The sequence below is a fragment of the Dermacentor variabilis genome, chromosome 3 (assembly GCF_050947875.1).
Source record: "Dermacentor variabilis isolate Ectoservices chromosome 3, ASM5094787v1, whole genome shotgun sequence".
In the NCBI taxonomy this organism is placed as follows: Eukaryota; Metazoa; Arthropoda; class Arachnida; order Ixodida; family Ixodidae; genus Dermacentor; species Dermacentor variabilis.
Window position 1 is genome coordinate 54679824 of NC_134570.1, and position 60948 is coordinate 54740771.

General features: G+C 48.7%; 2 protein-coding genes across 3 annotated transcripts; one reads left to right on the plus strand and one right to left on the minus strand.

Moving 5' to 3' along the window:
• Positions 1 to 12013: 12013 nt before the first annotated feature.
• On the plus strand, positions 12014 to 26691 carry LOC142575623 (transmembrane protease serine 7-like). 2 transcript variants are annotated; one of them, XM_075685134.1, is made up of 5 exons: positions 12014 to 12487; positions 15666 to 15901; positions 16510 to 16690; positions 21914 to 22045; positions 23966 to 26691. In XM_075685134.1, the coding sequence occupies exons 1-5, from the start codon at positions 12394 to 12396 to the stop codon at positions 24088 to 24090; spliced, it is 768 nt and encodes a 255-aa protein (XP_075541249.1). In that variant the 5' UTR covers positions 12014 to 12393; the 3' UTR covers positions 24091 to 26691. The 2 variants fall into 2 exon arrangements, with proteins under 2 accessions (XP_075541249.1, XP_075541250.1); XM_075685135.1 differs by having other exon boundaries at positions 12019 to 12487; positions 21914 to 22039.
• A 624-nt stretch (positions 26692 to 27315) lies between these two features.
• Positions 27316 to 55317, minus strand: spz6 (Spaetzle domain-containing protein 6). Its single transcript, XM_075685136.1, has 7 exons — positions 55186 to 55317; positions 44630 to 45009; positions 40829 to 40996; positions 35472 to 35654; positions 32615 to 32914; positions 32095 to 32442; positions 27316 to 31388 (listed from the first exon to the last, which is right to left on the minus strand). Exons 1-7 carry the CDS (start codon positions 55186 to 55188, stop codon positions 30809 to 30811), a joined length of 1962 nt encoding a protein of 653 aa, XP_075541251.1. The 5' UTR covers positions 55189 to 55317; the 3' UTR covers positions 27316 to 30808.
• Between the last annotated feature and the right edge of the window lie 5631 nt (positions 55318 to 60948).

Here is a 60948-nt window from a genome sequence, read left to right on the forward strand (position 1 = left end):
CAATCGCGGCCGTAGTCTTAAACGTTACCTCGAACCGTCCTGCACCGAAGTCCTGGACTGCCTTCAAATCGTTTAGCGAAAAGCGCTTTACGAGCGCCTTGCAGACATCGACGTAAGTCGCGCCTTTCGGAACACGCCCGAAATACGCAAGATGCCGAAGCCTCGAAGGGCCACCATCGCGGTGAAAACCACGTGGCGCCAGCGTGTAGCCAAAGTTTAAGCTAACACCACAGCAATGTAGGAAGCTGGAATCACTCGGCTAACCGCTGGAAATGCCTAAGGACACAGAAGATTTACGTTTGTTTAGAAAAAGTTTATTTCGACAAGAGACGATACGAACACCAAGTCATAATCACGGCACGATTCCACCGGGACGATAACATGTAAGAAACGAAACAAAGCGCGTTGTCAACGTAAGTAGTGTCCGAGTCCTCACGCACCAACATATAAACACGTATGCCCACGGAAAGGCACAGTTACACATAAAACTAAATGCCACATGTACAAAATGATTTTCAATATATACAGTGTACACAATGGTTATGTACAATGATGATGTGATAGAACACTTTACACAATTTTGAAGTGATGTGCACGAGATGTGTATATACAAAAATGATCATGCATACGAGAGGACACGCACACAGAAATCACGGGAACCTGCATCCTATGTGCATTAAATGAATACTTCTGATGATCTGGCTACAAGAACCAGACTGGAGGAAAATTCAGCCATACGCGTCCATCAGCCACCGACAGGAAACGACATGACCACTGTCGAAGGAACTCTTCTTCTCCAAGGAAGAACAACTCCTCCGACAGAAACGACAGTAGCTCATAGTAGAGCCTCCCCATAAGTGGAAATAGAGCGCGGTGACGACGTCCCATGGCAACTGCCTCGCACCGGTTACGCCATAGACAGAAGGCCCCCGCAGCAATTAAAAGTCGCGCGAAGCGGCCACGTGAGCAGCGACCAGATGTAATAAAGCGGTTAACTCCAAGCCCACGAAATCCAGTATGCACGGCCCTCCAAAATATCCTGGCAACGACGCATTGCAGCAGTACATGTTTATTGGATTCTTGAAGGGGGCAATTGGGACACTGCGAAGATGGGACAACGCCCCACCGCTCAAGCCTGTCCCGAGTTGGAAGCACTTGCCACCCTGGCCAGGCAAAAATGACGCCGTTATCGCATCCCACGACACATTATTGGAACGTGCGAGGCGCGCTGGGGGAACTAGAGGAAGCAGTAAGGCTGACATAGTATCTACTACGCGGTTTTGGAGAACGTCTACATCAGGACATACCTGTTGTATGTGGCGATAAAATGCCACGGCCGTACAGTAAAATGTAGGTGCGTTTAACACTTGTGGGCCGCGATTTGAGTGTACGCCCGGTAACATGTAGCGAATTTTCGTGCCAAGGAAATAGCAAGCGAGTTCACGCGCTGGACACTGATCATGCTGTAACAGACGGAGCAGAAATCGCAGAGCAAGCAGCCGGCAGCGGACAGACACGGATGGGAAGGCGAACCCACCGCGAGAGCGTGGTTGCCCAAGCGCCGCGCGACAGACTAGTTCTGTACGGCCCGACCAGAAGAAGGCACCAAGAAGGGATTGCAAGGACCTAGTAACCCGTAATGGTGGCTGTACGACGTGACAAACGTACCACACTCGGCCGCAAAATACAGACTGCGCTAAGTACCTTCTTCCTGATAGGGGTAAATCATAACCTTGAACATCTTCAAGACTTGAAAGCCACACAGAGTCTGATATGCCATTATGCCATTAGAGGTGTAGTGAAGGCCTAAAATGCGAAGAGAATTGCTCTTTTGAAGACGAAAAAGGGGGTCTTGCCGCGCTATCCCATTGTGACCAACGCCAACAGTTGCTCACCTATTCTTTGTCATTTATTTTTCAAAATCATTTTCTAAAAACTTGCTTTCAATGCTGAACGTTCGCGTCGCGAGCGCGCGGCTTTTGCGACGTTTGCCTTTTATCCAAGCTTTTCTGTTGCAGAATAATTATGACAATACGTCCTAATTTTCGATAAGCGCACCTTCGCGACGACGTTCTATTATCGACGCTAGTGCTTGCATCAGCCAGCAGAGGGCAGCCAGCGCGCTGGCTGCCAGCTGCGAGGTGACAAAGGCTGAACGCCTCCGGGGGCGCGAAATGGCGCTCGCTGCGGCCTCTCAGTTTCGGTTTCGCGCGCGCTACGCAATGGCTGCGTTTCGTCGTGCCTCAGTTACACGGGTAATCGTACGTATTGCAGATCCAAAAGTTGATACGGCTTGGCCGGATAGCTCGCTTCAATTTCCCATTTACGATGAGCCCGCTGAAATTAATAGATGCCAATTTAACTAATAGATATTTTCCTAATTAGCGACTGACTAACGCGTTTCACCCGTCACACCGCACTCGGCACCGCTGATGGCATGTCTCCGAAGGAATCGTCCTTTTATTTGAGAACGGCTATTCTTAGATATTAATTCATGTCTGCGTAGAGACACCCGGTACATCCGTGAAGCGATGAATCGCAGGATCAGGTAAGTAGAACACGTAAAAGACTAGCAGTACGTATGGGAGAAAAATTCAGTGGCGATTTAACGGTAAATGCGGGAGAAATGCATTTGAGGTCCAGGATCCGTAATTTAAAGCGGGCTCACCAATCAGCAAAGTGTTGTTCAGGAGCTCGCTCGACACGCGTCCTGCCTCTTCGAGGGCCGTAATGCAACTTAGAATGGTACGCAGGAGACCTCTGTCAGTTGTTACATAGCATATAGACGACAAGAGAGACTTATATATTGACATGGCTTATCAACGTCCGCGTGTGCATATCTGTCTTCATTCTTTACAGCAAAGCTGTTAGGGAAGGAGGTTTACCAACGGTAAACCTGTGCGACGACGTGGTCGCTATCACGCGTCAGTCAAACAGCACGCTGCAACGCTAGCCACGGAGTGGTCGTCTGACAAGGCCAGCAGCGAGAATAGAGCAAGGAAAAATTAAAGAGGAAGTGCGTCACGCAAAGCGATTTAAGCCAAATCTGTCGGCCCAACACGTGATCGTTACGTCAGAGTGTGCTGTTGGTTCTGGCGCTCGCGCTATGCAGGCAGAGCCACCTTAGAACTTGCTCACCGTTTCTCTGCAATTTCTTCTAAAATTCGTTATCTAAAAACTAAAAACTTATTACTTAAACTTCAACTTATCATTATTATTTAAACTTAAAATTATCTAAAAACGACGCAGTGCTTGGGTCACCCAGCAGAGGGTAGCCAGCGGGCTAGGCTGCCAATTTATGACAACTCAAAGGAAAGCTCATCACTTTTAGAAGCGAAATCGGATACCTTAGAACACGCATCTATAAAGCGAGACATAAGAAGGAAGAAGGAGCATGTGCTTGCTGCGGCCAAGCTAGGGAAACGATGGAGCATGTTTTATTAGAATGTGAAGACATCTGCACAGCGGTAGATTTAGGCACCAATGGCCTCCTTGAAGCCCTTGGGTTCAGCGAGAGCAGGGGAAAAGTAAACATGTCCCCAATAGATATTAGTAAGAGGCGATTGGAAGATTGGTGGAAGAAGTGCAGGGAAACGACAAAAAAAAAAACGGAGACGAACAAAAGCATAATTCACAATAGGGGGTCAGAAAATGTGGAGTTCGTTCGGTAAATGAATAAGGCATGTATAAAATTTTCTATTGTAAAGCTGCTTGCACCTGGATACTCGGTCAACTGAACAGCCTTGAAAAGCCTATTATCGAGTATTTATTTTCATTTCTAAAGAAATGCTGGAGTTTGTGTAAAGTCCACATGGCAAAGTAACGAAAGTTACGAAAATTTTTCGAAACTGGGTATTGGCTCCGATGAGAAGCCTTGTAATTGCGAGAGCACTGGTTTCAGTTATCACGCGAATCTTGGCAATGGCATTAATGAAACAAGTCACCCGACGTAGGTAGGCCGCTGTGTTCGTTGAACGAGATAAGTGGAATAATACAGAATAGCCGCACAATGCTATAAATGGATGTAAACACGGAGAGGCGGGCCAGAGAAGAAAGGCAGACGACACTGTCTTTGTCGACGCGGCAAGGTAGAAGCACAGGCACGGCTTTACAGCCGTCGTAATTGATCGCGAGAAGAAGTGCAAAACATGCGTTACGGCAAGCACAGCAACAATCGCGACAGCGAAGCCGACTGCTCTTGCGCTAGCACCATGAGAGACCGAAGTGGCCGCAAAAGTCAGTGACTCTGCGGCGGCAGTACGAAATTTCACTATATAACAGACGAATCTCTCCGGGAGCAGTACGGATAATGATGGTAGGTAACAAAAAGCCAAGAATGTAATGGTTATTTATCCTGGAATACCGCTCACACCCCCACCTTGGAAGGAGACAGCAATAATTAATAATAAGACGACGCATGACGTGGCTCGAGTGCTTACGGAGCGAGTGACGGCCGATAATGGGGTCGGCACCTTAGCGTCTCCCGAGAACGAGGATGGAGAGGAAGGTAGATGGAAGGATCGTACGACCGCATTTTATGACATCACGCAACAATACAAATTGCAAAGGTGCGTTTCCCCACCACCTCACCAAGAGGTCAGCAAAATGTAGTCTGAAGAATGGCGGCAGTTACAAACCATGCAGGACTTATCCGAACCCGGTGATCTCACAGCTCATTTAGCCAGACATGAAACACAGAGAAATGCAAGAACTGTGGTTCTAGAAGCCCTGTGGAACATATGCTATGGGAATATCGAGGCATAAAAATCAATAATGGGGATACAGCCTCTCGCGATCGCCTCGGAGCGCGCTGGGTCACTCGTGTGGCTCAGCTCTGCCCTTGACGATCAACCTCGGACTGTCCAGTTGGCACAGGAAGCTGCCAGTACTCCAGAGATCCTGGCCGTCACCTAGGCGGGACCTTTTGCCCGTCCCAGGACCTTTCATTAAATTCGTTAACCAACCGACCGACCGACCGACCGATCGACCGCCTTGCTTCCTTTCCCTCCTTCATTGCTTCCTTCCTTCTTGCAGCGACAGCAAGCAAAAAAGCTGAAAAGATGCCACATACCGATAGTCGCGGCGTTCCATTCCTATTTCTATGGAGATTTTGCCATGACTGGCGAACTTGGACAATCCTCTACCATGGAGGTATACATCTCTGACCAAATCATAGTATTGCCATACATACCTCTCCTACTGTTGTCCTGTTATCCATCCGCGTCTAATTATTCTCGATCAACCGTGATGAGAGCCATATAACTCCCCCATCCCTCCTTATACTCGTCATCAATTCGCTGACTCCTTATCTTTGTGTGCTGTACGACATGATGCGCATGAACCCTCAGAGATCGGTTACGTTTCGATCGGTGAATGAACGCCCCAAGAGAAGGTGCATCCCGCGACCAGCGAAACGGATCGGAGATATGGCCTGTCCGGCATTAAATTTCAGCAAAAACAGAATTTTCCTTACGTGCAAAGTTCTCCAAGTCGATTCTGAGAATTGGCTTTTATTCCACCATCACAAAATCTTTCAATAAAGCATTCATAAAAACTTTTCTCATTTGACATTTGCTTTGTGGCGCCGGTACAACACAGTCATAAGGTGCAGTGTGGGTGTATTCATCTTACGTGACAGACGGATGGACGGACGGACTTTCTCGTTTACGGGGCATTGAAATAGCCACGCACTTAAAATCCCGACCAACTGGAGAGGCTAACAGCTTCGCTCTAAATGGTGACCTGTCGTACTACAACGCCCTAAACCGTGCGTTGAGCCTGTAGCTTATCAGAAACGACGGGGCTTCTTTTCCATGTGCCACCATCAACAATGCTGACCCACTGTGAAGCCGATGTCTGGAGCCGCAGCCACTCACTTCGTCATGGTATTCGCGCACGGTTCTTTCGCATGAACCACGATTGAGGGCGCTGCAATACCATAGCGCGTGAGCGCAGTCACATGGTCTTATTACAGGCGCCAAAAAAAAAAAGAAAATCACCACGCAGCATGTACGTTAATTGCCGCTGAAAATTGCATCGGTCGTTCCCGAATCCCCTCTACAACGCAGGGAAACGCACTTGGCCCTAAAGGGAATATTGAAAATTTCGCATAATTCATCTTTGTTATTTAACTAATTAGGCTGCATATAAAAAGAATACTCCATGGAGCTTCACCTCACGGCAAACCGTATGCGGTTGGTTTCGTTCGGCTGTGGCGAAGCACTTTATTTAAATCATTGGTTCAAGGTACGTGAACCGCCCTGCATACGCGCAATGGATCGGCGATAAATATAGGTTACGACATACTACAGGATTTTAGAAAACATATTTCAGCAAAAAGTGCTGCACCAAGAAAAAATTTATTCCACAGACACTAATGACTTGATGCAGTTATACATTGCTGCTACCGCAGTTGCAATACAAATATACATTACTGTGCAATACAGTTCAAATGCATCTTCATTGCTCCTTTGACTCTCATCATGTCTAACGCACTATACCCGACTACACTCATATACACCACTATACAATCTCTCACTGTACACTAGGTAGGGTGGCAAAATTAAGAAATTCGCACGCGCTATCTGGAATCGGTAGGCGCAGGACAGGGGTAATTGGAGATGGCAGAGAGAGGCCTTCGCCTAGCAGTGGGCATCAAAGGTGATGATGATGATGATGATGATGATGCTGATGATGGTGGTGGTGGTGGTGGTGGTGGTGGTGGTGGTGGTGGTGGTGGTGGTGGTGGTGGTGGTGGTGGTGGTGGTGGTGGTGGGTATTTGATCTTTGTTATCCTTTATGATACAAAACCACGTGTGCCATTTTCTCAAAAATCTGTCGAGTGCATTTGAAAAATTCTTTGCTTAGTATAGCTGTCATGAATGCCCTCGCTTAAGACTGATTAATGTCCTGCTTAATGTCATGCTTAAGATAGGGTAAGATTGATGTCCTGCTTAAGACTGGGCAAACTGCTTTCTGCGGTTTTCGCTTTATTTCTTCAATACCTCTACGTTGCCAGAGAGCAAACTTAATAACTAGTGTTAATAACTTCTCAAATGGCGTTAGCCAAGTCTTATGAGATACGTGGCCGGATCCCGCAGATAGTGCAATACCGGCCCGACCCGCGGCGGAGGTGAAGCAGGCGTTAAGCACACCCCATACGTGGGCCGATCCCGGAGATGCACTATAGTGCAATGCCGGTGGTGGTGGTGAGAAACTTTTATTGTTCTCAGATGAGCACATGGAAGTACGCATGAGCTGGGGCTTAAGGGCCCGGCCCTTAAAATGTTGGGTGGAATCTCTAGTACGGGACCCCAGTGGCGTCGGCCGCTGCCCGGGCGCGCTCGACCAAGGCCCTTTGGGCCTGCAGGTCATAGCAGCCGGGCAGGGTCGCCGCCCAGTCCCCCCGAGTGGGGTTGGGGTGAGGGGCAACAACTGGGTTAGATGGGCAGGCCCACACCATGTGGTAGATGTCCGAAGACTTCTCCGCGCAGTGCGGACAACTGCCCGTGAAGGAAGGATCAAAATGTTTGAGGGCTGCCGGGCACAGCAGAGTGTTCGTATGGAGACGGAGTAGAAGCCGCTCCCCCGTCTTAGATAGTCCTTTACTCGGGCGAGGGTAAATGCTATGGCTGAATTGATAATGCAGGACAATGACAAAGAATACGCGGGATTGAATTCGAGGTCCTGATCTAGGGAGCTGGGAGTGCTTCGAGCTGGGAGTGCCCGACCATTGTCTGACAGAATCCTAATCACGTGGACCTTTCGATAGCTTCTGGCGGAGAGCGGCAGAACGTTGAACTGGACGTTCGTTTAAACCACCGGGTTACTTTTTTTTTTTTTTTGGATCCACCCTAAGGAAAGCCAGCAGTCAGGCCGTCGCAACGCGCCTCCAAACGTGGCGCAACATGAAGGTACACGCGTCCGATATAATGGAAGGTATAGAAGTATTAAGGCCGGATAGATGGGAACTTTTTAAATGGGTCGGTTTAGCGAAGGAATAGACGATGACCGAAATTCCATGAGTAGGCTTTCTCACATATAGTAGACTTGTCATAACCAAGGTGGCCGCCGTTCCAGCTAGGATCACGGTTAAACCTTATCGACGCGTCTCTTTAGAGTTCGGATGATGAGGGCATGGAAAGGATGGCAGCACGAATGGTGTCAGCATTCCGCGCGTTGACAAATCAGGCCTGCGGAGAAGCGCACTCGCCATTTTTGCGAATTACCGTACGAAATATAGTGAATCGTTCGCACGGCGTTGGTCCCATAGATTCCGGGCAATGTCAGAACGGACCCCCTAAGACTTCCGAAAAAATCCCAAATAAGGTCCGGGATATTCGCTGTGGCAACGAAGGTTACGATCTGGTTGTGCGTTGTATAGTGCAGTTCCGCGTGAATTCCGAAACAGCAGTCCACGAACTTCAGCTACATGGAAATGGACTCGCACAGACACCGACGTGGATGACGCGAGCATATATATATATATATATATATATATATATATATATATATATATATATATATATATATATATATATATATATATATATATATATATATATATATATGCAGAGCGCGGATCAGCGTGACTGAGCGTAACTATAATAGAGGGACTCCGCGGTGCCACCCACATGCGCAGTCAACCGCAAAAGTTTACGGGCCGCAGCGTCTCCCAAGAAGCTGAATTCTCGCGAAGCGTGTTCACACAGCCCCGAATTAGATGTTCCAGCATGTAGCCTTCGCCACCTACACAGTGATTCATTAAATACGAAGTGACATGCCTTAACGGCGCAGGAATTCACATCTGAAGGGGAAACCGCATCCCACAAACTTTTGCTGTTGACTGTAAAAATTCGCAAAGTACAAGTGAAACGAACGCGTCCACGAAATACGTCAATATATATTGCAACGCTGACAAAAAGGAACGCCTCAGGCTTACGCACGTCTGGGCCCTTTCGGGGCGATAAATTTTCTCTCTCTCTCTCTCATATTGATGTCAACGCCGTTGATTACATCCGTCCAGTCGACGTCGTTAGTCTACGGGGCACCGTATCTGAGAAAAGCCAGAATATTTCCTGAGCGTGGGCTGCGGAGCCGCATCCTTAGATGAGCTCAACCTGCATGCTGTATAGTGTATAGGTGACCGCGCAACACAGCTTTTAAAAGACATGCTTTTTTTTTTTTTTGCCGCGGGTTAAAACACACAAGAGGAAGACCCATAGGAGAGAACGCGGCCGTGTTGTCTACTATGTGTCTTCCTTGTGTGTGCGTGTTTTACCTTTCGGCAAAAACATGTCTTTTAACGAGCACCAACTGTAGGCGAACAAGCAGCTCTGTTGCAACACAGTGTTTGCCGTACAGTTTTACTGGCCGGAAGCTAAAATCGCGCAGAAATTCAGCTCTTTTGCAAAACTGCAGTTTGGGTGTACCTTTTATCCCATACACTTAACCTTCCGGCAAAAGAAAGGAAAGAAAGAAAAGGAAAAAAGGAGGGGGAGGTTTCTTGTTCATTTTTGAGCACTCATATTTTCTATTGGTGCTTTAATTTAAATATTTTAATTTGTTTAGTTAGAAATTAATTAGTTAATTAATAATATTTTTCCAGAAGACGCTAAAGAACGAATTAACAATCGTCTCTGCAATCGCCCGATTACGATCGCGATTAAATGGTTGCGACCAGCAGTGTTTGGTACTGCTTAGCGAAGTACCTTGTCCGTCGTTGATTATAAAGTGACCGATGCCATTTTATTACCGCGCCGAGGGACAAATTTTGAAGCCAATAGCGTTTTCTGCATTTTGTAGGTGAGAGTAAAACAACAGTCCTTCTTTTATGATTCTTTGGTCGTTGTTCTAATAGCTAAATTTACAAATGGAAGCGAATATGAATGTTCGAACGAAATCACCTCAGAGTATCGATTATTTTCTCATTTCAGCAGAAATTTGAAAGTTGATGTGGAGCCGTCGTAACTGATCATGAAAAAGAATTGCAAAACATGCGTTACGGCAAGCACAGCAACAATTGAGAGTGCGGAGAAGATAGCTGTCCTAGCGACATCAGAGACCGAAGCGGACGTAATAGTCAGTGACCCTCAGGCGGCAGTACGAAATTTCTCTAACGGCCGAATCTCTGCGGATGCTCTACGGATCCTGATGGCAGGTAACAAGAAGTCAAGAAAGTATTGTTTACTTGTTACGGACACCCGCTCACACCTCCAGGTCGCAAGGAGACAGCAGTCATCGACGCATGACGTGGCTCGAGTGCTTACGGAGCGAGTGACGGCCGATAATGGGGTCGGCACCTTAGCGTCTCCCGAGAATGAGGATGGAGAGGAGGAGGGTAAACGGGAGGATCGTATGACCGCATTTAATGACATCACGCAACACTACGAATTGCAAAGGTGCATTTTCCCACCGCCTCACCAAAATCTCAGCGAAAAGCAGCCTGTCGAATGGCGGCATTTACAGACCAGAACTTATCCGAACCCGGTGATCGCACACCTAATTTACCCAGACATAGGAAAGACAGAGAAATGCGAGAACTGTGGTTCTAGAACCATTCTGGAACATATGCTATGGGAATGTCGAGGCATAACAAAGAATAATGGGGATAAAGCCTCTCGCGATCGCCTCGGCGCGCGCTGGGTGACTTGTGTTGCTCAACTCTGCCCTTGACGGTTAACTTACGGGTGTCCCGCTGGCCGAGGAAGCCGCCAGGATTCAAGTCCTGGCCATCACCTAGGCGGGACCTTTTGCCCGTCCCACAAACTCGCAGGACATTTCAATAAAGTTCTCTGACCGACCAATAGATCGACCGACCGACCGACCGCCCGCCCGACCATCCCTCTGTCTGTCTGTCTGTCTGTCTGTCTGTCTGTCTGTCTGTCTGCCTGCCTGCCTGCCTGCCTGCCTGCCTGCCTGCCTGCCTGCCTGCCTGCCTGCCTGCCTGTCTGTCTGTCTGTCTAACTAGCTGACTGACTGTCTGAGTGACTAGCAAATTCTTACACCGGCTGCCAAAAAGCGAGGCATTTCTGGAAATTCTGTCCCCTGCGTTCGCTTCAGGAACGGGTGCCCCAGCGCAGCCATACCGAATGATCCTGCTCTAATGATTCGAAACCGATCACTCGGAACACTCGAACAGAAACGAACACCCGGAAATTTCCTGTAGCAATTTCTGCGAATCGAATAGCAAAGACTGTTCGATTCCTATTTGGAAAATGGGGATATTTCACGTCCGTACTTTTCTTTTTCGGCTCGCATGTGCCAGCGATTTACTGTCAACGATCGAGCAAAAAATGAAAATGCTGAAAAAGAAGTACGACAGGAAACCGCAGCCTCGAAAGTGAAGCCGCGAGTTGTTAGTTATGGCATGAACACTCGGTTCTTCGGGAGTTTGTGCATATCCGTTATACACAGTCCGTTCAATACACGTACACGACGACACGAGATGTCGTCTGCTAGCGAGCGAGCAGGAGGCACGCGTCGCGTGTCCGTATCTGCCTTTTCGGAAGCCAGTCGCTTTCCGCCCCAGCGTCCGGCCTCGATACAACGCTTGACTCGACAACGTGTGTAATCGCGCTTTCCCGAACGGCGTACTCAAGCTTACGCGGTGGCGAGGGACCAGCAGCTGCCAGCTGCCGCTGGCGAAGGACAGCGCAGGCGAGGATTCACCGCTGACTCTCCCATATCCTGCCACCTTCGCATGCCCCGCAGAAAAACGCCCGTCAGCGGTGGTTGTGACTCAAGGTGTGCCCTCACCGTATCTCGCCGCGCGGGAACCAACGCCTACGCTACACGGCAGAAAATTCTTTTCATTTTTTTCATTATTATTTTTTTTTCGGTCTTGCGACACGGCTCATTCTGAGGGTGCGTCGTCATTCCTACCTCCTCGCAATGAAAACGCACTCGCCAAGTCTTGAGCTAACGTCCTCGCCGCAACAGACGAATTCTCTCTCTCCCTCCCTCATCTGTCTTTCTCTCCCACCTGTTTCGAGCAGCATACCACGGCGCGCTCGTTCGTGTTGCAGACGATAATTGCTAATTCTGTCCGCAGGCAAGCGATAGCGATACATTACGTGTGTTCATCTCTCGTCTTCCTCACTCGCCCGCATTCACTACTGACCTCTTTCCTGTATCTTTTTCCAAGTAGACGCGAGTCTTACTCACGCCGTTTACTCACACGTTCACCTCCTCTCGTAGTCGATTCACCCTCGTTCGGTGGCAGCTTTATTTAAAGTACCCGAACGCGCCTGTTCTTTCATCTGTCAGAGTCCTTCGGCGTGCTCAGCTGAGGAGTTCGCGTATACGACTGCTCTCGTACCGAAGAGTGAGTTCTTCTGCTACAGCGTGGTTTCTATCGTCCCGTTGCTGTGGGTGCCGAATTCGTGTGGTATCATGAAGACCTTCGCGTGTTCCCGTCTTCTCGGACTTGTGGTGCTGGCCGGCGTAGTTCTCACGACGACGGCGGAGATCTCTGCTTACACTGACTGTAAGTGTCCCGTTTCTTTTCTGTGGTCGAATGCCAGAAGACGTCTGCTTAGCGATTTTGTCCAAAAGGAGGAACTTATTGAGATATAGTTACTCCTCGGCTCTATCGCATATCGTCAAAATCGTGTCCGCGAAGTTTTGTATCGCGGTCATGTGGGAAGCGCTCATGCACAAAAAAGCCTTCGTGTGGTTTCAAGAGCACATATACAGTCTGCTCAAATTGTCATGGGCATCTGCTATGTTATGTGTCATCGTCTGCTCTTACGTGCTGTTGTCTGCATGTAAGAAAAATCATCGGCTTCAGCTGATAGTTAGAAAAGTTTACTCAATAACCCCACAATTTCTGCTGGTTGCCCAAAATCACATTGCCGTATGCGCACTGTATAGTCGGCACGGAAGAAAAATTTCTGATTCCTGTTTTTCGTGAAAAAATACTAATTCATAAAAACATAATTTCTGTCGTGTGCACAAGATCGCATAGCTATTTGCTGACATGTACTATTGTCTGCTCTTACTATTCATAGCCTGCATGGAATGAGCTAACTTACCGAAATAATGTACATATATATTTAATTTTATGAAAGTTGATAATATAAGTCACTGAATTTTTGGACAAAGTCATCACGATGAGCCTCGACCCATGTGGTCTACGTACTTTCAAGCACAGCGCGATCCGTTGTTTTGAATAACGGAAACTTTGAAATAGGGCGATCGAGCAATGGAAAATCAGTGAATCTCTCGAGCATGATATGCGCACTCACGTAAGCTTTGATCAATCTCTGCAAAGGAATGCGCGAATGAACAAAAGGATAATAATAATGGTGATGGAAGCGCAACAGCTACGATAAGTCTCAGTAAAATAATTTACAGGAGTATGACGCATGTTAATTCTCACAGCTGAGAGAACTCGTGAACGCGAGACTGAGGAAAGAGAGAACAAAGGAGTAGACGAACAAGAATAATAATTTGGCAGCACGATGCGGCGGCCCGTCCCAATCATTCTACGTTAAAGAAAATGTAATTACAAAAAGAGAACGAGGAAGGAAAGCGTTACAATCTGGCAACATCGATTATAATGACGAACAGAAAACAAAGTTTGAAACCTATACCTTCGGGACTTCGATAAGGCCTGAAGGCAACGGCATCGTTCAGCGCAGCAGGAAATGTTCACCGTGTCTCGCGGGAGATAGGACGTCGAAGGACGAATGTAAGCAACACACCGTGCACATGACCCCAACACAATGACAGATTGGCACGAACAGCGGTAGAACAAGGAATGGCGCTGGAGTTAAGGTCTCCACAAAGGGACTCGTCTTTAAGACCCTGACGAAGTCCCATATTCGAAATGTTTACTCCATTGGCATCGCTTAATCTACCAATGTCGATCGCTTTGCCTGCATTCGCCTGTGAACCTCTACTTTTACTGGCAGATTGCGAAATATTGCAATGTAACACGCTGTGTTCTACGGCCACGGCGTCGCGCTGTGAATGCGTACTGCTTCCTGCAACGCTTGTTTTTCGGTTTAACAATGAACACACTCGACAGGCCCCCGTGAACGGTTCGAGGAATCCTCGATAGCTCAAAGTTGGAAAGAGAGTGTGGGTTCCGAAGAGCTCTATAGGTAACAAAGGACGCAGCATGTATATAGCAGTAAGAGCGTACGAAAAGGGAATTTATTTCTCTCATTCTCTCTCTCTCTCTCTTTCTTTTTCGGCAAGCAGTGTGTCGGGCAAATGAGCCGTCGCTTGAACTATATATTAAGATGGCTATGTAATAATGCCAAGGAAGAACGCGTTGGGTTGCTGGCGTTACGTTGTAGCATGTGTGAGTGCGAGTCGGGTTTTCAGCAGACCACGGTTTAATCGGCTCAAAAAGACGAAATGACGAGGTTAGCAATTAAAAACATCCAAAAGTGCACGACTGGGCACTGACTGTGTAGGGCTGTAGAGTATTGAGTCCCTCTCTCTACCATAAAAATAACTATCATTCTTTTAAATGATGGTGGAGGGTGGGGGGGGGGGGTTACTCAATGTGCGCGCTTTGACTGTGTGACTGTTTATTATTATTATTTTAAATATACCTACACGTGCATCAAAAGCGATTTTAATATTTGGGGTTTTACGTGCCAAAACCACTTTCTGATTATGAGGCACGTCGTAGTGGAGGACTCCGGAAATTTTGACCACCTGGGGTTCTTTAACGTGCACCTAAATCTAAGCACACGGGTGTTTTCGCATTTCGCCCCCATCGAAATGCGGCCGCCGTGGCCGGGATTCGATCCCGCGACCTCGTGCTCAGCAGCCCAACACCATAGCCACTGAGCAACCACGGCGGGTCAATCAAAAGCGAGAAAGGTCATATGTCTGCGCATGACATTTGTTATGACATATATGTTCCAACAATTACAGCTAGCCGAAATACGTACAAGTAATAATAGTTCCTCTACGAAACGCGAAGGGAAATGAAGGGATCCGACTCACTGGCAAGGTTATCGAGCTAAAGTTCTCCCATGCCGACCGAAACCTGTAAGCCAGTTGCGGATTTGTAACAAGTGACGAGAGGAACTAATTCTCGTGCCCGAGTTATCCACGCCGTCAGGTAGCGCTAGCATCAGAACGTGAACAATATAGAGTTAGACACTTTATAATAAATAGAAAGAATGTAGACATAGGCAAAATTAAAGACTACAATAGCTGTAGCAAAGCCTGAGCAGCTCAAACGTGCGCGAGCTGACTGTTTGTCGCCGCTTCATTTCAAAGGGGACGCCATTAAAGGCCATCGTCATCGACGTAATCATAATCATGATCGCGCATTCGCTCATCGTAAAAAAATGACATCATCTCCCACCATCGCGTGTGTGTCACCGGGAGGTGTATTCTCCATCGAAGCTTGGAATGCGTTGCGTATTGAAGACCGCTAATCTAACCTTATCTAAGCTTCAAACAACCATCACCGTCATCGCGATCATATCTCATCGCAACTGCGGAACTATAAGTCATCAATTACTACCACCGCGTGGGTGCCACGCGAGGGGGGAGGGGTGGATGAATGGGAGGCTTTGGGTGGCGTTTCGTGTCCTGAAGAACGCTAACCTAACCTAAACAACCTAACCTTGTCTAACCTAAGCCTAACCTAAGCCTTGTCTAACCTAAGCCTAACGGTGTTTCGTGTCGTGCAGACTACATGGAGGACCACTGCTCGCCGTCCAACACGGCGGACCGGTACCGGGCCCGCACCGAGACGCAGTCCATCTCGTTCCGGCTCAAGTCTCCGCTCCAGGAACGGCTGGACGAGCGCGGATGCCGGGCCGGACTCAGCTTCACCACGGTGAACGAGACTTACGGATTCCTCGTCACCCCCGTCGCCATCGACATCCCGCGCGGACCCACGAACTCCTGCGTCAACTTCATCTGGGTGAGCGCAACGCGTGTACTGTTACGCCGTAATGAAGCATAATACCTCCCGTATTACCGCCCGTGTTGTTTATGTGTTCTCTCCCGCTGTCCCCATCTTTATTTGCGGTCAATATGATACGCAGTAAACACCAACTACCACAGGTGTTGTTTATGTGTTCTCTCCCGCTTTCCCCGTCTTTATTTGCGGTCAATATGATATGCAGTAAACACCAACTAGGCGAAACTGAAGTTCTTCTGAAGCACGGGATCGCGGTCACTCAATAAGTAAAAAAAATGGTTTCACGGTACAGGTTCCCAACGATCTTGTCCACTGCTTATGAACCACTTACAGAGTTAGATGGCCTGCAGTCAGACAGTAAGCGTTCAAGAAACTGACTGAGTGTGTCACGGTCAATCATAGTCTGTCAGCCTCCAAGTCAGTCAGTCAGTCAGTCAGTCAGTCAGTCAGTCAGTCAGTCAGTCAGTCAGTCAGTCAGTCAGTCAGTCAGTCACGTATGTTCAAAACGCCGAACGACATATCCGGTGACTTGGACAGGCCACGTGCTTTAACCGAGTAGCTTACACGTGCTATAACACTGTCGCCGTGTCGCTTCAAACGTGGCGCAGTTCGACGGCCTGGCCGAGGACGAGCTGAACGGCAAGCGCCTGTGCGGCGACAGCTTTCCCAAGACCAGCGCGGTTCGCACCAAGGGAGACCGCTTCACCATCTGGTGGTCCTCCGAACCGAGCAAGGACGCTGACCGCAAGGCTTCCTTCAACGTCGTCATCGCCTCCTACGTCAACCGATGTGAGTGTGATCCCAGAATGCCCTTTTTTTTTTCTTATTATTTCATGTCAAAGCGAGATAGATAGATAGATAGATAGATAGATAGATAGATAGATAGATAGATAGATAGATAGATAGATAGATAGATAGATAGATAGATAGATAGATAGATAGATAGATAGATAGATAGATAGATCTGAGATTGGTGCCTCTACGCTGCTACACCACACCCTGCTGTGTGAGAATGGAAAAGCGAGAGTTTTCAATTTTAGGCAGACGACAGCACGCTCGTCGCTCTCTCTGCAAGAGTAAACGCGCCGACACCAGACGACGCTATACGACAGCGTTTCACGTAGTTCGACGTATAGCTCCGTGCACACAGTCGGCGCTCGATGCGCGTTGTTGGCGCAACAAAGGATTTGCCCCGTCTCGTGTCGCCCACCTACACGATTCCCTGTGGCCGCATTTAATGCTGCACCGAGTCCAACCGTCGAAAGGGTAAAACGCGAGTCATTGCGTGACACTCTGCCAAAAAAAAAAAAGAACACGTATATATACAACAGCGCTCGTCATCGCTTAGGAGGGTGCGCGCGCGTCCAAACCGAGGACATGGAACATATACATAAGCCCCTGCTGGCAGAGCTGAGCCGGCACCTCGAAACGCACGCGTAGGCGACGCGAACGGTTCCCTTGGCGCTCGCCGCTCAAGGCCGCATGCTCTGGAAGCTACGAGGCATCACACACCCAGCGTGTGTAAACACGGCCGCAAAAAAAAATAATAGGCGATAAAACAAAGAACAAAACGCGCACGAACACTCGTGCGCGCGTGGTGTTCGACAGGGACGCAGGGGGCACGGCCTTGCAAAAACGAGAAGGCAAGCTGATTGCACGACAGCATGCGGAGATGGTGACTGTGCACATTTTTATTTTTCGAGCTTGAGAGAAACGGTCGAACCTGCACACAAAGGTGTGTGACGTCGCGGCCGAGGAATGTGCATAGCATGTGTGCGTCAGCGGCGAGGTAAAATGTAAACCCGCCGCGCGGTAGCTCGTTCGCTGGATGTCGCGGCTTCGTTCCTCGTCGGCCGCGGCCGCATTCCGATGGGGGATAAATGCAAACACGCCCGTATTACTTGAAGTTTAGGTACGCGTTAAAGAGTCCTGCGAGGTCATAATTAATCACGACTACTCCTCAGCAGCGTCTATCGAAGCCCAATGTTAGCTTGCGAAGTCAAACCCAATATCAATCATTCAGTCAGTCGGTCGGTCGGTCGGTCGGTCAATCAATCAATCAATCAATCAATCAATCAATCAATCAATCAATCAATCAATCAATCAATCAATCAATCAATCAATCAATCAATCAATCAGTCGGTCGGTCAGTCAGTCAATCAGCCTGTCAGTTAGTCTGCCGGACAGTAAGTCAGTCAATCAGTCAGTCAGTCAATCAGCCTGTCAGTCAGCCTGTCAGTCAGTTAGTCATTCAGTTAGCCATTCAGTCAATGTAATGTACCATCGCTGTTAATAACGCTGTGCAAGGTGTTTTTGAAAGCAATAATCACTGTAACTGTCATCTTTATTAATTCTGCACTTGAGGACGAAGGTCACTTCGAAATATCGACGTAAGCCTCACTCTAAGATTCGCCTTATCAGCGCAGCTACCACAAGCCGTAAACCGTCTTTCGATCCCCAGTACTTTCCAAAAAGAGTGCTCTGCGCTCAGAAATGTATTGAGAGCGCCATTCGGAAAGTACGCGAACGCAATGAACGCCATTGTGAAGTTCGTTTCTGTGTTTGCGACAGTTAAAAAGAAAGAAGAAAGAAAAAGCGCATGTTGCACGTTAATTCCGTGCGTGTTTTTATACGGACACGCATTGCGCTCGCAAGCAAGCTATAAGCGTCGGAACCTTATAACTTGGGCGTTCGACTGCACGGTTTGCTTTTGGAAACTCCGATCGTTACGCCGTTACGCGAGTGTATGTGGTTGCGAAGAAGCGCTGCTTCCGCAAAAACGCCGTTGCGTCACGGGCTCGCTTTGTGAGATGCCCGCGTTGCGAACCCGTCTGGATGCTAAACATGCAGGGGTCGGTGGATCAGTGGCAGTATCGTTCTGTCAGTGATCGCAAGGTCGCTGGTTCGACTCCGACCTGCAGCGGCCGCGCGCAAGTGGACGCGGGGTGCGGGAAACGCCTCTGCATATACTTGGCTTCGGCTAGGCGCCCGTTAAAGAACCCCCAAATGTGCCAAAAACGGCACCCCTAGCAATTTCAGACAGTAAAAGAAGAAGAGACGGACAGAAACGGTAAACGGCGCGAAGTAAAACACCCTATGTATAGCACCCCGACTAAACCAATACACCCGTTCTACACCCTATTTTAGACTAAGGGGTGTTAGAGTAAAGAAAATACCCTCGGAAAAAGGTGTTCTCCGGACAACAGGGGTGCTTCTGTGAATATAACGTGGATATTCGCCATTTCTGCACCTAAGTCAGCGTAACATTATTTTTTTTTTCTTACGTAGACTCTTTGTTACCTGGCGACACGCAAATCATAAATCACTCTTTCAATCAGCCAGCCACGATTGTTATGCAATTTGGCAACTGGTCATACGGTGTATACAGAGTTGCCCAACCCATAAGGCCTTAACTACGTGGCCCAGCCATAAATGACGATTAAGGCTCTAGCTAACGAATACTAACTACTACACTACTACTGCTTCAGTTAAGCAAGGAACCATAAACCCGCTAGAACAAGCCCAGCCGCACCGTGTATGCCAGTCATAGAATATTTAGCGTCTTCAGCCACCGCGTGTATAGCATATAGTAGCAGCAACCTGTACATTTCCTCTTCAAAAAATAAATAAGTAAAAGGGCTCCCGCGGCGTCGTCTGCTCCTGCAACCACGGCCTCTACCAGACGACACCCCAAAAGAACCTTCGTCGTACCTCGTACAAACCTTGGCGTCAGGCCAAAGGCACGTCTGCTTCCAAAGCAGCGTGTATAAGTCAAGGCGCAGCTGCCAATTCGTACATATATACACGCATGCGCGTACATGACGGCCGGTAAAATTACGCGCCGCTCGACTGGTTCCTGCAACACGGCACACGAGCGCTAGGCCTGCATGCCTGCCTCTCTGCATGCGCGTTCGTGTGTAGAACGTACGACACACGCGAATGTTTTCTTGCGCAACGGCTGCAGCTATTTACGAGCGGTATATACGCGTTCATCTCGGAGACGCCGCGTGTTGCAGCAGCAAAATGAATCATAAGATGACGAGATTGGCCGTGGGCGTTTTCTTCGCAACTGTACAGGTACAGTGGTTGTGTGTTTGTGCGTGTGTGGTGTTTGCACGGCTTCGCTTGAGCAGCTATGCGGGCGGACACGATGAGTTTGCGTGTGCCTTACAACACGTAGCTTTGCGTTCGTATTCCACCATATATGCAATCGCTTTACAGGTACCGACGATGACGCGAGTCTATATATATATATATATATATATATATATATATATATATATATATATATATATATATATATATATATATATATATATATATATATATATATATACATTTAACGCGAATGAGACGGGACGACCACGTTGCGGGAGCCAAGATGGGGTCAACCATATTGAGTCTACGGGTCAACGGAGAGAATACCCTAAGGTAGCGCGACTTACTGAGAAACATGACGAGTTTGCCTCGCATACATTAATTATGCGATTTAAGGAGCCTCTATACGTTGTCAAGCGACGAATATCATGTATGCCTTGGTGATATAGACAGTTCTTTCTGTATCACATTATCGTTTGTTTATTTATTTTTGCCTTTATTTATTTACTTTCTTATTTCGAGTTTAACAAAACAAGTCTCGATAGAGTGAGCACTCAATTTGCCTAACGAATCCCGCACAGTGACGCCACGGCTTATTTTGAGGCAAGCAATTAATCGAACCCATAACAGCTCGCGAAAAACGAAATTAGCATGGCTCCCGGCGCGCGTGCGTGTGTTACCTTGCCGCTCTAGCCCGACGCAGCGAATACGTACAGTAGCGACGTCGCAATGCACGACGTTGCGATATAGCCTGAATGGGCCACATAACTCGAATTACCGGTCAACCTTGAAGAAGTGTTATCCAGGCAATGCGAAAAAAAAGGAGGGCTCTAGCTGATCCGTTACTTCGCAGACGGTGCGCGTAAGGTACGCCCCAGCCGTAAATTAAAAATAAAAAGAAAGAAAGTTCGTTAGATACTCGAGCCCACGACCTTCTATACCCATCAGCAAAGCAGCAGTTTTAGCGGTGGCGCGTTCGAAATCCGGGAATGTATACACAGAGGCGCGGTGACGCAACTCGGTGAGGAAGCTGCAGGCCCGGCATGCGATCACGTGAGCAGCGGCGCGTGATGTCATTGCCCGCGATTGCATGGCGGTTTTGCGTAAGATCGTAAGTTAAGAAAACCCACTTAAGCGTAGAACGTCTGCTAGCTGTTTCTTGCTTCTGTTCCCCTTTCTTTTCCTTTTTTTTTTTTAGTATACAGAATGAGGCGGTGAAGTTTAATAACTGGTGAGTGTAGGTTAGCGTGTAGCCTGGCACGCTATTCGAGGTGTTGAGTGTGTATGTACAGACGCGGCCACTGCTAGCGGGAACACGAGAGCCCCTGGCAGCGCTCCACGCACCGGCGCCTCATGAAGTACGAAGGAACAGCGCCAACGAAGACGATCACAAGTGGGGAGAACGACACAGGACAAGCGCCACCTGTGTCGTCCTCCCCACTTGTGATCGTTCTCCCCACTTTCCGACGATGTCGGTCAACCGCGACTACATGTACGCCAATGTTGATGTACACGCCCTCTCTGAGTGGCTCGAAAATGAATGACGACATGGCGGAATTTGAGGGCTTCAGGTTGCACAAACAGGCGCGTGCCACATGCACGGGCAAGGGCTAAGGAGGTGGCGGACCGGACTTCCTTACAGCACTTGTCCGTGCCTGAGTAGCGCCTTTCACCCCAACATGAAGCTAAATCGATTCGGCTCTGATGTCAGTTTCTCTCCTCTTTTATATATTGTGAGTATTATATTACCCCCTCATTTTCTTCACCTGTATATATTCATCATCATGGCCAGCGTCACCTTCGTATATTGACTTCGAGAGTGTTTGGATGGTATGTAGCAGCCCCTTGAACAGCCTGCAAGTTGTGCTCGATGCTTATAACGTCACTCCCCCCCCCCCCCCCCCGCGCGTACAGCGTCCGAAGCCGAGTGTCCGGAGTCGTGGCGTCGCTGTGACAACGGCGCCTGCCTCGAACCCCTGGTCTGGTGCGACGGCATCGACAACTGCGGCGACGGCAGCGACGAGACGGAAGCCAACTGCGGTGAGTGTGAGTAACGTGGCGCGCACGCGCGCGTGTACCGTGTTTCCCCGCGGGCTTGCTACCGAGAAAGAAAGCGAAACAAACAAATAGAACTGTAGCAAAATTTAGTAGGCACGCGTCAAACGACGGGCGCGTTAACCAGCCGGGAGCGAACCCCTGCAGGATCGCATCGAATTTCAAAATGCAACCTTTAGGGGAATTTCGCAGTTCTTATTGTTAATATTATTGGTGAAATGAGATATGCTAACGCCACGGAGAAAAAAAAATAAGCAGACCAGAGATTTTCTTCCGAAAGTAAGAAAACCGCGGCCACCCCTTTGGAGTGGAGAGAGAGAGAGAGAGACAGAGAGATAGAGAAAGAGAGAAGGTGAAGAGAAAGGCACGGCGTATCACGCCACAGCGCAGACAGCTGTGGTACGAACCATAAAGACGAGAGTCTCGTATAACTGATCAGAATTTTTGTGCGGAAGGTTTGTGGGACTCGTATCGAGTTGAAGCTGTACCTTTGTCGAAGTGAGAAATCAACGAGAGTAGTTTCGAGAACGATCGCGGTGCCGGAACGTTGCCGAGCTTATTGTCCTCCTATCGAGACCACAGGAATCTTTTGACACTTCGATGAAACATCGTTACGAACTTACAGAAGGTGGCTCTCCTGAGCTTGGTCCCATGGATGAAGTTCTTACGCTTGAAAAAACAAAATAAAAGAAGAACTGGTGGAAGTGTTTAGATGTACCTTAAAGACCACGCGTTTTTAGTAAGGCCTTTCGAAATGCAGATCCATTTGAAGTCCGCATCTTGATACCCCATTTGAGACTCTCTCACAGCGACACACAATACTGAGACAGAATTTACTGTCATGTTCGATAAGTGAGAAATATTTGAGCGTCTATAAACGATTAGATTATGATAAAAACAGCGTTTATTGATCGCCAGCATTTATTACTACAGGTATCGTGGACGAATGAAACGCGCACGAAAAAATATAACGCGTAATTACGACCGCTACGAGCGATAAACTCTGGCGGTGATGGATCAACGCGTTCTAAATAGGTTACGTTAGGTTCGTGTTTCATGTGTGCAGGTTTTATACTTGTCCCGAACAAAAGATACACACTTCAAAACTGCTGTTCACGCAAATTCAACGTTGCTATTATAATTGGGATCTGCTTTAATTTATGAGCTTACATATGCTGATGTTCTCATTCAACATATATCCCCCTTGGAATACTATTAAGTAATCATCAATAAAAGAGATTTGTTACAAGAATTATGCGTGACATTGAATTACATCTCAACAGAAAGCTTACTGAGTGCAGCAACAAACTACGCCGAAACACAACAGAATTCCTATAACAATTTTTCTTAAAGGAGGACGGCTCAAAATTGCAAACAGCAAAAGGGAAAAAATTGAAACACACGCATCGGCAGAGTTTCTCGGGGAATCATTAATATCTAAGGGTTAGAACGGGAATTTGTACCGCTCATCTCGGTAGAACTTTGCGTTTGTTCATTAATGTAGTTGCTGTTTTTTTTAAATCACTGGTGCACCTGTTTCCGCATTTTCTCGATCTTTTTTTTTTTTTTCATGGCTCTTGTTTTCGTGTTCTCGAGTGTTGCGCTCATGCGTCACTCATGAGGGACTCATGAGCTTGGATCGGCTACTTCAGAAACATCTGTAGGTTGTGGACCACCGGGGAAGGTTTCTTGATTGAACTTTGCAACTGACGTCAGTGTAAATTTTTCCCATCTTTGCTTCTAACGTTTACGTCGCTTCGTCCGCACCCATCAAGATGCCGAAGAGAGACGCGGCGAGCGCCTTAAACACAGTGACTAAGGATAATTCACAGGCTAGCTGTCTTTAACTGTCGCTAACACACAAAAGCAACGGGCCAAGGTCTCACGGTGCTCCTTCCCTCGTCTTTACAGCTCCCAGCACAGTGTTGTCCATCCCGGGAATCGTCATCATCGCTGTCATCGTGGTCCTCGTCATCATCGCCATCGGAGTCGTCGTTTACGTCTGCAAACGGCGCCGGGCCTACCGGGCCGCGTAAACGACGACACGCTTTCGGAAGGGAGAGTTGGCTTCAAGGAACCCGCTTCGCAGTTGACGTCACATCCGTGTACCTGTCTACTTAGCGTACCAGTCTGTCGTCACTTCTGTCTGCCGCCGACGTCGTCGCGCTAACGGGCACGACAGAAGCAGACGGCGGCGAAGAGTTGCAGACGACAGAGCGGTTAGATCTTGACTGGATACAGAGGTATGGTCACTGTGGAGTGGGATGTTCGTTGAAGGCGAAACTATGTGTGTACATACAAGTCAGAACTGCAAATGTTCCACTCTGAATCTTTGTGAACATTTTTGCTTAGATTTTAAAGTGAACGCGAGAAAACGTCACGCTGGTCGTGGCGTCGTCTTCTCCTCGAGTTGTTAATTTCAAGAAATTAGGCAACGCACGCTTTGACCAGCGTGCCTCGCAAAAGAAAAAAAAAAGGAATAGTGAAAACCGGACTACTCGCTATTACCATCTGTTTAAAATATACGCAACGGCCGGATTTCAGGACAGGCCTTCGCCTTTGGTCTCAAGGCACGATCTCGTATTAAATAATCCAACTTCAGGATGTCGTCAACTGAAGCTCAACACCGTCCCTTCGCAAACAGCGCGGCTCAAGGCGAAAACCTCGACATTAAATTCGAGCTTAGCGCTAGCAAAGTCGGCGCCATGCTTTGATTAGGCTACAGATCCAACGTCTGTCACAACACCGACCTCCGTTTTGGGCCTGCAGCCTAAAACACGTCCTACGACAGATAGGCGGGGTAGGGAATTCCTGGCGTCCATTAGTAGGTGACCGCCACCCCCGCATGTGACTCACGTGAAACGTTTTCAAATCGACGTGGACTTGAAATGACTGGCCCCTGAGTCAGTGCGTGGTCATCCGGGTCTCCACGGCAGCTGTCACCGGAAGTCACGGATTGTTCCCCTCCCGACTCATGTTTCCCTCGACCCACGAGTCGTGGTATGATGACTAGGCATTCGCGCCCGTGTGTCAGCTGTCAGTGAGCACTCGACGTATTTCTGTCATTTCCGCGACATTGTGCATCATCGTTCGCAGTCATGCAGGCTGCTTCCGGAAAATTAAATGACTAATCAAGTCTGTAGACGTGTGGTAGTAGCCTGGTACTTCGTGCTAGCATGACTCACGCAACCAAGCCAATGTACAGTCACCTGGATTACGCAGTACAATGATCTGTAGTTCGATTTCGTTCTACCATCTAGGACATTTATAACAGGAACGTTTGATGAGCGATGTGGCGCAGATGTCGAACATATCTCAACGTATACGTTCCATACGAAACATTCCTTACTCAATCTTTAATTTCTTTCTTGTGACCAAGAGGTTCCTTCCTTTTTTTTTTTTTTGATAACCCTGTCACACGGCCCGCAAAATTGGCAGCTCGAAGAATTTCGGCTCACAAGTTCACCGGTGTCACACTCTCCGGTGCTGCAAGCCGCCTTTTACATTGTCGACGTTAAGGCCCTTCAGTTAAAAGTCCCTATCTCTAACTGCCCGTTTCTGCGGACCATGTGGCATGGTCGTGTTTTGTGCTGCCTTGTATTGTTCGTGTATTTCATTCCTTGCCTCTAGCATCACTCAACCGTACGATGCTGGAATGGCATACAAACTCAAGCGCGCGACCTTGTATGGACTTTGAAGTGTTCATGGGTTACGAAACGCGTGCTTTAGGGCGGGTAATATTTTGTACATATGTATACATTTTCGCACAGTTGTATTTTTACGCGTCTCTTTCTTTTTTCCCCGTACACATTTAGCAAGCATGTTGTAACCGGTGTAAACATACCATGCAATTGAAATTAAGTGCATCTTTAATGACACACAATCACCTTCCGCAAGGGGCATTTTTGTACACACCCAGCCCTGGTCACACCTGGATCGGGCTCGTTCGTGAACAGCCATAGAATAGCCGCAGTTTATTCTGCTAACCACGTCGTTCGCTTGAATGTAGGTGCGATCAGGACTCGGTGGATTGTACAGTCAACGTTTACGAAGTGTCACGAATGAATGTGTTTGTTTTACAGGTGATGTGGTATGTTATTGAATGTTGGAATATACTTTGAGTGGTTAAATGGATCTATAGCTCACGAAAAGTCCCTTGTCCCTCACCGTGCAAACCGATCCGTAATTCTCACGTTGCCATAATCAGACCGTCAGCGCAAAAGAACCACGCGTGAAACGTTGCGCCGGCTTTAGTGTTCTTTTGTTGTTGGTGTTGTTCTCGTTGTTGTTTTCTTTTCCGTAGGTACTACTCTCATCACTTCAAAACAACCTCGCACGTCTTCTTTTGTTCACGTGGCCTCTCTTTGTGTAACCTTGTCAAGGGTTTGAACTTTCTCCACTTACAACTTGTTTTAAAACGCACAACCCTACTTTTCTCGCTAATTCCTGTTCTTCACAGTTCGCACATTGCATGTTTTGTATCTGTTCCTCTGTTGTGTCCAGCGAGGTTTTGTCTTTTTTATGTATACACGTGCAACGTATGTCATATTTATTGATAACTACTGTCTTCGTGCGATGAAACCAGCTGCTTTGCCTGCCATTTCAACGCCTAATAAAACGTGGGCTATAAAGATCAAGGACCGTGTCTCTGTCGCTTCTTTTCGAAACACCGCGGAACGTGTGGTTCGCACGATGCTTTTTTTCTCTCGCTCTCTCTTTTATTATTTCGCTCTCTTAGTTGTCATGAGCACGCAGTTGCTGAAATAATTTGTTTGGCGATCGTCTCCAAAATTATCACGTCGCGATCAACTCTCTCTGTCACGGAGTAGCACACTGCTTTATGAGTATTTCAGTTCGCATCGATCTTGAAAAAGTCCAGCTGAAGTGCTGCAGATGCGTTCGACGCTGCTTAATAACACTAAACTTCGAAGGTCGGACAAAAGTGTTGGAATTACAGAGGCTATTCTAATTGTATTGGACATTCTTCAATATTCTCACGCCGGCTCTAAAAGAAGAAGAAAGATACGGCACAGTTTCCAGTATTCCGCCCACCAAATAAATTCCTGGCTCTACATCATACGTTGCCCGCTTGTAACTTATTTTCGTGAAACCGCTGGTTCTCTTTCTTTTCTTTTTTGAGACCGGTACCAACTTCGAGACAGCTGAGCCTTGTGGGCTGCAAGACTTCACCAAACAAACAAACAAATTCGACGATCAGAAACAAACAGAGCAGTCGACGATCAAGAAACAAACGCCCCGACTCAGAACAGAAAGACAATGTTTTATCGCTTCATAAATACATGAAGATGCCGTCAAAATGAAGTACAGTGCTTGTGCACCTGGAGGGGACCGTCAGCCAAGTGATCGCTTAACGTCACAAGAAAATCAGAGTGCACCTGAGATATGCATAAAACAATACCAGATCTACACGGTTTCATGTGTACAGTGACACGGAAAGTCACTGTAACGTATTCTTTTGTTATCAATACTTCATTCCTTTTTTTCTTCTTTCTTCTTGTGGCGGTGCCGCATAGCGCTGAGAAAGCGTTTTTTGGACGCACTTCGTTACTCCACGTTTGTGAGAGGCAGATTATCAGTCAAAATAACAAAAGTAAGAATGAGAAGAAGCCACATGCATTCACTCGGGCGCCCCAGTGAATTTGGGTGTAGAAAGTAGCTCTTTCGAAAGCGTATCACACTGATACTGAAGAGGAAAACGTCTTAGCGGTGACAGTGTTCACATCACGTCTTGGCAGTGAGTGTGTCACATCAATGTGCCACGGTGTGAAATAAGGGCATTCAAGTTGATTTGGACTGCATGCGTTGGGACAGGAGTGAATTCATAAAGGGACATCAGTAGCAACCACGGGGCGGAACCGTAATCATTGCCGTCAATAATGTTTCGAGAACAAACCGCAATCCGCAAAGTTGCACGACAACCATCCAAGCTGAGAAGCAGCATTGCATGCAGTTTTCGCGAAACGCTAATCGCCGTGTGTAAGCCTTGTTTCGCCGTGTGTATTCAATGGCGGTGGACGAATAAATTTTGTATTGCACCTAATATTCCATAAAGTGAGTCAAACACTGAATACTTCTTCAAACCTTAAAGATCTAATAACACACCACTTCAGGGCGAACACAGTGAAGCTCATTGATGAATAGCTCGACTACATTTATGTGAGAAATCCGCAGGCAAGCTAGGAATTAAACGCCACTGACAAGATAACTGCTCTACGCGTTACCTCCGAAGCCGGTGCTTCTTAATATTGACTCATTGTCTACTGAGGGATGGATTCACAACACACGTTTAAGGCTGTCTTGAACCATTTATTTTTTGCTTGTTTGTTTGTTTCACACCAGACACCCCTTTTTGCCATTTTACAGGTTGAGTACGACCATTCCCATCCTGTGATATTCGGCCACAGACGAATATCCGAAAAATTTCGTGCATGAAATTCTCCGATCGAATAGACTCGAATTTCAACAAGAACTGTTCGATTCACAATCCAAATTGCGAATATTCGCACGATCCAAGTCTTTTTTAACATACACAGTAACTACAAATGGTCCAAGTTTAAAACGTTCACGCAGAAAGTCCACTAGACTTGTCTAAGGTTGCGTATGCATTGTGCCACTTGTTCATTTCCACGCAGCCCAGCGTCATTGTCAATCTCATCAAACTTGATAGGTCATTATCAACCTTATCGGACTAGATCTGACCCTTATCGTTTATTATTAACCTTATTGGACTCGATCCCACCCTTATCAACCCTTATATGTGGTCTCCTTATCGCAATCGATCCGATCCTTATTAACCCTTACCTGTCTTTATCAGCCCAACTGAACATGATCTGACCCTTATAAACTATTATCGGCCTTTATCAACGTTATCGGACTCAATCCGACCTTTGTCAATCTTTATGGCCCTTACCAACCTTACAAGAATTGCTCCGATCATTGTAAGCGCTTATTGTTCGTTAGTACCTTATTCATCTGCGTCGAACCATTATCAACCGTGATGAGACCGATACAAGATCTCATCAAAACTTATCGTCCTTATAAACTCATTGACTGCTTATCTGTGACGCAAAGCGCGTGAGCACTCAGAGATCGGTGGCATATCGGTCGGTGAGGGAATGCCCCAATGGAAGGCTCATCCGGCGACCACCGAAACGCATAGGCTATGTGGCGTGCTCGGCATTAAATTTTCGCAGTCGGAAATTTCCTGATGTCTAAAATAAATGCTCCAGATCTGCTCTACACGTGGTTGCAGAGATGGCTTTTATTCCGCCATCAGCAAATCCTTGAACAAAGCCTTCGTACCAACTGATCTCCTTTGACATTTGTTTTGTACCGCCAGTACAACACATTCATACGGTTCACCTTCTGCAAGTATGGGTAAAAACACTCGGCTTCTAAGCGTTGGGTCGTAGGTTCAAAATTCACCACCGCCCTCGTTTTCCCTTTTGAATTTATTTTCTTTTGCACATTAATTTCTTCATAGCGATTTGTCTTACGTGGCGGACGGACGGGTTTCCTAGTTGGGTCGGCATAGAAGTGCTTACGCATTTACAGATGTGACCATAATTTGAAGAGAGCCCCGGTCGCAAGGACCTCTTTGTGGAGAACCGGAAGAGGTAAACCTAGTACCCGTGCCCAGTTCATAATCGAGGCATCATAGAAAGAAAACGACTGTAACGAAACTCAAGATTTCAAACATATATGACACCCGCTTCCACATATGACGTCCACTTCTGCTGGTGTAGTCCGAAAATTGACGATAGAAGAATATACCCACCACCACACCAAGAGATCGTCTTCTTCATGGTACAACACACCACGGACACTGTGCTGCTTGCCTTGGAGAAATGTTCGCTCTTGCCGACAGTACGTGAACCATAAAAGAAATCGGCGTCGCGGCAACACTTTTTTTCTCTAGGCTGCTGCTAGCACCACTGCGCGTAGAACGGAAAGATGGCGTGTGCCACGGCAAGCTCATTGCAGCCGGTCATCCGCTACCGAGAAGCTACCAAGCGATTGGCAACTTATCTAGCGATTGCAGGCAATGAATTAAGCTCTCATTTCCTTCTTTACAGAAAACTTTCAGGCTCCAGGCACCCTAGTAAAGGCAAGATATAAGACAGTCGCGATGATTTAGCGTCGTACTTCACCATTGGCCCATCCTTTGGCGCAGCCTGTAGCCAAGGACAGATTATATTCTATTACTCATGTGCCTTCTTTGGGTGCAAGGAACCTCGCGGGGGTACGCGATGCTGCCAGGTTACCACAGGGGTCCCAACTTTCGATCAGTGCAGTGTATAGGTCCATATCGCTGATGTGCGCGATGTGCAGAACATAATTAGGCTCTGGTAATTACGCGTTCCACCTATCGCCTTAAACGTCCATGCGTTGCACACACCAAACCTCAAGAACCAGGGACCCGCGTGCATATAACAGGCAAGAAAAGCTTAAACGACTAAAACACTCCGGTAGCACTCGTGCTGCACTCCTGCGTAGCGTGGGAGTTGAGAATGCGCCATTCCCCGCACAGATGGACACCGTAAGGACGGCGACGCCAGAACACACCGCGCCGGCGTCTATAGCTGAGGATGTGCTGTTCATAAATAAGCGAAGTCGCAGCAGTCACGAGTCACGTGTTTCCTACGTCACGAGCCCTTGTGCAGTACGGTGTTCGCCGTCGGAGTTGGGGTGAGAAGCTCCCGGACGCTGCTGGTGTACAAAGTGAGCGGCGTCTCACCGGCGACGTCCCGCGAAGACGTGCTTCGCGCTGGGCTTCCAGCACTTGCACGAACCGTTGACGAGGAACCAGTCGTAGTACATGCGCACGATGTAGCAGCCGACGTGGTCGTAGCCGTCGCACTTGTCCTTGGACGACGACGACGTCGACGAGGAGGACGACCGGGACCTCGCCGCAGCCCTGGGTCCCGCGGGCGAGACGTCGCTGCGCCTCTTGGACGGCTGCTGCTGCTGCTGCTGCTGCTGCTGCTGCGGCCTCTGTTCCTGAGATCGTTGTTTCTGGGCCGTCAGCGTCTGTTGCTGCTGCTGGTCGGCGCCCACGCGTCGATGCAGGTACTGCTGGAACGCGTGGAAGTCGCCCACCGGAGGTGGCTGCTGCAGCAGCAGGGGCGCCTGGTGGGGGTGCGGATAGAACGGCGACGGCGGCTGCGCGGGAGCTGGATGCGGCGCTCGCCGTCGCTGCGGAGAGCTCGTGGGGAACACGGCGTGCGGGTAGAATATCTCGGCGACCAGCAGGCTCACCCAGCGCGGGGACTCGTGGCAGAGGCCCCCGTCGACGAAGTCGCACCTGCTCGACCTGCGGGCACGAGGATGTGTGTGTATAGTTATACAGTCGTACGGTTGTTAGCATTTGTCAGCGCTCACCACTGATCTTCTGGGACGAGAAGCAAGGTAAAAAAAGAGGAGACAAAGAAAACGAACTCGGTGGCGGCGGTTATCACCCCGTTTCAAGTAATTATCGCACTTGGATACGCAGGAATATACAAACTGACAGAAATTAAAAAGAAAGAAGGAAGAAGCGTGCCGGAAACTGGGCCACCGGCAGTAGTGGGACCAATGCGTGCTATTCAGATAGGACGGAGGGAACAGAAGAACGGAAAAGCAGAATGGGAACAAAGGAGGGAAAGAGAGAAAAAGGGGGAAAAAGCATGTCATGTCAAAAATAAGAAAAGCTTCGAAAGGGGGTGTTGGTCATCAAATCCCTTAGTCCAACCAACAACTGACTGAACGATAATCTCCAACACACATCAGAACGTCTGGAGGCATGGGCCTACGAGATGCCCTGACTGGGGCCTCATTCCCTACGGGACTGATAAACTTTATTTTCTCCTTCTATTTTTCAGAATTAGGACCAGCATGATAAGTATAACTCACGTCATATAGTATGGCGGTTTGCTGTACATGTACGTAATTGATAGCAAAGTAGTCGATAAGTACGAGCCGGGCGACTAGGTAAAATGCTCATACGAAGAAACGAACCAAATTAAAGTATAGCCACTCACATGCACTTCGTCTGCTGCACGGTCTGGGTGAGGTACCCTTCGTGCGGTATCTGGACCACGTACTTCCAGACACCCTGGTAGTTGCGCGCGAACGTGGGCGTCACGTACTCCTCGAGCGAGGGACACGGGGTGGGCGGCAGACCCTCGACGTCGTTCTCAAGGCTAGACTGCTGCGCCGAGTCGGACGGCTTGGACTTCTTGCGGGTGCTGCTGTACACGTTGGCCAGCAGCTTGATGGGCGAGCTGTCGCTGGTCATCAAATCCAGCATGGTCACCAGGGGACTGGACGCCGAAGAGACCGTTCCAGTAGCGCCGGTCAGCGCTGAAAGTACCTGCGTCAGCGGCGACCTGCGAACGCGAACCGCGTTTACAAGTCGTACAACGGCCGTACAACGCATCGCGTGCAATCTAATCGAAGGCTTGTACCGCTAGGAAATACGGCCCCTTCGTCTGCGCACCGCGGCATACGTAAAAGCCCGTCGGAAACCGAGACGAGCGTTTAAAGCAGTTCTTGTCTGACCTGTTGACTATGGGCGGTGCGGGGGTAGTAGATGCGGCGTCCGGGCTGATGGCGTTGATGATGTCCGCCGCGTACGTGAGCATGTTGAGAAGGTTGCTCTGGGTGCTGCTTCCGCTTCCGCCAGAAGACGACGACGAACCGGAAGTGGTGGAACCAGACGACGACGAAGAAGAGCCAGACGCGCCCGCCTGCACCTTGTCCGTTATGGCGGGCGTCCGGGCGGTCAGCATCTGCAGTATCGTCTGCAACACGGCCGTCGACACCCTGGCCGTCGAGAGGGCCGAATAGATCGTACACAGCCTGCGAAAAAGATTTTAAAGTGACGTACGCATTCGAATATGAACCAGTACGTGCATGTTCGTGAACAGGAACTGACGAGCACGAAGTAGTACGAAAACAGGGAAGACGAAAAACGAGTGCTGTCGTATTCCGCGCTTTCGTACTAGCATTTCGTGCTCGTCTTTTCGTATTCATGAAAGCGCACCAACTCGCACGACAACTTATTATGCCAGTATACGTTTACTACGGCTATAGCCATAGGTCGAAACTGGGTTTGCTGTGTTCTTCCGTCCTTATACCGTTACGCCGACAACGACAACCGTCGTCACCGTCGAGTCATCGTCCATGTCATGTCGTGGTTATGAAGCTACTTCAACCGCACCACAGTACGAAGAAAAATAAAATATCCCACCGAAACTGATATCGTAACCCATGCCCCTACGTCGAGGCGCGATTGGGAGGTGGACGGTATTCAAGATGCCTTACATTCCAGAAAAAACTCCTTTTTACTACACAGGAATATTCTTAAATTTTATGCCTTTCGATTTTGGAGCGTCTCCATAGGTTCGAGGCCGGCTTACGTAGACTCGAGTAAATGCGGTATATGCCTGCAGAGTCAGCTGTGCTGGTGCGCAGTGATATGCATGCTCTCGAACAGCAAGAAGATACAGGAGACGGAACCCACACAGCGCTAAAATTAAGAAAACATTGCTTCTAAATGGTGTCACACATTATGAAGAGCGCAACGACGAGAGGAGCAAAGAGAACGGACGATGCACTTCATGCGTTCTCTTTTACAGCGAAGCTGTCGGCCTCTCGGTGTTCGGCATTTTTCGGTCCCATGCGTGAACCGAAATTGTCATCGTCAGCAATGTCCCACACCCCCGTGAGCAAGCAATAATGCAATGGTGCGTCCCCATCGTAATGCAGAGGCTACAAGCACTCGGCAAAGTGAAGCGAACCGCGTGCATACATGCATTGTAATCACGCACACAGCGTACAGATCAGCGTACGTTTCGACAAAGAGTAAGCTCAAGACAAGCATCTATCATCATCAGCAATGGCTCATACCGCCGTAAGCAAGCAAAAGCTCAATGTTCCGTGCCCACGTAAGGCAGAGGAATACACAAGCGCTCGGCAAAGCGGTGCGAACAGTGCGTACATTCATTTAAGTCCCCCGTACAATGCACAGAACAGCCTACGCTTCAATAAAAAGAACAAGCTCAAAACAAGCATCCCAACCATCAATAAAGCATTGCATAATACCCGCCCTCGGCAGTTGTAGTGTTGGTTTTTGAACAGCTTCGCTGGGCATCCCCTTTCGCAGGGCCGGGACGGCGAAGAAGAAGCTTTATTAAAAAGAATGGTATATTCTTTTTTTTTCTTCTCAATCTCGTCCTTGCACTCTTCCTCGCGTTCAAGTGTGCACCAACCGGCACAAACCTGTCACATACACACTCGCACTTTCGAGGAAATAGAGATGATAATAGACATCACGATGCAACGGCAGTGCCTTCCCCATGCGAGCCAGTTCTCAACATGAACTGTTTCCTGAAAGGACCAAGATGGTCGGGAATACAGCGACCGCAGCATGCCAGCCTTTCTCCGAGACCCTGATTCGACGGCCGATCAGTGATGCCCTTCACCGTCATCGTCGGGGTACTCAGGCTGCATACAACGACAGAAAGCTGAGCTAGTTGGTAAGGATTGGTAAGGTAAGTTGGTGAGGTGGTAAGGTAAGTTGGTAAGGTAAGGTAAGTTGGTAAGGTAAGGTAAGAACAACCCGAACGCAGGTGTTCGTGTTGTCTACTTTTCTCCTCTCGTGTTCGTGTCTGCACGCCTTACCGCTTCTTTACATTGCGAGGCTGCATACACAGCGTCTCAGCACATGGAGTCACAGTGCGAGCGCTTGTGTTTGGTTCAAAGGCGTGCGAAGTCGGCAAGCGCAAAATTATTACCCCCTGTAAGCAGAAGGAGTAATGGCCACCCGCATTCTTTTGCGGAAGTAACTGCCTGTCTCATTTCTCACTCCATTTACGAGAGTTCTCGATTATCCCTCGCGCCATCCCAACCCTACCCCCAAAGGAGTAAGATCCCTCCTATTAGGCACGCGCACTTATCAGGATGCGTTGTCGGGCAAGTTGGTTCATTGTATTTGGAAACATTGAATGAGCTTTGTAGACAATCACAAGGAAGGAAGTCCCGTCTTCTTCCTTGTGATTGTCTACAAAGCGCATCCAATCTTTCCAAATATGTACTTACGCAAACTACATTCATCATGTATAGGTCCTCGATAGTCTGATTGGTTACACACACCTCCTCTCTCTGACAGCGGCGCCAATCACTTTAGCTTGCCGCTGTTGACGTTAGTGGCGGCAACTTGTCGCCGCCTTCAGGAGTGCACATTGCTGTTAGTTACATAATATCTTACGGTACCTGACAAATTTCGCGGGGAAAACCCCTTTTTGTTGAACGTGTGCGTTAGAACGCCCGACATTTCATAATCTCGATCTAGAGTGGTTTCAAAAACTTTTTTTTTTTTTTACAGCAGCCAGCGCCAGAAGTATATAGTACTCACGTTCCACTTCCGTGCTGGCATAGTTGCCTAAACGTTGCGTTGACGCTGCGCGCTAGGTCCTGCACGGTGGACTGGTACGACCTCTGACCCGGCGCTTCGTGTTCCGCGTCTCGAAGCGACCCCTGCGGGCCGTCAGTCGTTTGGGTGAAGTTGGAAGATGCCAGTGACCTTCGACCGCGCCGCCTGCGTCGTTCAAGAAAGATAGCGCACCAGTACGAATATGACTTGAACATGAATATGATCTTCAACAGCGAACGATCGTGCAGATAGACTTTGTCAAACACGCAAAAAAAAGGTAAGGAATTGCGAAGGTTATTTGCGCCTAACCTTTCCTTCGTTCTCCTTTCTTTTTTTTTTCGGAACACGTGTATTTTTCGTATGGCCATGGAAAACACATGTGGGATGCCCTACTAATGTTAGCCCACCTCTTAAAAAAAAAAAAAAAAGAGAGAAATGACGTAGGGCAAGATACGATTATAAGTCCTGCGGTGCATCTTGCACCTTGTGTGCGTGTTTTAAAGCGAAGCACTATATGGCTAAGGTTACATGTATTCTTCGCGTTTCTGCGTCAACAACAACAACAACAACAACAACAACAACAACAACAAAAAATACCCGAGATCATGCAATACCCGGCCGGCCCGTGGCGGAGGTGAAGCAGGCTTCAAGCACTACGCCAATAATAATAATAATAATAATAATAATAATAATAATAATAATAATAATAATAATAATAATAATAATAATAATAATAATAAATGAAATATATTAAAACGCAAGATGCATTGTTTCAAGTCGATGGGTATACTGGAATCGTTTGTGAACAGCCCATGGACTCACTAGCAGAAGGCGTTGCCATATACCCAAAGGACAAAATGTATGTAGAACAATACACCCTTGACTCGCAAGAGGACAATACCGCCGACTGTAGGGATGTCTGTGCCGTACAATCGAAAGGCGGAATTGTGATATCCGCTGCGTGTATATCTCGAGGCCCACCCAAGTGTGATAACGAGAAGTTCATGACCGCGCACTTTGCATGGGTCAGCCATGATGGCACTACTCCTGCGATCAGCGTTGCAGATTTCAACGTGGACATTTCAAAACCAGACATAAAATGGTTCACTCAGTTTGCGCTAGAAGAGTTTGGTTTGACGTACCACACAAATCCAATCATAAGAAGCTAACAAACACCGACACCAAGGACAACATAGGGGAGATTACTTGCGCTTAATAAATGAAACAAAGAAACGATCAATTAATGGAAATGAAAGTGGATGAAAAAAAACAACTTGCCGCAGGTGGGGAACGATCCCGCAACCTTTGCATTTCGCGTGCGATGCTCTTGAGTTACCACAGCGCCGTTTCCCCACCCACTTTCTTGGGCGTTTAAGTTTCCCAGTAAAACCCTGGGAGTGTTAGCCAGCGTCACCACTCACATACCTTGGCGGCGGATGTGGAACATCCTTTCTGCCGCAGGCGTCAGGAGAACGAGATATTTTTGGGTGAAGGCAGCCGGTCAATAAACCCACACATGCTACCTGAAGGCATAAATGTTTCCCGATTCGAGACCCTCGTTATGTAATAAACGAGAAGAAAGGCGGTAAACCGAGGGGCCCGATTTTTTATTAGTCATATCATAAGAAGCCAACAAACACTGACACCAAGGACAACATAGCGGAAATTACTTGTGCTCAATAAATGAAATAAAGAAACGTTAAATTAGTGGAAATGAAAGTGGACGAAAAAACAACTTGCCGCAGGTGGGGATCGATCCCACCACCTTCGCATTTCCAACTCGCTCAACTACTCAACAGCGGTCGTGCATAGATTTGACTTTGGCCAAGATTCTGTCTAACGCTGTAGCCAAGCCAATCCATGTGTATCACAGTAACCACAAAGCTATCGTCACAGCCATTACCAATTGACGAAAATGAATGCATTTACCCTCGTCTAACCCTGCGTGATGCGCTACAGCTTCGCTGCTCATCCACCTTTACAGAGTGGAACGGCTCCTCAATTTTTTAACGGCTGGACTAACGTATCCAGTATACATGAAGCCCTCTATATGCATTAGTGAGACCGAGAATTTCACAACTTATAGGTAAGCCTCATATTTGTATCATGAACTGCACGATAATTTGCTTACGTGCCGGTTTACCTGCGGCACACGAGAGCATCTTGCAGGACCTCTAAATCTAGTCAATGTACCTTGTTAACGTGTTCTCGTGTGGTCACATTTCTTGTTGTGTGGTTGAGCGGAATAACATTTCCTGCGAAGCACTTTTGTCGAGTTCAACCCCGCTTTTCGTTACGGGTGTGCATCCGCGTGTTGTCGCGGGCCGATCCCGAAGGTAACGCAGTGTAAAAAATTTGGGCGCACATGCCAATGGGACCAATGGGTACGTGCACCGGGGGCCAGCGAAAATGTACCGATCTTCAATGAACCTCTTCACGAGACAGCGTTGAGGGCCCCGCGTCGCTGAAAATGCAGCGTCGACTGCCTTTTCGGTAAAAATCATTCTGAAGCACGCATACCCAACCGCGCATATCCAACCACTTTTCCATCACCAAAGTTGCCCGTACCTTGTCTTTCGTTCTTTGCAAAGTTATTCCTCGGAATTTTGAGAACGGCAGCCCACAAACAACAGTAACGAGAAAAAAGAAAAAAGAAACGCCGACAGCGCATATATTTTATGTTGGATCTCCTCAGACTGAGATATTAAAAGTGCGGAACAATAACGGGAGATCGGCCCACGCAAGTGGCCGCGTTTCTACCAGAAAGGTTGCCTTCGTTCGTAGCGTTCGCCGCCAGCGTCTCTCGGTAAACGTTACGGTTACATAAGCTGCAGTTGCGGGCACAGAGTTTCTTACTACAACCCAGAGGGAAATCTGGCGCCACCGTCTATGGGAGTTTCTTAAAGGGGCACCGTGCCGTCGTGGGAATGACGGTATATATGTGTCTGCGAGGCTTGCGTTGGCTGGTGTTGTAAGAGGCTTCGTCTAAAACGTGGATATGGCTACAAAAATAATACGTTCTTAAAGCAAAATCTTCATAATATGTTTCCATTCACGCATATTACATCTTTACTCACCTACAATGCACGACCAAGTGAAGAAAAGCAAGAACAGACGACAAGCTGTTTCAAAGCGAGCGCGAATATTGTCGTCTGTCCTCCAACTTTAGCGGCCCGCTGATACTTTTTACGTGTCATATAATTGTACATGCAATAAGAAGTTCTCATAGTTAAACAAAACATGTTTTTGTGTAATAATTAAGCTAAAACAGCTTTTTACGTGCAGTTTTAGTAGAAAATGAGTCATTGTGACAAACGGAACGGTGCTTGAATGGCTCTTCGAGAACGATGCCAATCCGAAGTCACAATATACCGGCATTCCCATGCATACCACAGCGCAGCAGCGCCAGATTTCCCTCTAGGTAATATAGTGAGAAACTCTATGGTTGCCGGGAAGCGTGAGAAGCAGTCAGGGGTCCTTGAATGCTATTGAAGCCAATGGCGAAGCTTAAGCATCCAAAAAATTTCGTTTTTTTTTGTTTGTCTCGAAAAGCACGTTCTTATCAAATTTGACCCACAACATCGCGTTTTCTTTTAGGGCTTTGAATTGGTGATACTGAGCTAAGAGACTTTCGCTGCTACCGAAATGATCAACGAAGATTTTTCAGATTTTCTCGTTAATTGGCGTTAATAAAAAGTATTTTTCAGAAGCCTAGAAAAATTGCCAGGGTAACTGTGGTGGTCTTGAGCGATAAGATGGAGGCTTGCGCGTTCATTATTTGGTTCTATGACAGTCCCATGTTGCTTAGCCTTTGGACATACATAGTGGGTAACATGATTTTGGCTTCGAGCGCGAAGTGAAACAGGGACACAGAAAGGAGCAGACAGGACGGATGTTACCGTACCAACTCGCCCAACTGTCTATCCTTTTGCAATACGTAGTGGGATCGCACCCTGATTACGAAGCACGCGAATGGTTATAGCGTTGGACTGCTGCACCTGATAGTGATCCAAAGAAACGAATCAAGCGTCTTTCCTTTCTTAAGATCACTATCAGGCGCAGCAGTCAGACACCCGTCGACTGCAGTCGAGCACCTCTACAACGGACGCCTCAGGAACGGAATGACTTGTATGACGAAGGAATAACTCTGTGCCAGTTTTTGTGTGAACTGTGCGGTGCGTGACCTGTATTGCGAAGGATTTCTGAGGCCCCAAGGCGTTCGACTGTATTATATTCTTTAGCACCACTGGCACGTACGTCACGTAGGCACATAGCACGAGCCAGAGTACTTGAGTACGTGCTTGCTTCCATTCGGCTACTATAATTAATGACTGCTATATAATGACTGCTATAATGAATGGCTACTATAATAATGACCGGGGTTGTTGGAGAAGTATGGGAGAGGCCTTTGCCCTGCAGTGGGCGTAACCAGGCTGATGATGATGATGATGATGATGATGATGATGAATTAATGACTTTCTTCCTTGCGTCACGAGCCGGGAGCGTGACGTCATTTCATCGCAGCTGATCGCTACAAAGACGTAGCGGGTTATTGTACCGCTTCCGGGTTCGGCCCAGGTTTGTACGTACCGTTTCCTTCTCCAGTCAAAAATTGAAAAAAAAAATTTGACTCGCCATCCCGGCCCCTGCGAAAGTGTCCAGCGAAGCTGCTGAAAACCACCAGTAGAACTGCTGAGGGGGCTACGCAATGCTTTAATTGCTTTAGAGTAAGGGTAGTAATGTTAATTTTGACAGCAAGCCGCCGCTGTTCGTATTGCCTTTTCTTTTTTCCCTTGCCGCTCCTCGTATTCACGCTGCTCCTCGGGAGCCCTAAGTATGCGTTACCGACCCGTAGCCATGCTGCAAAAAACAATGAAATCAGTTGCTAGGCTGGCTCTCCTATATACGAAAGGCCAGTGACGTCACTCTCCACAAGCTTGCGCAACAGTAATCTTTACCGGGAAACGTATGCGGGGAGCGCTACGTGCTTGACATTGCTATCAGGATGGCCTTGCAATCAATTATGTGTTTCGGATGCTTGTTTTGTGCTTGTTCTTTATTCAAACGAATGCTGTTCTGTGTGTCGTATGCGTGATTACAAAGAATGTGCGCACTTTCTGCTTCACCTTGCTGAGTGCTTGAAGCCTAGCCGCTTCACCTCCGCCGCGACTCTAGCTGCCCGGTATTGCACTACCTCTGTGGTCGGCAGGCATTTTTCCCACGGGCCACGACACGAAAAATGCCGGCCAGTGAGAGCTCCACAGCTTCGCTCTGACAAGGGCGGCAAGAAGCGACGTGGACGGGACAGACGCTTATGTTTCTTCTTCGTGCTAACTCACCTGTGGTAGTAGTCGAACACGTGTCCAGGCGGCACGGCGAACAGGTTGCCAGCGAACCCCGGCGGCGGCCTCCCGGCGAACCTGGCCACCTTGGGCAGGTTTGGGTCCTTGCGAAGTAGCGGCAGCGTGCCCGACAGGAACGCCAGGGTCTTCTTCTTGATGACCTCACTGTCGGGGCGAGAGAGAGAAGGTAGTCCGTACCAGCGATGTGTACACACAGCTCGTGGCCGAAGCTTAAATGCAGGTGTGTGCAGTGCGCGCACGCCCGGTTTGGCCGCACTGCGTGCGAAACAGGCTCACCCCGCTGCGCCATTTCAGAGCGCAGCGGCGCCCGTTCCTGCGGCGAGCGTCGGCGTCGTCCTACGGCGTAACCGAGCGAACGAGCGCAGCGAAAGATGAGGGCGAACGCGGGGCGCAGCGGGGGATGAAATAATCGTCGAGAGCGAAGAGGCACGAGGAGGAAAGCGGAGAGGAGGGTGCGGCGGAACCATGAGGCGAAAAGCGGAGGAGGGTGCGGCGAACGCGTGAGAAGAGAAGCGTAGTGCGGCGACAGTGGCTACGAGGTGGCGCCAGAGTAGCGCGTGTCGTCTCGGAGGTCTGTCGGCGTTGTTGTTATTGTTTTGAAAACGTTTATTAAGATAACCATAAAAAGTTTCCGCCCCCAAGGAGTGAATCCAACAGGGCGGGGGAGGTACGAAGGAGGAGGTCAGTTAAGATATTATTGATCATTTTTTAAATGAAATTGTTTGTTTGAAATTGTTTATTTTGCCATCCGGCACATTTACAGATGGAGGGACTGTAGCAAAAAAAGCTATGCTTCAACAGCTTGACGTATCTACAATCCCTGTTTCCGCGTGGAGGCAGCATAACACATGCGCGCATACATATACATATACATAGCTGTATACATAACTTCGCTGACACGTTTCTCACTCACACTTTGCTTCATGTCAAGAAACAAATGCAAGAACACGGATACATAACGCTAACAGATATTACACCGAAACCGTCTACACCAGTTTCGTCAGTATACATGAGTCTTGTAGAAATCGAAGTAACGACTGGAATATGAGGCGCCGGCCCTTGAGGGGGGCGGGGGGGGTGTACCAGTGTGAAGGCACCAGGACGTCCAAAACCTGAGGCCTCAGAGTATAGGGAGGGGGGCGGCTATCGCTCTTCTTCGGTAGCCTCGAAGGAAATATTGCTAATCCAGCAGCTGGTTCGCTGGACAGGGGCGGAAAGTGGCTTGATTGCCAGGTCTGGAGGGGCATCCTGCGTGGGGGCTGCTCTGTATCGCGCCCACGCGTCACCCACGCGCTGCCTCTCGCGATCTCCCGATTTGCGAGGCAATCGCGTCACACCTATCTACGTTTGCGACGTGCCGCGCGAGACAGATCGTCCGCGCCAGCCAATGTATCGCGAGATGAAAACACGGATACAGCTGCGCTCAAATTTCACATTAGGGAGTATCTTAATCGTCGGTGAATTTTTTGCTTCTGTTTTCTTCGATTCTATCTATCTATCTATCTATCTATCTATCTATCTATCTATCTATCTATCTATCTATCTATCTATCTATCTATCTATCTATCTATCTATCTATCTATCTATCTATCTATCCGAGCTTCCTTCGTCTACTCTTCCTGGTTTAGCTTGGCCGCCTGCGCGTTGGGTCGGTCGCTATGTCGCCGCATATATTTGTGGACATATATACAGGGCGATCATTTTTTAAGTTTTATAGAATTTTTAAAAATAGTCCGTTGCATATTACATAATCGGGGTCCTTGTGCTGGATTATTCGAAGAGGCCGACATTAGTAGCACGAGAAATTCGTTCGTGTTTTGGTTCTTACAAAAAGAAATGCAAATGGAACGCCAATTCATTTCGTCGGACACATTGAAAATTAATGCCTCGAAACTGGTGCAGTCCTGAGAATTCGTTCGAAATGGATACGCCTTGCGAGCTCCCCGGCCTATAATTCGTAGATTGAAACATGTACCGTATAAAGTGATTGATTAAAAGAGTTAATCGGCGCAATTATGTTAATCACTCAATTTAAACGTTTCTTTTATTTCTCGTAGAAGTAAAGGCCATTTCATCGAGTAATTTAGATCAAGGCTTAGAATTGTGCTATCTGCCACAAGCAGCAGCAGCAGCAGCAGCAAACGACTTTATTGGGGTCCTGAGGAGCTAAGCGGGGGACTGCAGGTCCCTACCCCATTTTTTTTTTAATTGGTGAAAAAAAATAACTTCCTGCATAAAGACTGAACATGTGATGTCGGCTCACAGGCATATATCTTTAAAAGTACACGGGTCTGCTATTGGAATGGTGAATTACATTTCACGGCATTCTTTAATTTACGTTACTTCTTTTTTATTTCATTTTTTTAAATTATTCGTTTGGTATTTGCCATTGGGAATATGCTCACTCTTGGCCACTCATCCAGAACGGGTTACTAGAAACGTCAATAACCAGAACGGTTACTCTTAGTGAACGACTTATTGGAAAGTGCGAGAAAGACCCTGGACGTAGAAAAGGAAGAACACACCACACCCACACACGTCCAGTGATCTTTCTTTGCGCTCTAAGTTTTCTAGTAACGCCTTACCAACTAGCCACCTATCCATCCTATTGTTCCGGAATGGGCATGTCCCACTGTCACACGAGGGGTGCCGAGTTCCCAAATGACGTTGCTTGACAAGTGCCGTACTGTGCGCACGTTCACTGTCATCGCCGTCGTTCCCTCGACATACGTCATACGTCGCCTCCGTACTTGCGTCATCGCTGCGTGGGCGTTTTCACACTGGGAGCCCGCCTGAATTGGAGTTTGTATTTCGTCGTAGCCTTGTGACGACGCAGTTCCGTAAACATATAAAAAGTTGCGCGACGACGATGAAGTTGTGACCTCCGTAGCGGATAAACATGAACATTCCACAAGAGGGAACGTTTGCGTATAGGATTAAAGTACACGAAATTGTATACACGTCGCCTTTAGCTGTAAAGTACTTATTGTCCGCTTTCCGTAACGTTTCGTTCACGTATAGATCACAACATGTGTTTTGGATCTGGGTGATCCTTGCCGCGAACGGTGGCCAGACCGAATGCGCGCGCACCTATCACTAGTGATGACAGGCCGACGGCGCGAACTTATTTTCCGTTATCTTTCAGGCACCGCCTATGAGAGTGCGCGCTAAAGAAAATAATTTTCAACGAATGACGCAGCCGCCTTTATAAGCAGTCCAGTCGAATGAATGAATGAATGAATGAATGAATGAATGAATGAATGAATGAATGAATGAATGAATGAATGAATGAATGCGCCAGCGGGCGAGCTAGTAAAGTGGCCCGCGATCACCGCTCGCAGACCACACATCTCATTGGCGGTAAACAATCAATTTGTATTAGTTTTCGTTGCAAACCAATATTGCTAAAAACTCTGCATCATTCCATTCTTCACACTTTCACCTGTTTTCTTTTCCTTAATTTCGTTGTTTGTTTCTTTCCGCCTCTTTCTTTCTTTCATTTTTTTTTTTTTTTTTTTGTGCGTGTGCGTGACTGACTGCAACCCAGCGCGGTCGTTGCGCTTCTTTTTCGTCTGCGCGCAGTTTGCACGTTTGCGGAATGCATGATGTTTATTTATAGTGTTTCTTTGCTCGGAACGCTCTATAGGAGAGGCATTTGCCCGCTCTGCAACAATTTGTAACACCTTAGTATTGTTCACCTCCAATAATCGCCATTTCAAGTTTCAGTGGTGTATATATAGCATCGAAAACGCCAAGCGTACAAGCATACACACTCACAACGGGTACGGCTCTCCCTGCGGCCTCTGTCCCATCGGGTTGAGCGGGATGAACCCTTTGTTCAGGTCTCCGCAGAGGGTGTCGCGGGGCGAGAAGCGGCCGTACACCACTCGCTCGGGACAGTGCACGTTGGCCCGGTGGTAGGGAGGCTTGCGAACCCGCGGGGGCCGGTCCTGGGGCCGCCGGGCCTTCTGGAAGGCGTAGTAGCCCCGAGGGTGTCCCGTCGTCGCCTCGCGACCCTCGCCGTCCGGCGACGGCCCGACCGAAGACGTCGAGGCCGCGGAGGAGGAGGCACCGCCGCCAGGTTGAGCGCAGAGCGCCACGAGGGCGGAGGCGAGCGCAGCGACGAGCGGTAGCCAGCCACGACTACGTGCCAGCAACTGCGAACGAGACAGGTGGGGGAGAATTAAAGGGTATAGCGTACAAGTAGCTCTCGGCACCTTGCGGTGCCTATGCCCGGGTTTAAGCGTTTTCCTTCCTTTCACGTCAGCTCGGGTCACGCGACGTGTTCCACTGGGTATGTGCCGTTCTCCAATGAATCTCTCTGACGCCGCATGTGTGTCACTGCTGCGTGCCCGGAGAGGGAAGTATCCTCAACGCCGCGACCATAAAAACAGCGTCCACCGTGGAAGCGGAAGAGACTGTCATTGCTTTGGCCATCATGAATCCCTCCGTGCAAGCTATCATAAGCGACTCCAAAAGGGCAATAGTCAACTTTTCGAGAGGCAGCATAGGCGTCTGTGCAGCGCGAGTCCTACGGGACTTTAATAATGAAAACACTGTTGAACTCGTATGGGTCCCTGCCCATTCGGGGAATCAAGGGAATGAGGAGGCGCACTGGGTAGCCCGAGGTCTAATCAACCGGGAGATGTGCCCCTCAGACTCGGATCCTATGGATGAGGCACCGACGACATACCACGAAATAACAAACTATTACAAGCAAAAAAGGCGAATCTACCCGCCTCCAAACGCAAGCCTCACGCGAGCGCAAGCCTCGATCCTGCGTCGAATCCAAACTAAATCGTTCCCCAGCCCACATTGGCTAGCCATAATTACCAACGGGCAATGGAACCCAATATGTCAAAACTCCACAAATCAAACATTGGCTACCCAAAATCCCATTCTTTGGGGGTGCGAGGGCTTACCCCCTCCCAGGTCGCTCCTGCCAGCTCCCTCACAACAGACGTGGGAAGAGCTGCTCAGAACGCCGGATGAAAAAGTACAAAAAGCCCTCGTTGCCTGGGCCGAAAGGGTCGCTCCTCGTGAGGGGCCATTCTAGGACTCGGGCCTGCCAGATCATAACTGAGCAGAGTCTCAATAAAGTTGTTACCACCACCACCACCTGCTGCGTGCTGCTCTTCATATCGTCATAGAATGCACATCCACCCTAAGATGGACTGCTTAGTCGCGTTAACGCGTTGCCAATGGTGTAGGACGAATGCGCCGCAAACGTTTTAACAAAAAAAAAAGAAACCCTGAAATGTTCGTCAGATTGTGGATTGTGTCGAAGCCATGCCGTTTTTGCAGACCGTTTCTTTTTCTGGAAGTGCGAACGCTCTCGCCCCGTTTAACGTTCTCCTTTCGCCTTAGATGTCAGCGAGCCACTATTGTCTGAGGAGCGAAGGTGAATTAGTCTTCTCTTTAGAGCGCAGGTCCTATAGGCGCCCGTTCCTGCGTTGAGCGTCGGCGTCCCTCGGCGTAACCGAGCGAACGAGCACAGCGAAGGATGAAAGAGCGGACGCGGAGCGCAGCGGGGGATGAAAGACGGCTCTAACGAAGAGAGCGCGAGGAGAAAAGCGGAGGGGGAGGGTGCACCGTAAGCATGAGGAGGAAAGCGGAGGAGGAGTGCATGACGAAAGGGTGAGGAACGCGGTGAGAGAGGGTGCACCGGAAGCATGAGCAGGAAAGCGGAGGAGGAGTGTATGACGAAAGGGTGAGGAGGAAAGCGCGCACGCCGCACAAGACGTGCTCTACGGCGGCGACCAGGCATGCGGCGAGTGCGTCCACCGATACCATATCGACCCTTTTCGCGTAGCAGTTTGTTGTAGAGAAACAAGGTGGCGCTTTCAGCGGTGCGCCGCACGTAGCCTCAGCGACAGCGCACGAATACGAAACCACTACCGTTTCCACCTTGCTTCTGTGCGATCGGCTGTCGGAAATGCAACTGAGTTTTCGCTAACGCACTGTGCTCCAATCATGTTGGATTGAATCATGTGGATTGAAGACGTGTGCAGTGGTTGACTGCAAAAATAGTGTGACTAGCATATTAAGGAATGGAATGAATTTGTGTGGCCAAGTTCGCGTACCGCTGCTGCAACTGTCCGTACGTGTTACCGGCACTTCAAGATGTACGGCTTTCTTCGAGAATACACATATTCGTTCATCCGCCAATGTTGTATCGTTAACCTTCATAAAAAATTGCTTGCAGCCCCGGGATGTCAACAAGAGTGAGTACCGCTCGTTGAACAGTGACAAAGGGAATAGCGCCGCTTTCTGTCGTAGTAAGTTAGCGCACAGTATCAACACTCATTTACTCCACCTAGCACACAAACTTACGCCCACTCTATCACCAACGTGTCAATGAATGGATGAGCGCACACTTTAATATATGCGCACCATATACGCACAGTAAATGACGTACTACACGGGTATACGCACGAATGGTCGAAGCTGGATGTTTCGTGACGGTCCACAAGAGTAAACGAGTTACTAGCGATAATACATCTTCGCTACAAGGTATTATTAGGTACAATTAAAACAGCTGCGTTTCAAGCCTTGCACGCAACGAGAACAAGTCTATCGGAAGTGAGCATACCCTCGAGCGATTAGGAAGAAAACAATCAGACAGTGACAAGCCGCTGCTTCAAAATATTTGCCAAGTAAAGAACGAAGAGCAAAACACACTAATCCAGATTCAATTCATGAGCGGAAAGTTTGCATAGCTTGGAAAACATATTTGGCCGCGCTTTTAGAACAAGCACGATACACGCTGCTCAAGCCATTCGGACGCAGCTTAATCAGCTCCAAAAGCGCTTTTGCATGTTCTCTGAAGCTGTGGCCAAAGTTTCGTTTCGTGCACCCAGTCACCGTCCACGATATCTCCCAAAACAAAGGCTTTGCTAAGCCGCACCGGCGTCGTGTAAACCCATTGTAAACACGGAGGCAACGGAGCCAGTTGAGGCACGCAATGGACGCATCACCACGTGTTCAAACATGGCAGCGCCCACGGGATCGCCGCGAAAAGGGTCAATATGGAAACAAAGCGCTGGCGTGGACTTCGGAACCATTGCGCATGCGCTGCTTTGCCCGTGCGCCGCCGCCGCCGCCAGACAATGCGCTCCGCGCGAGCGACGCGTTCCCGTGTTTACGCTTTCTTTCTCAACAATGAGCGACGCAACCGGTGGAAACGCTTCGTCTACCGCTGCTGCTAAAAACGAGCTGCCCGAGCAGAAGCCTAGCGCCGCCCCCGAGAGGACCCTGTCGTTCAGAATCAAATTATTTGTCACAATATATCGCGGATTCAAAACACCTAAACAGCTGCGCTCAAAATTCGCAATACAGAGTATCGCAATAGTCGGTTAATTTTACACTGGTAGAGTATTCCTTCTCCAGTCTAAATTCAATTCAAATTTTTGTTATTTCTTTTTTTTTTACCTTTACCACGTTTGCTTTCTCCAGGCATGTCAAGTTGTTCCCATTATTAACCTAGCTCCCATTTCGATGGGCACGCTCGACCAGGCGTGCTGTGTTGTTGCCTCAAGACATAAGTTTCACACCCGCGATGGTGATTTATCCCACACAGAAGGAAATAAACGCTACACAAAGCAAGAAAGTAATAATAAACAGACAAGCAATCATAGAGAAGTCATTAGGTGTCTTTGCAGTAGAAATTTATTTTGCATGCTACAAAGAGTGCACCATGATTGGCACCCGTATAGCATGAACAGACTCTCGTGACAGCTGCTTCATGATCACAAACTTGCAGCGGACGTAAAAAGGGCAAAGAGATACGTATACAGCCCTGATAGGCAACTCAGAGCTTTGTTAGAATATCGGCCTTTTATAAAGCAATGACGAGGTTTTCCCATCGCCCAACCTAACATTGTGATGGGTGACAGGAAACGTTGTCATCAAAAGTCGAGGTTCGAACAATTCTCCCAGTTGCCAGTGCGTGCTGTAGGTATAGTCATGTAAAAAAGTAGCGGCCCCTACCTCATCGCAGTTGAACCCACGATAGGGCATTACTTGACGGAACAGTAACCGTTAGTTCTTAAGGCGTAATCGGCGACGTCCTTGCTAGCTGGTGCAAAAATCGTGATCAAAACAGTGTTTTGTGCGTTTGGGTTGGTTAATTTATACTTTATTTCATGGACCGTATTCAGCAGTCGAGTTCTTACGCAAGAACCGTCGTAAGGGCAAGTACCAGCCAATCGCGTTGGTGAACATATTAATAACAAAAGGCAACGAGCCAATGGTAAACGTCACTTACGAACAAAAAATAATGCCCCATATTCATATATTCGTAAAATCCACGTTAAGGCGCCGTGTTTGCTCAACTTGCTGCGTTGCTTGTGCCATGTCCATAGCGCAATTATGCAAGTTTGATCTGTGTATATTACAGAACTCCTTTGTTAACAGCTGAACACGGCGATGATATGGTACACTACTATATCCGGTGTACTACAGGACACTACCGCACGTAGCAAACTGCGCGAAGTAGAACGGCACGTATACGATGTACTATAAACAGTGCGCGTTGTGCGTACGTGTGAGTGAGGGCGTGAGCATACTCGAGAACAATCACGTGCCTTACCCCCTGCGCAGTAGGGTAGTTCGCTCGTCTGCGCACGCAACAATGAAAACGCCCCGCAGCAGCCTGGCCCACCGACCGCAGCGATTATTCCTTTGTCTCGACTCATGTAAGGCCCACATAAGCTATACGCACCAGGCCGCGACCCCGGATTATTTCTTTTTCCGCTAGCATGCCACCGCACGTCGCTGCAGTCGACGGCGGTGAGGGTGTACACCCGAACAGCGGGGAGGAAAGGGGAGACACGAGAGGAGAGGGGGGGAGGTGCCATTGTCCGCGTGACCAGCTTGCGCCTTGGCTCGTGACAGCAGAGATCCTGGTGGCATACCTTGCCGAGCAGACGACACGCCGCCTTGCTTGCAGACGACGCCATTGCTCCGTAAAGTGCCCTCCGGCTTCGCTATGTGCTCTCGGGAGCGCATTGCGAAGGCGTATGCCAACCGATGGGCTCCTGTGCGTCACGGGTTAATGACTCCTCTCCCCGTGCTCTCCGTATCATTTTTTTTTTTTTTGTGTGTGTGCTCGTGTACGGGCTGTGCACGCGTCACGTGAGGCTTGTCAAGGATGTGTGTTCGCCCTATACAGCAACGACGAACGTTTTCGTTTCTCCTTATTTTCTAGAAGGGCCTCATGCAATCGCGTCTCAGGTCTGAATGTGTGTCCCAGCGTAGAATGCCGCTGGGACGCACAATAAACTGCATCGCGTGCCGTTCGTGCCCGGTTTCTGGCGTCCGGGTTGGAAAGCAGGTAACGATGCACTTGCAACGTTCCATTTACGAAGTATCCGCAAGCTCTGTGCCAGAACGGAGGGATAGAGAAAGAAAGATAGAAAGAAACCTGAAGGTTTGCGAAGCTTACTCCATCGTTTTCCTGTTCCATGTATTACTTGTGGCGAGAGCAAAACGCCGGAAAAGTGATAATGTAATTTTATTTATTATACAATTTTAGCGTGCCCGGTACTCCGGTAAACTCAAGCGGACTGGATGTTTTACAGGAATATCGAACACGCTGAGACTCTCTATAAAGTCTCTGCTCAAGCAGACAAAGATGATGACGTTGTCTGCAAATCGACGTTCGGTCCACCTCGTTTTGCAAATATGTGAGGTCATGACGGGGGAGGCCCTTGAGATAAATGTTTACCTCGGGAGTTCCCATATCAGTGCGTGGTAACGGAGAAATCGTTTTTCTCGGTAGCCACAACACTAAATTTGATGAAGTTCGTTGCACCTGATAGTGAAGGGAAAAATCGGCCGACTGTAGGACGTACAATTTTTATTTAGCTTATCAATTTTTCGAAAAAAAAAATTCTTGAATTTCGAACATGCAATAAAACAAAACAGAAGAATCAAGTTTGCAACTCCAACTCAGCAATAATTAAAAAAGAAAAGAAATGATAGCACAGTTCTGTAAACTGTGCCTACTGGGACATCTAAAGGGATTAAAAGTAACATATTGCGCCCCACTCTAAGATATGACGTAAAAGTTTTGCGGAAACCTGCAAGGTGGAGAGAATTATGATGAGGAAAAATCAGACATCCACCCGTTCGTAGCAATTGCTACGAACGGGTGGATGTCTGATTTTCCCTCATTACACTCTGAGATATATACCACATCTCTATGAGTAGGGCTTTCGCAAAATCCTCGTAAGCATCCTAACACCTTCGCGTAAGGTTTAAACATGTACGAGCTTCACATCTGTCTGCTTTCGATGATCCAGAACATGTAGTTCACAAAACTGCGATATCTTTTAATGGCACAGAGTTACAAATTTGTAAACTTTGCGTTTCAGTTTTTTTTTTAACTTGCCAACTTCCAATAATGTTTGCCCTAAAAAAATCTACGCCCTGAATCACAATTATGCTTTCTACGGTCGGTAGAATTATTATTATTATTCTAAATGCGATAAATATAATTCAAGTTGGTTCCGTAGTTTACGAGTGAGAGCATTGATGCGTTTTATATGCATCAAAATACATATACATACTCTTACAGCCACAATCCTTGCAGTGCGTGGCAATCCTTGCAACGCACCGCAAGGACTGCGACTGTGAGCCCATGTATCATGGCTACGAAGTTGCAAGAAACTGAAATCATTAAACGCGGTAGATTAAGAGCCAAGGAACATGCCAAGCTTGGATGAGAGGTGGGTCAGCGTGACACTGGTTTAATTGTCGGCTAAACAGTAGTTTCTCCAAGTGCAGCAGAAAGTTGTAAATATTTACTTTTGGCCGACAAGGAAATCGATGCCATGCTGACGTGCCTCCCATCCAAGCTTGGTATGGCCCTTGCAGCTTAATATAACTTCGTTACAGAGCAGTAGAACCTCGTAATTTTTCTAAGTACAGCAGAAACTTCGAAATAATTATTCTTTAGCCGACAAGGAGATCGGTGCCATGCTCACGCGCCTCATTCAAGCTTGGCACGTTCCTTGCATCTGAATAGAACCTCGTTATAGAACAGCAGAACCTCGTTATAGTGAACTAACGGCTAACTAACTAACTAACTAACTAACTAACGGCGGAAGATAAACGTACGCTGATCCAGAGTCCATAGGCGTCCGTGTATCTTTTTCACTGATATAATAAACGCGGGTAAAGTGAAGAAACGGGGATGTAAAAAAGGAAAAAAAAACATACTTTGCTATGCCCGGAACGACATGAGCAGTCGTGGCATTGAATAAAACGCAAATAATAAATAGCTTTAAAAAAAGGCTCAATAAACCATGAGTTTCTGGTGATGACGAAGGAAACAATGATCGCACTCATTCAACACGAGTCTACATTGATAACTTATTAGGGCGGTCTCCATGCTTCTCTATCAAGGCGCGCTTGATTGCATCATCTACGAGTGCACTAACAGCTGGCCCCTCTCTTAATTTGGTCTGGATCCTCTGCGGTAGCAATAGTGTCGTGCAGCCTTGGGCAACAGTAACCGCCTCTGTGAGGCCTGCCCAGTGCTTACGTAAGTGTCAACGCTGAATTGTACCGGCCAGATGGCCATGACGTCGAAGCAGGAAGGTTCCGGCTTTTCTCGACACGCATGAAGCTACTTTACGATGGGGAAGCTCAGAACAACGAAAGAAAGGAAGACCCCAGCTAAGGATGCGGCAATCTGTGCTTCACTACCGAACACATTTGCGCACTTTTGAACGGGAATCAACCAACTGTGCTTAGAAATATTATCGTGGTTACAGAGAGGCAAAACGGCAAACTACGGGTGCCGGCCGGCAGCCGTGTGTCGTGGTGTTAGTCACATCGGCGCTCCCTGCCGCACTCGATTTCAACGCGGCAGACGGTTGTGATGCGGCTGGGGAGACCCGAGAGACGCCTTGAGTTGTGGTGGTAGTGTGGAGGCGCTGCACTGATGAATGGCCTTTTTTATTTCTTATTAGGTTTTTTGTCATTTATATTTATTTATGGTCCTTCTTTTTCTTTTGTGGTCACGCCGGTTTGAACACGTGCAAATACTACGGCGACCCGATACAAAGGGAACGACCCCCATAAGGCCCGAGGACCCCCCTTTCTGGACCCACCAGTCGACGCTGGCCAGACCACCCGTTGCCCAAATGAAATGCTGAGGCAGCTTGTACTCGTGCACCCTGGCCACTGTTCCGGGCATTGTGATAGTGCATTGTAAAAACTGGAAATGCGAAACGAAGTTTCGTAACGCGTTTCTAAAGCAAAGCTTTCTTTGCCCCTCTTCCTTCGACTTTCCCACTGCTGCCGATGCTGCTGCTGTGGCTGCTGCTGTCCGGCACATCACGTCGGGGGGAGGGTTTTTAACCCTCCCCCCGACGTGTGTATACATGACAGGAGCAAGTCAGAGTGGAAAGGCGACGCGAGAAACTCGTTTTCAACCCACCGCGTCGAATGTGCACAATGCCTTCTGGAGCTCTCTGGGCGTCGCCTCATTAGCCTCTTGACAGCTGTATTTATCCGTGACTCTCCTCAGAAGCATTGCAGAAACTGCAGCGCTTCCCTTTCTACTAACGTGCGAGTCCAGAGGGACCTAGATAGAACTGTAGAGAGGAGGCGGAGAAGAGGTAGTTCCCATACAAGAGAGGGGGAGGGGGGCGTGAGAAGGCAAGGCAACACTACTACTTAGACACAACAGCGGTTGTGTGGAAACTGGATAAGCTTAAGTTCAAGGTACGGTACAGTACGTTGCTGCTATTTCTGAAAAATAAACACCATGCAAATATGTCAAGCGGCCAAACTACGCAGGGCGTGCCGAAGCAGAGCTGCATTAATTAAAGCGAACCGCAGGGTCCAGGCGATACCACGGAAGCGGTCGACCGTCAAATCAACACTTCTGTGCCCGCCACGTCAGCTTTGCAGCTATGGCATTGCTAGAGGTCGTGGATTTGATCCACGGTGTAAGGAGTATTTTATCCCAATCGCGGCAGCCGCATATCGACTGGGGCAAAATAGGTAAAGCGCTCGTGAACTTAGATATTGGGACAGGTTAAAGAACATCGCGGTCCAAAATTAATCCGTAGGCCGCTACTACGGCGTGTCCCATTTTCCGACTGTGGTTTTGACACGTACAGCCACAGAATTCAATTCAGGTTTAATACTTATGCCACGTTGGGATGTGCCATGTGAGGCAATGACAATGCTCAGCCCTCTTAGATGTTATGAAATACGGCGCACAACGCCTCAAGCAAACACCTCCCCTGTGTGGTCTGTGTACTACGCAGACAAACAGCAGTGGTGCACGCAAGGTAACGTTTAAGATCAACTCACTCCTCTCGTGTTAGACTAAACGTTGTAGAAATTAAACATTAGCCGTCAACATCAGCGCTAATCATCGTCAATCAAAGCATCCAGCAAGGAAAGCTCCGCTTACATCGATTCCCACAGTGCGTGGGATCTGCATAATCTTTATTAAAAGCCGTATAAATGAGGGTATATCCAGTGATGTCTTTCACGTAATGTTACAATATCCGAGTTGTGGGAACACTGGGCAATATTAAAGCTCGTGAACTGTACCGAGGTGAAGTTAATACCTTCGGTCCTATAACTTTTGGCCAGTGGAAAGTCTAAAAGTCTAACCGCATGGACTGACTCACTCGGCCGCAAGACCTCCTAGGAGGAGGTAACGACATCTACAAACTTCCACACTGTTAGGTCAGCTTTCTTGCAAGATGGTGTAGTAGCACAGTGAAGCCTAATTCCTAGTCAGCCGGATGGTACGTGTGCAGGCTGTGGAGATTAATCTGGTTTAAGGTGTCGGTGTGGTAGCTGTGATGACAACGCACCTTTAACTGTGGAACGCTGAAGATGAGCGTCTGTAATTTCGTCAAAAACCATTTATCTGTGTCGCGGTAGTTTGCCGACAAGAAGCGTAGTTAGAAAAAGGATCCATTCTTGGAAGGGAACGGGTTCTCATGGAGTCCACACAACAGAGTACAACTTCCACGGGACCTGAGATAAGTCACTGGATGTGGAGGTCATCATCACACCAGCCAAACGTCTGCAGTTCTCAACAACGTTTCCCTTCCGTTGGGACTCGTTCCAGTCGCCCTAATCGATCAAAGGTTATCTACTCTACGCATGACGTGACTCTCACTCGCAACTAGGATAAATCAGCTGCGCCTGCTTGCCCTCTGAAATAATGTCACCACCCAAATGAATGACTTATCGTTTCATTTCCCGACAAATTGAGCCGAATTACAAGGTAGCAATGGGTAATTCGGGTAGTGATAACGGGTAGGCGACACCTCATCCAGGTGGTACGTGCTTACCATTTCCAGGCGTAGTTCTATATCCTCGAGGCGACCACAGCACTTCGAGACGGATCGACGTCCCGAACTAGAACAGCATCGTACGTAGGAGAACCGGCTCGCGGCACTTCAGTCAATCGATCTCCTGGGGCACCGTCGAACGACCTCGACGAAAGTGAATCCCACAATCCCTCCCGCAGGCGTCGTGAGTTTGCTCGAAAGCGACGTAACACCGTTTTCACTGGCGCGGCGGGGAAACGCACCAGCCACTATACACCGCTCCAAGGCGAAGAAAAACAGAAGTGCAGCGATCCACGCCGATCCACTTCCCGTTCGTCCGAAAGGTGCAGCGCGGAGAAATCACCCAGTGTCTTCCTTTTCACGTCACGAACGCATTCATAACCGCCATCGCGGGGAGATTACAGGTCTTTCAATAGGCACAGTTCTCCTTCGGGTACGCTCGAATCGTGATATTCTCACAACTCGACCAGACGCAGCGTCGGCGGCGTGAGAGCTACTCGGGCACGGAAGAACGCTTCGCTGCTGTCCATGGTTGGGGTGAGGTCTCGCTAATAAGCCTCCTTCGCCAGGGCCTGCAGCTAGCTACCGCTGGTGCCGGCGCGGCTTTCTTTAGGAAACGCAGCGGTGCGGAAACGACTCCGGCAACCTCCCTGTGCATTCGATCGGGAAAACGGCGTCGTCTGCTGCCGAAACGGCGGGAATCCGAGGCATCCGGAAGGAGAAGCAGACGACGGCGACGACGTCGCTAGGGCGGGGATGGCGGTGCTGGTGGCACCATGGCACTTCTCTCTTCCTTGCCGCTCTTCTCGCCTCGTCCGGGGCCGACCGAAACGCTGTGTCTACCGTCACTGTGCGTGTGTGCGCACGCACGACGCTAGCAGTGCGGCGGCCGCTTCGAGAGAAGCGGCGGCAAGGTCACGGTCAAGATTCTTCCCCTCGCCTCACCGACGCGCGCGCACGCCCGACCCCGTAGTACGCTGGAGGCGGTGCGCGTGCCAGTGCCGCCTACCGTCACTCCACCTTGTGTCGGTCGCCGGCAGTTATGGGTCGCGGGGGTTTGCCCGGTCGGATGAGAAAAACAAAGCGGTAGAGGTGTTTCGTGCGAGAGTGTGTTCGTTGGAGGGTGTTTAGGAGGAACGAGAACTTGGGTTTTTGGGTTCAGCTTGTTTGCGCTGGTCGGATGAGAGACAAAAGCATCGTCCTCAGGAGACTGTGCGGAAGAGAGAGAGAGATGGGAGGCGCAGTTTGTACTCGATAGTTTGCAACTAGAAATGCAAGAAGAAAAAGAGAAACAAAGAGGAGGTGTGCAGGCTCACAAAGGGCATGACCGCTGTCTGTGACTGGGGGTCAAATTTTTGAAGCATCTCGTCCGTTAGGACTGCTTGGCGCTGGCTTAGACTTCGCTAATGTTACGCTAGCTTTAGCGATTAGTTGGCTCCTGCTACTCCTAGAAAAGCGCTAACGTACTAACCAACAGCTGTAAACGGCTGCTGCTGTGGGTTGCTGGCAAACGCTTCGTCAGTTTCTGCATTTACGTTCTTCCGTTTATAACAGAACTGGCTACGATAGAACAAAAAAGAAATGTTCACACTGGGGAGGTTTCAACTATCGTAAGACGAACGTCGGTGCTTCACTGAGACATTCAATTAAGTAAGGACCTTGGTGACGTTTTTGGGCAAAAACCCCGAATATAGTCTCGCAAAAAACCTGAAGTGTCTGGCAGCCAAACATTCGCTTTAACCGGGTTCACTATAACCGGAATTTCGCTGTTCTGGCGTCGGACGTATCTCATTCGAGCACGACCAGCGACGCACGATCGAGCAAACACGTACCGCAAAGCAACCCCAAAACGTGGAAAGATATCGACGCCCGTTTCATCGTGAGCCACGCATTCCTGGGAAGCCCGAGAGCTCGCCTAACCTGCCGGACACACATCATCCGAGTCCGGGTCGACCTGAAGGCCGCTGACGCCGTCATCTGCTTGCGCGTAGCGGAACCACCACGCAGTCCCCGCTATAATGCCTACATGTATACCTGTGTTTACTTACATTCCGTATGACGCTCGCCTCCTTCCGTAACAATATAAAGAGCCGCAAAAAAAAATGAAGAAGAAGAAGCGCGTTTCCTGGCGCAGACAGATAACAGGAGGGGGGCGACTCGGAAACAAACCGAAGGCCAAAGACACAATAAGAAAAGAACGAAGACGAGTCAACGCACGGCGCCTGCACGGCTGGGACGGCCCGATCGCGGTGCGGGGCAGGCGGCGCACCAGAATGCGTACGCAAGTGGCGTCACTGCAGCTCGTTCGGTCGGTCGGTGGGTCGCCGCCGCCGCCGAGAGAAGGTTGGAGCGGACGCGCTGCCTGTTTCGACTGACCCGCATTGACGACGAGCGACGGACGAACCGACGCCGCCGCGTCCCAACAGTCAACGTCCCCCCGTCGTTCCTCCTCTCCACAGATTTTTCTTCCGGTTGCGAGGAGGAACGGCCTGCCCCGGCCAGGCTGCAGTCCTGCACTGCTGTTGGCCGGCAGAGATTGCGTGCTGCAGAATTTAGTAGATCAGGGGTCGAAGTCACGGAAGCAGTTGCATGCGTAGCCGAGTTCGGCTAACGTAAAATATTAAACCAATGGATATCTGTTTCTGAGGGAAGCGGGGACGAATATACACGGTGCCTGTGGTGATGACGACGATGACCTCGGACGCGGCAGCACGTTGAAGGGGATTGATTGACCGAAAATCGGGTAGTTCTTTATGAATTGATTAGAGGGGCTAACTTGACAGACAGACAGACAGACAGACAGACAGACAGACAGACAGACAGACAGACAGACAGACAGACAGACAGACAGACAGACAGACAGACAGACAGACAGACAGACAGACAGACAGACAGACAGACAGACAGACAGACAGACAGACAGATAGATAATGAAAAAAAGGCAAATGAAAGTGCACGAATAGATAACGTCGCCGGTGGTAGCCGAACCAACAACATCCGCGTTACGTGTGCGTTGCTCTTCATTATTTTCAACATTTCAATTTTCGGCCACAGATAATTTCTCCGATGCTTTCATTGGCTTCATTGTCAGCTGGCTTTATATGGTCATTCATATATGTAGCCTTTGTCAAAGTAAAGAGTACATGCGTTTGGGTTTCCTCATAAACCCGCAATAGATTAGATAAAGTTGTGCACCTTAATAACAGCATAAAGAAACAGCCATACCCCCGGCGAAATTAGTCATACGATAAGTGATAGGACATTGAGCATTACAGACAGTTGACATACATTCAGTACTCGCGACAGTACAGTCAGATGGCCCGTGACAAAAAAGGGATACACTTCACAAGTAGAGTACATCCAGACATGTTCCGGCCGGAGCTAACCACGTAATATAAGCAGAGGTGGCAGCGCCGTACCCACGCGGCACACAGTACTGAGATCAATCGTTATAGTGTACTGTGTATTTTAATGCAAACCCCTCGAGATTAAAAGAAGAAAAGTTGAAATGTGTCACGCACGTGGCATACAGTGCAGAAATGAATGGTTAGTTTACTAAACCTTACAATGCAAACCACTCGAGCGGTTCGCATTGTTGTTCGCGTTCACTAAAGTCCGAACGCTCTAACCCTTAGAAAAAGATACTAGCAAGTGCCATAGCATCCTGGAAAATTAATCGTAATACACCTGTTTCTGAGAACCAGTTTTGGTTTCAATACTCGGGACGCGGATATACGGCATGACGTTGTCAGACAGTATAGGGGCGCCCACCTAAAGGGGCACCCACCTAAGGGCTACAACCCCCCGGAAAAGGGAGAGATCCAATTAACGGCATCAAACGGCCTACCCATCCCGATGGTAGATAAGATCCGTGTATTAGAAATAATGATCGAACACAAGGGCGGCAATGGCGAAGCACTTCGCAAGATAACGGCAATGGCCACCAGCACGATGCAGCTCATTCTACGCATCACCAACAAACACGCAGGCATGCGCGAAGGCAGCGTCATACGTCTCATACAAGCCTTCGTCATTTCTCAAATAAAGTACACAGCAGCGTTTCACAACTGGACGGTAGCGGAAAGAAACAAGCTCAAAGCCCTCATGCGCAAGGCGTACAAATGTGCGTTGGGACTTGCGCCCGGACTCAGCAACACCAAGCTATTAGAACTAGGCTTGCACAATACGCTCGAGGAACTCGCAGAGGCGCAACAAGTGTCCCAAATCGAGCGCATATCCAAGACCCGCCCGGGCAGACACGTGCTCGAAAAGCTCGGCATCACATACCACACGCAGCACGGCATCAAAGTAGAAATTCCAAGAACCATACGCGAGCATATATATACGTACCCTCATTGCCTCGCAACATGCACCCCCAACACCACACGGGGAGACGTAAAGCCAGAGCACAACACATGAACCAAAGTTACTCCAACAACAAGGAGGCGGTCTTCACCGACGCAGCCCGTTATCGAGACAGGAAGAGCTTCGCGGCGGCAGTTACTAGCCACCCAGGCAACCACCTCACGAACGTCACCGTGAACACGGCACATGCCGAACCGGCAGGGGAAGCGTCCATGGCACTGGCCCTTACACAAACCAAAGCGACATACGTGATCTGCGATTCGCAAACGGCAATTCGCAATTTTGCAAATGGGCGCATCTCGCAAGAGGCGCATCACATACTCCAGCGACATCCCATAGACCAGTGAGAGGCCGACTTCGATAACCGAAGGCATTTGCTATGGATCCCGGCACACACTGGATTGAGCACCCCCAACGAAGCGGCTCACCGCGTTGCTAGAGGCCTGACTCACCGAGCATCATCGGAGGAAGAGCCCCCGCAGGGTACTGCAAACGTCTGGGCGTGGGATCATATGACCAGGTTCCACGACAGCACGACACACTATCAGTTACAAAGGCGCATATACCCATTCCCTCACGCTAGGTTAGACAGGACGCAAGCAGTACACTTCAGACAATTACAAACGGATTCTTAGTGTGTGTGTGTGTGTGTGTGTGTGTGTGCGTGCGCGTGCGTGCGTGCGTGCGTGCGTGTGTGTGTGTGTGTGTGTGTGTGTGTGTGTGTGTGTGCGTGTGTGTGTGCGTGTGTGCGTGCGTGCGTGTGTGTGCGTGCGCGCGTGCGTGCATGCGTGTGTGTGTTTGTGTGTGCGTGCGTGTGTGTGTGTGTGTGTGTGTGTGTGTGTGTGTGTGTGTGTGTGTGTGTGCGTGCGTGCGTTCGTGCGTGCGTTCGTGCGTGCGTGCGTGTGTGTGTGTGTGTGTGTGTGTGTGTGTGTGTGTGTGTGTGTGTGTGTGTGTGTGTGTGTGTGTGTGTGTGTGTGTGTGTGTGTGAAGCTGTGTGGACTCTGACGAAGGCGTGTCGACCAGATGGAACGTTGGTAAACAGGACTTTCGTACGTCTGTCGTACACTTCATGTGATATATCCATCTATTCGCTTCGCATCGACTGTACTGAGTAATAGAATTCTTCAGACAGGGAAAATTTGCACGATTGACAAGGTGGCCTTCATCGGAGAAAAGTTACACAGCACGGGGCAATTCAGAGACAATGGTGTATACCTAAACGCTGGTATTAGATCACAGCAGGTTTTTGCGTCTGCCAAAATCCAGCGGAGGATGGAGCTTGCCGTGCATAGTTACATTCGGTAGGCTGTTGTGCACTAAGAGCACATGTGATATACTTGATGATGATGAGTACCCTGGTAGGCCACTGCTCCTTTATTGGCTGGGCCATTACCGTCG

Bases quoted from the DNA above. Each gene is read 5' to 3' on its own strand.
- spz6 (XM_075685136.1), bottom strand. The intron at 35,655-40,828 runs GTGAGTTAGCAC...TGAACGACGCAG, and splicing joins GTGTTCGACTACTACCACAG to GCGGCGCGGTCGAAGGTCAC. The intron at 32,443-32,614 runs GTCAGACAAGAA...TCGCGTTCGCAG, and splicing joins GCACCGCCCATAGTCAACAG to GTCGCCGCTGACGCAGGTAC.
- LOC142575623 (XM_075685134.1), top strand. From the start codon at position 12,394: ATGAAGACCTTCGCGTGTTCCCGTCTTCTCGGACTTGTGGTGCTGGCC. The intron at 16,691-21,913 runs GTGAGTGTGATC...CCGCGCGTACAG, and splicing joins CGCCTCCTACGTCAACCGAT to CGTCCGAAGCCGAGTGTCCG. The intron at 22,046-23,965 runs GTGAGTAACGTG...TCGTCTTTACAG, and splicing joins GGAAGCCAACTGCGGTGAGT to CTCCCAGCACAGTGTTGTCC.